Here is a 62,272-nt window from a genome sequence, read left to right on the forward strand (position 1 = left end):
AAGCAAATAGTGTATAATTAATATCTAAATGATTTCTAATTCAACTATGCAAATATTTTTTTTTTCAAAAACCTATGCGTAAAGTTACAAAAAAATGCTGTCCACTCCTCCACGCAAAATTAGTTTGCGCACACTCAAAGTGAACTTCCGGCAACAACGCGATAATGTCATATTTTCCGTGCTTACCCAAGCGAAATTGCGGCACGTCGAGTATAAATCAACCTTGACACAGAGAAAGGGAGCGATGGCCGGCCAACCGGGGTTCGTCTTTGGGAGAAAAATTTGCAGATTTTTTTTATTATTATTTTATTTATTGTTTTTATTTATTTTATTTAAATTTATGTGTGTACTTCTAACATGTTTGGTTGGTAAAATAAATGTTGTAAATTCAAATGGCTGCCACACAAGAGTCTCTTCACAAGATGGCCGCCCTTCTAGAGTCTTGTCCCGTCTCAGCTAAGCTTCCGGAGTCTCGTCCCATCTCAGCTGAGCTTCCAGAGTCTCGTCCCATCTCAGCTGAACTTCCAGAGCCTCATCATGACATGGCCGCCATTCCAGAGTCTGGAATGGATGTATTCCTGAGTCTATAAGGTAACAATAATATAATAGATAACCTTGTTTGTTGTGGGTTTGTTTGGATTAAATTTTTTTTTTGTTATATACTTCTAGGTACTTGTACTATATTGACTGGGTTAAATAGAATCGCATTACTAAAAAGAGACTAAAATACCATTTTCGTTGTCTAAAACTAGACTAGACTAAAAAGAGTATGAATGTGACTAAAACTATTAAAAACTAAAATGACAGCTTCACACAAAGACTAGACTAAAACTAAAATTAAAACAGGTCACCAAAAACAACACTAGTATCAGTTTAGGCAACAAATTCTTCATTGTTTGCAAATTTAATAGGAATTTGAAACACATCTGTAAGGCATTGTTCATTCTGTCCAGATGATTGATGTCAATTAAGAGATCAACAGTCTAGGTATAACTCATCTGCATTCTTTTTCTCACACGATCTTTTATTTTTTTCATTTTACTCTTCACACGAACTTCAAGATAAAAGCTATTTGTGTGATGACACGTTCAGACATATCATGTTCAAAAGATCTTTAAAAATGCCACACTTGGCCAATCCGAACCCAGCTCTAAACTCATTCACTTGGTTTATACCAGAGAATTTAATTTGCCATTCACACAAAATGTTTATCAGTATGTTTATTTCATGAGTACATTAAAGCACCTATACATTACCTTTACTCCGTAGGTCTAAAGACTAAAAATCAAGTCAGGAGTCTTGGTGTCTTTTTCAATCAGGGCTCAAGATTGCAACTAAATACCACTGCAATGACATTTTGTTAAAGTTCAAACCGGTGCCACTTAAACTGATCAACTGATAAGCAATGCCTTTCTTGAGAAATGCAAATGAGGAACTTTAAACAAAAATGCTTCGAAAGCAAATGAAATTGTGCTACATTGTAGATTTAGTTTTCTTTTATTTCCAGTCAATAATTTTAGTGCTTTTTTGTTTTCATGTTTTGTACTTGTATTTGATTTCAGCTTTATTTTAATTTACAAAAATGTTTTTAGTTTTGGTTTACGATAATAACCCTGCTTCATTAAATTCATCCTCATGCAACCTAACAAAATGACTACAATGAGAACTGAAAATATAAAAATAAAGGCTAATTCAAAATATTAACAAATATCATATTTGCACATAAATAACACTAAAATAGCAGTTCTTTGTGATTTAGTTATACTGAATGAGATCCCCCATCCTCTTAATGCACTGTGTTTCCTTCTGAAGCATCAGTGAGCTTTGGAACCTTCTGTAATAGTTGCATATGAGTCTCAACTCAGTTGTCCTCAGTGTGAAAAGATGGATCTCAAAATCATACAGTCATTGTTGGAAAGGGTTAAAATACACAAAAGATGCTGAAAAAACAAAGAATTAGTGGGAGCTGAACGATTATTCTGAGGAACAGTGTGCTGTTCAGGACAAACAAGGGACTCATGAACAACCATCACAAAACTAAAAACACAGCTGTGGTTCATCCAAGTAACAACACAGTATTGAGAATCGAGGGTGTGTAAACTTTTGAATGGGGTCATTTTTATATATTCAACCATTATTCTCTGGTGGACTATATGTAAATGTATTTTATGTGAAATCTCTTATTCAACTTAGTACTAAATAAAAAAAAATAACATGCATTTTGTATGATCCATCTTATTTTGTAAAAAAAATAATGAACATTTCGCAGATTCTGCAAACTTTTGACCTCAACCGTATAATCCTGAAAACAGCAGAAGAACTAAAACCCAAATACACATTGACTTAGCAAATAAATATAGTTAATAGACAATAGGTTAAAAATGAGACTTCTGTGCTTAAGTACATTTGAAATGAGACTTCAAGTTTCAAATGCTTTGTAACATACGGTTGCTGAAATTCAAAAGGTTTCTGAAGTCACACAATGGAGGCAAGTGAATTCATCCAATAATGCAGCTGACCTTACACCCATAATTTTAAGGGTGGATTTATTCTTGAAAAACCAGATATGTATTCCTGGTCCTCTATTTCTTGTTAGACCACAAGAGGAGTGGCCAGTGAGTCCATCCTACCGATGTAGGTGCAATGACCTTTTGTGACCCAGAAGTGAAAAAGAGTGTTCTGGTGAGTACTTTACAAGTTCTTCAAGAGTAGTCAAGTCAAGTCTGCTTTATTGTCAATTCTTCCACATGTACAGCATACATACAGAGAACTGAAATTGTGTTACTCTCAGACCCATGGTGCATACAGATAACACTAACAGTAGAGCCTAAAAATACAAATAGATACAGATTAAATATAAAATTTAAAATACAACTATACAAATAAGGGCATGTAAAAAATAAGAAAAATAAAACTAAAGTTAAATAAAGCAGCGCAAGACACATGGCAGATAGAGTGCAGACCAGTGAAGTGAACAAACAGTGCGGATAAAAAGATTGTAGTGCAAAAGAGCTTGTTCAGTCTGATTAAAGTGACAAAGAGCTCAGAGAGCAGTTCTTATTTAAACTGACTGAAGAGGTAGTTGAATGATGTCAGTTCTATGCTGAATGACGTAGTGAGCAGACCAATGCTGCACAAAGTGACTGGTGCATGTCACCGTATGTTAGTGGGAGGGGGGAGTGGAAGGACCTGGGGATGTGGGACCTGGGGGGGCGGGGACAGAAGAGAGGAGGGTGTTCATAGTTCAGTGGTGCCTGGGGCAGAAGAGGGAAGGGGGGGCAAGGTCAGGAGCGAGTTCAGCTTCCTGACAACCTGATGAATGAAGCTGTCCTTCAGTCTGCTGGTCCTGGCCTGGAGACTCCGCAGTCTCCTCCCTGATGGCAGCAGACTGAAGAAGCTGTGTGTCGAGTGGGTGGGATCACCTGCGATGCAGAGGGCTTTGCGAGTGAGACTGGTTCCGTAAATGTCCTGGAGGGAGGGGAGAGAGACACCAACGATCTTCTCAGCTGCTCTCACTATGCGTTGAAGGGTCTTCCGGCAAGACCCGTTGCAGGCGCCATACCACACAGTGATGCACCTCGTCAGAACGCTTTCGATGAAAGTGAAAAAAAGTGAAAGTGACGTGACATATAGCCAAGCATGATGACCCATACTCAGAATTCGTGCTCTGCATTTAACCCATCCAAAGTGCACACACACAGCAGTGAACACTCACCATAGCAGTGGGCAGCCATTTATGGTGCGGTGCCCAGGGAGCAATTGGGGGTTCGGTGCCTTGCTCAAGGGCACCTCAGTGGTAGTATTGCTGGCCCGAGACTCGAACCCACAACCTTAGGGTTAGGAGTCAAACTCTTTAACCATTAGGCCAGGACTTCCCCTATGGTGCCTCTGTAGAAGGTGCACATGATGGGGGCCGGGGCTCTTCCAGTCAGAAAGTCCAACAGCCAGTTGCACAGCGAAGTGTTGAGCCCCAGCTGGACCAGTTTGTAAATGAGCTGTTGAGGTATGATTGTGTTGAATGCTGAACTTAAGTTTATGAACAGCATTCTGACGTATGAGTCTTTTTTCTCTAGATGTGTGAGTGCTGAGTGGAGGGTAGTTGCGATGGTGTCATCGGCCGAGCGGTCGGACCAGTATGCAAACTGGATGGGGTCCAGGGATGGGGGGAGGGCAGACTTGATATGGTGCATGACTAGCCGTTCAAAGCAGTTCATGAGAATAGGAGTAAGTGCAACTGGATGGTAGTCATTGAAGCAGGATGGAGACGGCTTCTTCGGGACTGGAATGATGGTGGTAGCTTTGACGCATGTGGGGACAACAGCCTGACTAAGCGAGATGTTGAAAATGTCTGTGAAGACATCACTGAGTTTCGCTGCACAGTCTCTCAGTACATACAGGAATGTTGTCAGGACCCGGAGCTTTTCGTGCATTGATCTTGCTGAAAGATCTCCTCATGCTGTCTGGGGTCAGCGTCATTACCTGGTCACCGGGAGGAGGTGGAGTCTTCTGTGCAGTGGTGCTGTTTTGTTCCTCAAAACGAGCGAAGAAGGCATTCAGCTTGTTCACCAAGGAGATGTTGCTGTCACAGGTCCACTGTGGGGGCTTGTAGTCCGTAATGGTCTGTATCCGCTGCCACAGGCTCCGAGTGTCTCTGCTGTTACTGAAACGATGGGCTATCCTCCTGGAGTACTGTCTCTTAGCCTCTCTGATGCTGTGGGATAGGTTGGCCCTAGCTGTCCTCAGGCCCACCTCATCTTCAGCTCTGAAGGCAGCGTTCTGCATCTTCAGGAGTCTGTAGATCTCCCCTGTCATCCACTGCTTCTGGTTGGTCCAGACAGTGATGGTCTTTGTAACTGTTACATCATCAATACACTTGTTGATGTAGGCAGTGACCATCTTGGAGTACTCTTGGAGGTCTGTGGTGTTGTTGTATGTGGCAGCCTGCTTAAATATATTCTAGCCAGTGGTGTCAAAACAGTCTTGAAGAGCCTCTGACGACCCTTCCGGCCACACTTGAATTTGTCTGTGAACTGGTTTGGCGACTTTAATGAGCGCTCTGTATGCAGGCATTAGCATGACAGTGATGTGGTCTGAGGCACTGAGGTGGGGGAGGGGGAGGGCCTTGTAAACTCCTCTTTGTGTAAACAAAGTCTAAAATGTTTTTACCTCTTGTTGGAAAGTTAATGTGTTGGTGTATTTTTGGGAACACACTCTTTAGGTCTGCATGGTTGAAATCCCCAGCTATGATGAGAAAAGCATCAGGGTGGACTGTCTGCTGCTCATTGATGTGCTGGTATAGTTCATTCAGTGCCTCACTCCTGTTGTTGTTGTTGGAGCTCGGAGGAATGTATTCAGCAACGAACAGTATGGCTGTATATTCCCTCAGTAGATAGAACAGCCGGCACTTAATCATAAACTCCACCAGGAGTGAGCAGTGTTTGCAGACCACAACAGCACTGCGGCTCCACGCGTCATTGATGTAAACACAAAGCACGCCGTCGCCGGAGCTCTGTTCACTCAGTAGCATGTCAGCTGGTCAAGCTGAATAATGCAGTCTGTAAAACACTGTTGCTGAGCCATGTTTCCATGAACACAAAAACACAACAGTCTGTTACAGTCCTCTGAGTTGAGTTTAGTAGTCGGATGTAATACAGTTTATTGTCCAAAGAGCGTACGTTAGCCAGTATGATAGTGGGGATAGCTGGCTAGACAAATCATTCATATACACATTAAAAAGAAAAGGAGACAGAATTCCACCCTGACGAACCCCATTGGTCACTTTAAAGGGAGCCGTTGTTACCCTCCCCCATTTAACTCTCATTGTCTGATGAGAATACCAATAGACCAAGATTCTAATCAAGAAACCAGGGACCCCACTTTTAATCAATTTTAAAAACAATTTTTGATGATTAACACGGTCAAATGCTTTAGAGGCATCAATGAAGCACAAGAACATTGTGGAATTTTGTTTATTATATCTATCTAAAATTTCCTTTAGTGCAAAAATACATAAATCAGTACCATGCTTTCGTTTTAAAACCAAATTGATTATCCATAGACAGGACGTACCTCTCAAGTCTACACAGAACAACTGTCTCCAGCACTTTTGACATAACACTGGCCAAAGCTATTGGCCTATAGTTATCTGAGCTATTCAGCTTCCCCACTTTATCCTTGATAACAGGTACCAGCTCAACAGACAGCATAGAATCAGGTAACTCCCCATGAACAAAAAACCCTGTGTAGCACATAGCCACCAGAGGACACAGTTTCTTACTGGCAAGTTTAAGATGTTCAGCTGTAATATGGTCCGGGCCACATGCCTTATTATCCCTTAGCTTCAATATTGCTTCATGGATTTCAGAAGAAGTAATAACAACATCATCATTATACTCCACATTATCCACCACAAACAGATTACTTTTTACACAGTTTAGTAGTTCACAATAATGTTTCCGCCATAACTGTGAAATTTCATCAGGACCACTCACACCATCTATATTAGACGGAAGAGATATTTTGCAATTATTAATAGTTTTAATTTCTTTCCAGAAATCATTAACTTTTATTATTTTGCAGCTTCCATGCCAGTGAATCAGACCTCATAATGTTTTCATTTCTTTTTAATATAGCGAAGTGCACATTTAAATCTGGCATTAGTGCTTTTTTTTGTTTCAAACAAGGGGCCATGCCTACTTTTGCCTGACTCAGCCCATTTTTTAAAAGCATTACGGGCCTCTACATGAAGCTCTTCTACGTATTCCTTCCACCCTGGCTTAGCAATGCACAAGTTTTTCCTAGGTTTATATAGAGGGCCTACTCGAAATACTGAGAAACTCCACAATAGCTTCATACAGGGAACATAAAGCCTTACAGTGTTGCACATTCTTACAATTCATATCCCGACACAATAAGGCATCATTTGGGACCTCAATATTGGCCAACAAAGCATCTGAATGATCAACATACCTATTAAGATCTTGCTTAGAAATTTTTGACCAATTTATTTTCTCTACATCAATGCCATTGTCCACAGGCAACAACACCGGTATAGTGCCCGTGTTCAGCACCACGAAAAAAGGTATATGGTCCGTAGTAGCCAGATCATACTCAATCTTCATTATCTCAATGGAGTCATGGGCATCCACTGTACAAAACAGTGATCTAGCCAGGAAGTAGAGTGCCAGGCCTCACTGATATAAGTATAACTATCATTTGGCAATAGTACCTTACTAGATAAAATTAATCCACTGTCTGTACAAAACTGCATTAAATGATTACCAAATGAAGAGTTTGCATCAGTAATGTCAGCATTCATGTCACCTAAAACATATATGCAGGTGGATGAATTATCCTGAATAAAAGACATAATGAATGCCAATCTACTGAGGTACTCATCCTCATTAAATATGCACTCATATGGCATATAAACATTCAAAATTATTATCTTCCTGTCATTACAACACAGCTCAATACCAATGGCCCAATCAACTCCCAATCTTATAACACTGACCAACTGATCATATTTTTTATTCCACAACGTAGCAACCCCCCCAGGAATTCTCCCCCGGACAACTTTAGCACTTAAGTCTGTTGTTGATTCACCCGCTCCATGAAAGTTACTATGCAGGGAATTTAATCCAGCAACACAAATGTTCATGTAGATGAATTAATTACATAGCAGCAACTGCAGACTGACTCCCGTGTGGAGCTACAAGTGTACCATGACAATCCAGTTCACCACCCCGCTCATTGCCCAAGACTTTGGAGCCACAGGCCTCATAATAGCGGCGAACATAAGTCCCGTCGGGCCAGAGTTTTGGATTGTATATATCAGCAACATTGTTACATTCAGCAGTAATATGAAACGAGCCATACCTGCTATGGGCCGTCTCGATCTTCCGACACGTCACTATTCCATTCTCCAGTTTCTCAGATAAATATCCACGTAGCGTGTCGGCATCCAGCGTGGGAGAAAACCTAGTGGCAAACACATTCACCAACTTTGTTTTCACCCACTCCAATGTTGCTCTCAGTACCGGTACCAATTATTCCCCACATTCCTCTGCCCAAGTTTAAGGTGACTTTGCTTGTTGTGGGATTTCCGTGGCACAGTTACTTTAAGGGACCCTGACTTTTTTGCGACCTTCTTTCAAAAACAACACTCCACTGTGAGGACTGTATTTGTGATCGTGGCGATGTTACTGCTACATCCTGGAGCTCCTGCTGTTGAGCGGAACCCTCCAGTCCCTTCACCCCCCCACATGAGCTACTGGCGATCTCAGTATCCAGACCCAGGTGACAAGACTTCCCAGCAGGAGACGTTGTTAACTCCTCCTGTCGATCAGGGCCTGCACGCCCCGACATCCCTTCACATGCGGTGCCATCAGCCCCTATATCATAACCCGATGTGCAGTGCGTTTCCACCGCTGTCACTCGGCGATCCATGGTCGCAACAATTGTTCCCAAGTTTTCACCCACTTCTCCCTGTATTTGCAATGCCCTCCTCAGGCCAGAAACTTCTTGGTTCAGCTGCTCCATTCGGCTAAGCAACGCCGAGGCATCCATATGGCCAAATCCCACAGGTGGCAGTTCATCCAAATAATGTGTAACAAACCGCGGAATATTCTCACCACACTCATTTAAAACCTTCAAACAGGCCTTGATATTATTCACGTCCTTCTGTGGACCGATACAGCGTAGCGTGGTATCCGGGCATACATCAAACAAAAGTCGCTTGGACTCCTCTATCCACTCAGATGAAAAGTTATTAGTTGCTAGCAAAACAATCTCATCATGGCTTAACGTCTTCATTTTAACCACAATGAAATTTAACAGTTCATCTTCCACTATCACCTTCCCATTGTCCGTTTTATAAATTGCACGTTTTGTACGGGGACAAGCCGAGCCTCCACCAGCGGCTCTCATCAACACTGCCGCCATGCTAATACATTCTAAAGACACTCCTGTCAAAAATGTGCTCGTATCGAAGAGCGATACTGGCACAGCTAAACGGAATCTTCCGACACCATGAATTAATTTGTTAATTCAGGTAGCAGAAGAGTTTATTCCAAAGTTTGACTGTCCAAAAGAAAGGCAAATTGTTCCTTGGTGGAATGAGAGATGTAACCAGGCAGTTTAAGCTCGAAATAAAGCATATCGAAGGTTAAGGAAGTTTCCAATGGAAGAGTTTGCAATAGAATATAAGAGATTAAGGGCTAAGGCTAGAAGAGTTATAACAGATGCAAAGAGGGAAAGCTGGCGAAAATTTTGTGGTACTTTAGGACCCCAAACAAATATTAGGAAGTTATGGGCCATGGTGCATAGAATGACAGGAGAGTACAGGACTAATAAAATTCAAGTGTTAGAATTTGAGGGGCAGGAAGCAGTTAGAAACAAGGACAAGGCTGATTTGTTAGTTAAGTCCTTTAAGGAGGTGCATAGTTCAGAAAACATTAGTCCAATTAGTAAAAAGGAAAGAGAAAAGAAATTGAAAAATGAGAAGCATAAACTTGAACATAATAAAGATAACATGAGGGCGGTGAATGCATGTTTTTCATTGGAAGAATTAAAACAAGCCATTGCAAAGGGGAAAGATACAATGCCTGGTAGAGATGGAATAGGATACCAAATATTTCTTTATTTGGATGATGTTGTTAGAGGAAGTGTTGAAATTAATTAATGCAGTATGGGAATGCAGTATTTTGCCAAAGGAATGGAAACATGCAACGATTGTCCCAATATTAAAACCGGGAAAAATGCAGATGATCTGAAGTCGTATCGTCCAATTGCTCTTACAGCTGTTTTATGTAAGATAATGGAACGTATGGTTACGGATAAGATGGTATATGTGCTTTAGTAGCAGGAATTCTTTGTTCCGTATCAAAGTGGTTTTAGAATGGGAAGATCTACTATGGACTCAATACTAGTGTTAGATATTAGAAGAGGTATTGCGAATAAGGAAGCTGTCATAGGTTTGTTTTTAGACATTGAAAAAGCTTATGATACCATATGGAAAGAGGGCCTAATGATAAAAATGTATGATGCAGGGATCAGAAGTAGGATGCTAAATTGGATTAATAATTTTTGAAGGAGCGTACCATTCAAGTGAAAGTAGATCGGTCTCTGTCCAGTAAGGAAAATGTGGAAAATGGAACCCCTCAGTGAAGTGTTTTAAGCCCAGTGTTATTTAATGTAATGATTAATGATATTTTTACCAAGTTAAATAGAGGTTAAAGTGCATAGAAAATATTTCAGTGTGCAAATGGGCTATTCAGTGTATCTGGATGAACAGACAGTAGTGCAAGTAATAACAAGTTTACTGTTTTTGCTTGTTGTAAATAAATAATAATAAATAAATCAGTCAGATGTAGTGATGAAGTGGGGGAGGAGTCTGTGTGTATGGTGTGGGGGTGTCAGAGGGCAGAGTTCAGCAAGGAGACAGCTGTAGGGAAAAAGCTGTTCCTGGATCTGCTGGTCGTTGTCCGGAGGCTCCTGAAGTGCCTCCCGGAGGGCAGGAGGGTTAAACAGTCCATGGTCAGGGGTGAGAGGAGTCCTTAAGAATGCTGCGAGCTCGACGTAGACAGCGTTTCCTCTGGATGTCCTCAATAGCAGGGAGTGGTGTTCCTGTGATGCGTTGGGCAGTTTTCACCACCCTCTGCAGTGCTTTGCGGTCAGCCACCGAGCAGTTCCCATACCAGACTATAATACAACTGGTCAGGATGCTCTCGATCGCACACCGGTAAAAGTTCACCACTATGGCTGAAGACAGTTGGTTCTTCTTCAGTGTTCTGAGGAAGAAGAGGCGTTGGTGGGCCTTCTTGACCAGGCTGGAGGTGTTTGTGGTCCAGGACAGGTCCTCTGTGATGGTGGTTCCCAGGAACTTGAAGCTGGAGACACGTTCAACAACCATCCCGTTAATGTGGATAGGGTCATGCGTGCTTCCTTTCTTCTTCCTGAAGTCCACAATGAGCTCCTTTGTCTTACTGGTGTTAAGGAGCAAGTTATTGTCAGCGGACCATGTGGCCAGGTGCTGTACCTCTTCCCTGTAGGCAGTCTCATCGTTGTCACTGATGAGGCCAATCACCGTGGTGTTGTCTGCAAACTTAATGATGGAGCTGGATCCATGCACAGGCTTGCAGTCGTGGGTGTAAAGGGAGTAAAGGAATGGGCTCAGCACACAGCCCTGTGGTACGCCGGTGTTAAGTGTGATGGTGGTGGAGTGGGTGTGGCCTGACCTAACATGCTGAGGCCTGTTGGTCAGAAAGTCCATGATCCATTTGCAGAGGGATGTATTAATGTCCAGGTCTCCAAGTTTTGTGGTCAGCTTGGAGGGAATGACGGTGTTAAATGCTGAACTGAAGTCAACAAACAACATCCGAATATATGTGTTGTTATTGTCCATGTGTGTGAGTGCAGAGTGCAGCACTGTGCATACTGCATCCTCTGTGCTCCTATTTCTGCGGTAGGCAAATTGGTGTGGGTCCAGTGTGGGTGGGAGGCAGTCTTTGAGGTGTGCTAGGACCAATCGCTCAAAACACTTCATAATGATGGGTGTGATGATGCGGCTGTTTGGAAAAGAGGGCGGAACTTAAATTATATTTATAAACAATTACAACAAGCAATTAATAAGGTAGAGGCATGGACAGAGGAATGAGGTTTTAGAATTTCAGTCTTAAAATCAAAATATGTTGTGTTTGGTTTAAAGAAAAAACTTTTAGATAAGAGTTTAAGTATTTATAATAGTCCTATAGAACTAGTTAAATCAGTTTTTAGGAGTTTGGTTTGAGGAAAGAATGACTTGGAAAGAACACATAAATAAAACAGTGAAAAAGTGTGAGAGGGTTGTTAATACCTTAAGGTGTTTAGTTGGAATGGATTGTGGTGCAAGTAGAGAGTGTTTAATGATGATTTATAGGGGAATAATTAGAGCTAATATTGATTACGGTTGCATGGTATATAGATTAGCATCAGAATCTGTTTTAAAGAAATTGGAAGTAGTGCAAGCAAAAGCATTGAGAATTTGTGGAGGAGCAATGAGTTCTACTCCACTTAATGCTTTGTAAATTGAAATGGAGGAGACCACATTAGAGCTCAGACGGAACAAATTATTTCTGTTTTATTGGACTAAGTTACAAAGTCATAATTGTTCTAACCCTGCTAGGATTTTATTAGAGGAACACTGGGAATTCCAGAGAAGGGATGGAAATAAAAGAGAAAGTAGGAATACTTATATAGGTAAGAGAGCTCAGGAAATAGGAGTGAATGATTTTATGATTGCACCAGTAATTATCTGGCCTCCAGTACCTCCATGGTTACTGCCAGTTCCTAAAGTGGACCATAGTATTTTAGATCAAATAAAGAAAGACGAAGGTAATCCTGTGGTTATGGTTTATAATCATTTAAAGAGAATCTGGTCAGATTATGTGCAGATATTTACGGATGGTTCAATGAATTTAAGAAGTAGGAAAACAGCAATAGAAATAAGTATTCCTCAGTTGAATTTAATGAATGGAAAATGATTAGCAGATAATATGCCAGTCTTTACTGCAGAGCTGGTGGCTATTTTGTTGGCCTTGGAGTGGGTGGAGGAAAATGGACCGGGGAAAAAGGGTCATTTGTTCAGACTCAGCTGCAGCTTTAATGGCATTAATGGGAAGGAAAAGTGAAGCCAGGTCAGACTTAATGGTAGAATTATTAGTAACACTTAATCGAGTTAATAAAATGGGGAATATAGTGGGATTTCTTTGGGTGCCAGCTCACATAGGTGTTCAGGGAAATGAAGAGGCAGATGAAATGGCAAGAAAGGCAGTAAATAGAAGTGAAGTAGAGTTGGAGGTTATAAATGGTAGGGTTGAGTGTAAAAGTATTATCCAAGAAAGATCAATAAAATTATGGCAAAAAGAATGGAATAATGGATATAAAGGCAGAAATTACTATTCTGTTCAGCCAATAATAGGGCATTCTATGATTAGAAGGTTAGGAAGAAAAGATAGTGTCATTTTAACTAGATTAAGGTTGTGCCATTGTGCGTTGAACTTTGGGTTAGCAAGGATTGGAAAACATCCAGATGGCAGATGTAGATGTGGACAAGAAGAGACTGTGAGACATGTAATAATGGAGTGTTCCATTCATCATGCAGCAAGACGTCACATGTTTTCAAAGTTATTTGAATGTGGAGTCACAAATGTTTCTGTAAAATCTATCCTTAACACAAAGGATTATGAGTCTACGAAAGTCGTTATCAGTTTTTTGCACATGACTGGACTTTACACAAGGATTTAAAGATTAAGCGGAGTATCCAGATGACCTGAGGAGGGCAGTAATATGCCGGTGATGTGTCTAGCCTGCCGCAAATTTTATAAGAAGAAGAAAACCCAAACCAGAGTCCAAAAGCAAGATAAGGGATTAAGATTTTCCAGTTATCCTGGCTGAATTTAGCCCTGACTCAGTTGCATGAAAGCAGGCTAAATTAAGCTAAATTATGTTTGTCACAAGTCGGTCAGGCTCATCAATCAGCCACTCACAGTGCACTCCCTCACCAGAATACTAATCACCAGCACCTGTTCACAATCATCCCATCAGCTCAACTCCACATAAAAGCACACACCTCAGTTTCCCAAGTTGTCTGATCTTGTAGCTGCATAGCGGAATCACTCCTGTTGTTTAGCTACCTGCATTGACAAACCTTGCTACTTACCTCTCATTAATTCCTTCTCCTAGACTCCTGTGTTTCTCTCCAGTGTCTCTCCATCGTTCCTCCTGATTGTCTCCTAAGAGCCCTTCTCTAAGCTCTCCTTTCCAGCGTGAACCCTGAGGTGTGTGCAATGTGTCTGTCTTCCTGGTCACCCCACCAACGGCTCTGGAAATTCCCATATATCCCATCCTGTCAGTCAAGCCGGAATCAGTGATTTAATATCATTGTATTATCTGCTTTTCATATATGCTGTGCTCAATTTTGATTTCATTGAAATATATCTTACTTTTACCTTCTGTCTCAGAGTCCGTGTGTTACAGAAGATCAGACCAAACTACAGAAGATGAGCAAGCCGGACCCGTTTCAGAAGCTGGTGGACTCGTTAAGGCGAGTGCTTCAACCTAACATCCCTCCACCAGTCTCCACGGTCCGGTCTCAACCAGCACAGCACACTACTTCCTTAGAGTTACAAATGATCTGCTCTTTTCATCTGACCGTGGTTGTATCTCTCTATTAGTGCTATTGGATCTTAGTACTGCGTTCGACACTATTGACCACACTATTCTTTTGCATAGACTAGAACACTTTGTTGGCATTAATGGAAGTGCATTAGCATGGTTTAAATCGTACTTATATGACCGCCATCAATTCATAGCAGTGAATGAAGAGGTATCATATCGATCACAAGTGCAGTATGGAGTACCGCAAGGCTCAGTACTAGGGCCATTACTCTTCACGCTTTACATGTTACCCATGGGAGATATCATCAGGAAACACGGTGTTAGCTTTCACTGTTATGCTGATGATACTCAGCTCTATATTTCTTCGCGGCCTGGCGAAACACACCAATTTGAAAAACTAACGGAATGCATAGTCGATATAAAAAAAAAAAACTGGATGACAAGTAATTTCTTACTGCTAAATTCTGAAAAAACAGAGGTGTTAATTATAGGGCCTAAAAGCTCTGCATGTAATGACCTAGAACGTTGTCTAAGCCTTGATGGCTGCTCTGTCAATTCTTCGTCATCAGTTAGGAACCTAGGTGTGTTATTTGATAGCAACCTTTCCTTAGAAAGCCACGTTTCTAGCATTTGTAAAACTGCATTTTTCCATCTCAAATATATCTAAATTACGGCCTATGCTCTCAATGTCAAATGCATGAAATGTTAATCCATGCGTTTATGACCTCAAGGTTAGACTATTGTAATGCTCTATTGGGTGGTTGTTCTGCACGCTTAGTAAACAAACTCCAGTTAGTCCAAAATGCAGCAGCTAGAGTTCTTACTGGAACCAGGAAGTATGATCATATTAGCCCTGTCCTGTCAACACTGCACTGGCACCCTATCAAACATCGTATAGATTTTAAAATCTTGCTTATTACTTATAAAGCCCTGAATGGTTTAGCACCTCAGTATTTGAATGAGCTCTTGTTACATTATAGTCCTCCACGTCTGCTCCGTTCTGAAAACTCTGGCAATTTGATAATACCTAGAATATCAAAGTCAACTGCGGGCGGCAGATCCTTCTATTTAGTGCCCAAACTCTGGAATAACCTACCTAATATTGTTCGGGAGGCAGACACACTCTTGCAGTTTAAATCTAGATTAAAGACCCATCTCTTTAACCTGGCTTACACATAACATACTAATACACTTCTAATATCCAAATCCGTTAAAGGATTTTTAGGCTGCACTAATTAGGTAAAACCGGAACCGGGAACACTTCCCATAACACCCGATGTACTTGCTACATCGTTAGAAGAATGGGATCTACGCTCATATTAGTCTGTTTCTCTCTTATTCCGAGGTCACAGTAGCCACCAGATCCAGTCTGTATCCAAGTCAGAGGGTCACTGCAGTCACCCTGATCCAGTACTTATCCAGCCCAGATGGTGGATCAGCACCTAGAAAGGACCTCTACAGCCCTGAAAGACAGCGGAGACCAGGACTAGAGCCCCAGATACAGATCCCCTGTAAAGACCTTGTCTCAGATGACCACCGGGTCAAGACCACAGGAAATAGATGATTCTTCTGCACAATCTGACTTTACTGCAGCCTGGAATTGAACTGCTGGTTTCGTCTGGTCAGAGGAGAACTGGCCCCCCAACTGAGCCTGGTTTCTCCCAAGGTTTTTTTCTCCATTCTGTCACTGATGGAGTTTTGGTTCCTTGCCGCTGTCGCCTCTGGCTTGCTTAGTTGGGGACACTTCATTTACAGCGATATCGTTGACTTGATTGCAAATTATTGCACAGATACTATTTAAACTGAACTGAGCTGCATGATGACATCACTGAATTCAATGATGAACTGCCTTTAACTGTCATTTTGCATTATTGACACTGTTTTCCTAATTATTGTTGTTCAGTTGCTTTGACGCAATCTTTTTTGTTTAAAGCGCTATATAAATAAAGATGACTTGACTACTTCTGGGTCCCCACCTTGAGTGGTGTTTTTGAGCCCCGTCACCAGACCAGCGCCCTTCGCTGGCACAGTGGAGGATTGCAACGGGTTCCTCCTCCAATGCTCTCTTGCCATTCACACCCAGCCTCAACTATATCCCTCTGAACACTCTAAAATCGCATTTGTAATCTCGTCTCTCACAAGTCCCGCACTCCGTTGGGCCGAAACCATCACAAGCTGGTCCCGCAACCCAAACCTACGAAAACTTCATCGTACATTTCCAGGAAGTGTTTAGTATCACTAAGGCGATTCATCAATCGGTGAGCAATTATACCACCTTAAACAAGGCAAAATGTCTATGCATGAGTATTCCCTCCAGTTCAGAACCCTAGCGGCTGCCAGTGGATGGAACGAGGCGTCGCTGATCACCGCCTTCCGCCAGGGTCTAGAACCCAGACTCTGCCTCCAACTGGCGACATTCGATGATTCCCAAGGCCTTGAAAGTTTTATCCAGCACGCCACCAGATGTGCGACTCGTATACAATCTTGTCTCCAGGAGTGCTCACCAGCCAGCCCAACAACCCCTTTACCACCCTGCCGATACACATACCTCTCATGAAACCGATCCTAAACACATGCAGACCGGCTCCAACCGCTTAACGCCCAAAGAACGTCAAAGACGGATGACCCAAGGCTTATGCCTCTACTGTGGCGTGAGTGGCCATTATATCCTCACCTGTCCCCTTCGCCACCCTCTACCAGTGGTGAGTTTCTTAAAACCAACACCTATTAAGATGAACCCACTCACCACTACTGCCCAACTTACTGCTGCTCACGTCTCTATTCCAGTTACCGCCCTCCTCGACTCTGGCTCTGCCAGGAACTTCATCTCGGGGAACCTCTGCCGTCAGCCCCACCTACCAAATAGTCTCGATCACAGGCAAACCATTGAGCCAGAGGCACATCCGATTCAGCGTGGGTCCAGTCCAATTAACGCTTGGCGTTCTGCACACCGAATCCATCAATCTCATAGTCCTTGAAGGCTCAACAGCCGATATTATTCTGGATCTCCCCTGGCTGGTGCAGCACAACCCCATCATCTCCCGGTTGTCTGGCGAAATCCTACGGTGGGGTGACCAGTGTTTTCCATCATGCTTCCCCAATCATCCAGCTCCACTGAAACCACCTCCAGAGACCTTACGCCTTAACACCACCTCCATCGAAAGTCCCTTGGAAAAGCGTTCCATCAACATCCCCACTTGTTTCAAGGAATTCCACGATGTCTTCTGCCCTCAAAAAGCCTCACAACTGCCTCCTCACCGCCCCTGGGATTCTGCGATTGATCTGATTCCGGGTGAGCCAGTACCTTGTGGGAAAATCTATCCCCTATCCTTACCGGAACAGAAGGCCATGGAGGAGTATGTGGAGGAAGCCCTCAAGCAAGGCTACATCGTACCATCTAACTCTCCTGTCGCTTCCAGCTTTTTCTTCGTGGCGAAGAAGGACAGAGTCTTGCGGCCCTGCATAGATTATCGGGCACTAAACCAAATCACCATCAAGTTCCGGTATCCTCTTCCCCTCGTCCCAGCCGCTCTGGAACAGCTCAATTTTGCAATGTTTTGTTGAACTGTCAAGGCCCTGGCACAAGTGTGACTGTGTAAAGTGCTGTTAAATGTTTATGACACCTATAAAGATGCTTGACTAATCTGAGTGTCTTAATGGGAGTTAAGGTCAATCTATGCTCATTATTGGATCTCTGTATGTGCCAGTTGATTCATGTACTGTACATTAGATACAAGAGATCAACATTCCATCTAACTAATGTTTTTTTTTTTTCTCACACACAAAAAAAATTATTTGTTCATTTTACTCAATACACAAAATTCAAGAGAAAAGCACTTTTTGTGTGATGACGTGATCAGACAGATCATGTTCAAACCGTCTTTATCAATGCCACACCTTGCCAGACTGCGGACTAAATGCCACAGCACCTACATTTTGTAAAAAGTTCAAACTGGTGTCACTAAATTACTCAACTGATAAGCGCTGCCTTTCTTGAGAAAAACGAATGAAGAACATTAAACTGCAAACTTTTGAATAAAATCTTTTTAGGGTAAACATTGTTGGTTGTGTTGGCAAATATGCCAGAACTAAGAGACAAATTTTGTAAAATTGAAAAATCATATTGCCAGAACTAAGATTTTATATTAAAATTGTAAAATTGAAAAATCATATTAAAAAAATTTCACTCTTTGTTCAGTTTTAAAAATGTCATATCTTGGATGGATTTTCATGAAAATCTGGGGCAAGATTTAAAACAGTCGAAATAAAAGAACGCATGAAAGTAACAAGTTTCCAAGACAGTTTTAATCTGACCTTCCTTTAACAAAAAGACAAAGTGGAAATGATAATAATAATTAGAGTGGGATATATAAATAAATAGCCCTACAACCAAAACAGAGAGACTGTGGCAATCATATTTAATCAGAACAACCTGTTGTCTGCCACACAAATAGGAAATACACAAACAGAATAATTTCATTCTAAACTTTCATAATATTCACTGATTAACCATGTTGGCTATGTCATAGGTAAAGTACACACCCAACACCATTCTGATCTCTTGATATCAACGAATTTACATGATCAAGTAAATTACATGAAAGAAAATCCTTGTAGTTTCCTTGTAGACCCAAGTGATTTTATACGTGTCTAGACTTGCAGTTTAGTTTCAGAGCCCTATAAAAGAGCATCTTCTGCCCGATCCAAGAGACATCAGCTGCTGAGTTGTTATTAAAGTCTGAGGATTTTACAAGACCATTCAAGAACAGTGAGTATATAATTTAAAGCTTTATTTTAATGTATTTTCAGCAATATGGGCAATTAAATTGCTTAATGTTATTACAACTAGAATGTGAATCCAGTCTTTTTCAGTAATTAGACATATTACTAAATTAAATAACATGACAATGACCTGCACACTACCAAAAGGGCATAAATACACAATCAGTATGAAAGAGAAAAATTATGCAGGCAATTTTTATTTTAAAGTTTTCACGTTCATCATTTTTCAAGGATGTGACAAGGATGTGACTTCATGGCTGAACAGTCCTAATATGGCCATTTAATATTATATTTTAAAGTATCTTTAATCAACTAAAATAAATAAAAATAAACTAAATATTTCAGTTTTTATCTTTTAATAACAGCAATTCATGTATAAAAGGAAACACTTATATGTAGCTAAACTTCACAAAAATCTTTGGTTTTATTTGAATTTGTCCATTAGTATATGTTTGGAGTAGTTTTGTAATTACTTGTACTTGACATGTACTGTATAATGTCGACATGGATGGCTGGATGGATGGGGAAAAAATAATTTCTGAGGTATTCAGGACCCCTGACTATTTACAGAAGATTTTGTTCTAATAGTTTTCAAAATGTCAACTCGTGTTTTACAGATGAGTGCATCCAAACTTCAGAAAAGGTATGTAAACCTGCTTGGATTCCTAGAATAATGGAAGTTGTGCACTTCATTATATACGTACTGTGTTGTATTACTTACACAACTAGCATCTAATAAATGTGATATTTCTGACGATTAATGGCTTTAGACTTAATTGTACTGAAATTTAGAATATCCCGATATGTTAAATAGCAGTAAGAGATGTTCAGAACTGGTCAGTCTGTCTGTGTCTTTGCTGCAGTAGTGAGGTGAGAATCAAACACTCTCTGAATAAGGATGAGGAAGACTTTGTAGTCAACAGGAGAAAATCTGTTTTTCCAACACTGGGGAACCTTGAGGCACACTGCAATCAGGTTAAGCATCCTATACTGTACAATATATCTGCCTGGCTATTCCTTCTTGAAATAACGTACACATAGCTGATGAATGACTCAGACTGTGTTCATTTCAGGATGTGGTGAAAAACATTGCATTACTGGGTTCTGGAGGAGGACAGAGAGCCATGGTGGGTTTGCTGGGATCCCTGGTTCAGCTTGGTGAAGCGGGTCTTCTGAAATACATCATTTATCTGAGTGGAGTCTCTGGATCCACCTGGTACAAACCCTGAGAAACAATACACACACACACAGAGAAAGAGAGAGAGAGAGAGAGAGAGAGAGAGAGAGAGAGAGAGAAATATAAAAAAATAACAGCAGCATATACTTCAGTATAGTGTAAAGCTATTTTTTAAAAGTAGTGTATTACAATATTGCGTTACTCCCTACAAAAGTAACTAATTGCATTACTTTTTATGGAAAGTAATGTGTTTCATCACTTTTGCATTACATTTTCTTATCTGGGCTGGATTTATCTGTAATCTTAACAGATTTTTAAACTAAACAACTAAACTAAACTAAAAGTGAAGTTTTGAAGTTTAAAACTAAAAGTGAAATGAATAAACCTCAGGCTGAAGGAAATGTAAATTCACATCTGTACTGTAGAGGACACAGCTCAAACCAACTTTTTTTTAGCTGTGCTGCCATTCTGGATTACATGACGAATAGGATGCAGGAGGGGAATGTACAACACTCTTGTGTTTTTCTAAAGTAATTTTTGCAAATAAGTATGGTTGAATTAGATCAGTGAAGGTCAATGATTAATAAAACGGGATTAAATACAGAAAGAACATTCAACTTTTAATTATTGCAGGTTTGCATCATATTCTGAGTTTATTGAAAGTAATCTGATTAAGTATCTTGCACTACTTGTTATGTGTTAGCCACAACCACTGTTTTTCTCTGAGTGCATGGCCTCATTGTACCAAGAACCAGACTGGTCCACCAAACTAGAGGTTTTGAAAGACAAAATAATCGAGAGACTCAGCGGTCCAGGAGTCAGCTGGGAAGACGCATTGGCCAAACTGAAGAAATATTACTATGAGAAAGACATCTTCAGCTTGACTGACGTCTGGGCAACGATTGTTGTAACAACATACGTCAAAGAGGTCTGTAAATATTCATAACACAAGCCTCCATGATTTACGTTCTACTAGTTGAATGTTTTAACAGACTGTTATTGAAGCATTCAGCAGTAACAATGCTGTAACAAAACAATGTATGTACTGTAGCTAGCTTAGCAAAAACATTAACGTTATAACAACATAGTGTAAGTGTAACTGTAATTCAGTGCTGCAACAAAGACTACATGATGTCTTTAAAAGCAACAGGCGAACAAATGATGAACATTATCTTAAATAGCAGCTTGTTTAGTGACAGTATGTGAGCACACAGCCAGACCCACCTGGGGCCCGTTCTTCGTATGTCGCTAACTCAGTTAGCTGGATCTGATTGTTGACGATTTGGCATGATCTTGGATTATTTGGTTCTTCGAAGCTCATCCTGGACTTGCTGTCATAGCAATAGGTCTGTAAACTTAAACCTGCTCGGGAGCAGGCTTATTTAATGTTAACAGGATTAGATTGCATCTTTTTAAGTGGAAATGATATTTAAAATCTCTTCCAGCCACTACCCTACTAATCTGTGGACAATAATTTAAAATAAAAATAATGTACAAATAATATTATAATGTTGTGTAATGTATAATACTATAGACACAGCCAGTTTTAATCATTGAAGGATTTGTTCATGATAAAATAATACCTTTATATTTGTATTCGAGTCTTACACACATGAAGCACAGTTAATCTGAGTCGTGCATTAGTTTGAGTGCTGACAGATATTATGAGAGTGGCTTGATGCAGTGTAGGAGATGCAGAAAACATGATCTTGACCCTTGAGAAACTTAAATTAATGCTGTCACATAACAAATCTCCTTCAAAGATAAATTTACATGAAATGCTAATTACAACATTGAAAAAAAAGTAAAGCCTGTACAATTAGTAGAAATTGTGAATATAAATAATTGGGAATCATGTAAAAAAAAACTGCACATTCATTTATCTATTATAACATTTATGTAGTATTATTCACTTGGCTATTCCCTTATAAAGATCCAGAAATTTGTCAAGTTTCTCGTCAGGTGTCTTTTTTAATTATAGGATGTAATTACATTGCTGTCTTGCCACCAGCCAATCACTACATTACTGATCATGGTTTCGTACATCTGCCCTTTACGGGGAACACGAGAATGTGCAGTATACAACTCAATCCAGAGATTTAATCAGATCCGCAAATTTGTTTGAAGAACCAAATTAGCCAGAGATCAGTTATCATGATTAGAAGATCTGGCATCTTTCAAATCATCTCAGATGTACAGTATTAAATTGTAAATCCATGAAAAAAAAAAAAAAAAACCTTAACCCCTGAAATCACAAATATGACATAACCCACATAACCCACATGAACTACCAGCATCAGCTATAAAGGGCTTAAGGAAGTTCTGGTTAATGCTAGATCTGTTCATGCGCACAGGACTGAAATGGACTGAAACACAGCCTTAGAGATGGAAATTAGAGACAGAAAAAGTGAGTGGGACGTGGGTCAAATATCATTGGTCTTAAAAAGTGGGTGGGTCTTGTCTCACCAACATACTACCGCTCTGACACCCAGATTACAAACTATATTTACCTGGCATCATCTAGTATAGAAAACATTTACTCAGATACGTTCCTAGGGTGGTATGGCCGTAAGCGAGGGCTGCTGCAAAGTGTGGGCTATTTAAAGATCAATCTGTTACGTTCCTATTGTGTTATTTTTGACGAAAAAACTAAAGCTTACAGCGCTAACCAACCCCCCTGCTTGTATTAGAGGGCTCCCTATTTAAAGACAAAACTAATTGATTAGATCCATATAGACAAAAATTGAGAACTGTTAGATCAAGCTTCTCTGCCAGGAATATCAGATCCAGCCCCGGATCCTGTCAGAATATATGTTTTGTCTGGTAACAGAACAACTAGTTAGTGGAATTGACTACCAAAATCTCTTAACAGCAAGTCTTGTCTGGTACCAAAAACTGTATTAACAGTCTTCTATCAGCCAAGAGTTGACTGAGTAAAGCATTTATGCATTTTTTTTTTACATTTATGCATTGTAGCAGACACTTCTATCCAAAGCGACTTACAGTGCATTCAGGATAAAAAATGTTTTTTTTACCTAACATGTGGACACCTGGGACTCAAACCCACAACCTTTGTGCTGCTAACACAATGCTCTACCACTGAGCCACAGGAACACTAGCCAGAGAAGAGCAGAAGCAGGAGATGAAGTGATGATCATAAAAAAAAACAGTTTATTGAATAATTTTGTTTGCATATGTTTCAATGCTCAGATTTCATCTGACCAGCACAAATCCAACAAGTGTTAATACTTGTGAACACAAATATCCCTTGAAACTATGGAAATAATATAAAATCAATGAATGAATCAATAAAATTAGTATATATTTAAAACAATAAATAATAAATATAATATAAATGAATAATTTAAAAATGAAGATAAAAGAAAGCAAGTAAAACACAACATAAATATCTCTAGCATCTAAGCAACTCTCTTGAAGCCACCGCACACACACAGAGAATCCTTAGATGCTTCACAATCTTTTAATTTATTCAGTGAACGACTGTAATTTATTTTCCTTATAGAGAGGACTTTTTGAATGTGTTTTATCCTTTGAACTTGTTTGTGATTTATTAAGCTGTCCTAATGTTCTCTACTATAATCTACAAAAAATATATTCTCTTCAGATTGACGAATGCATACTCTCAGATCAGCGGGACCAGCACAGTAAAGACCCGTTTCCCATCTACACAGCGATCGACAAGCAATGCAAACAGTGCAAGGACGAGAAAGGTCTGTGTTGGTGTATATTTCTATGAAAGAAAGTCAGAGAGTTACTGTTTGTGTCAGCTGTTATATGGAGGTGTTTTCTGCCTGCAGACCCCTGGTTTGAGATCAGTCCATATGAAGCTGGTTATTCTCTCACTGGAGCGTTTGTGGGAACATCCAGCTTCGGCAGCCAGTTTGAGAAAGGCTCAATGATAGAACAGCAGCCTGAAATGGACATGCTGTACCTGCAATGTAACAAATGAACAGATCAGTGATGTAATGAACTGAAATGCAAATAATGACATTATGAGTAGAAATGTTTAGGGATCAACAATTTGAGTATTTAGAGAGTTTAGCATTCCCAATATATTATCAGGGAAAATAAATAAAAACATTTGCTAAACTGCACAAAATTGAAAATCTCGAAATAATGTGACCATATTGGCCCACTACTGGGGAAAACTAACACACTACCTAGGGCAAGAAGCCACCTGGGGTACACGAAATTAACACTATTCCAGCGGTCATCAGATTTTTGCATAAAAAAATTAAAATTTTAATGACTTACTTAAAAAAGAAAAAGTCATACAAAGAACCTGTTAAGCCCCTGTATAGTTTTTTGTTTAGATGGGGAAAGGATTTAAAAATGACAAAATGCAGTCCGTAAGTTTTGCCTCTTTTTCGCCATCTCTGGTTGAAACTTGGAATTGCAGTTATTTGTGGAATTATCATCTTTACATGTGTTTTGCATTGGCACGGCTCCTCGGTGCGGATGAATCTAATGTTTTGAGGCTGTGTGGCTGTCAGCAAAAGACTATTGAATATATAATGTCTTAAAGGGGCTTTGCTGTCAGTCACCGCACTGGTGTGGATATTTACTGTACTTCAGATTCAGAGATTCCATGTCTTAATGTCCAAAATAATAATTTTCAAGGGAAAATGTCATCTGAACAAGCAAGTAAAACGTCTGCCACTTTTGTTCTGACCAGTTGAGAAAAATCAAATGATTGCTTAGCTCATATCACATAAAACCGTGCAAATTATTGTTCGTATTATTCTTACTTTGTTCTCAAACTGTTAATACTAACAACATCAGCATTCAGTTTCCGTGACTACACTTAAGTGTGTATTTGCGTTACCTGTAGAGTTCAATTTCTGTTTAGTTTAATCTCTAATTGTCATTCGAATACCATTCGAATCCAGACTTGAGAAAGGTGTTTATTTGAAGTTACAAAGTGAATAGCGGCTTGCCATCCTAACCCACGGTGCTTCTGAAATCTGTGAGGGTGCTCAAGTCTAAATGCACATCTATTTTTGTCCTGCCATCCATTAATCTTAAGATGTTTGCAGATGTTGGGTTTAAAGACATGGTTCACCCAAATAAATATTATGTCATTATTTACTTATATCATTTAACCAGATACTTCAAATTATATTTTTTTTATGTTTAGGAGAAGAAAGAAACTCGTACAGGTTTGGAATAACTTGAGGGTGAGCAAATGATGGCAGAATTTTGGGGTATTTAAAAGCCAACAAACCAACAACATCTAATGTAGTTATAATTTTACATTAGCGTACATTAATCTTATGAGGTTTAGCAGACGTTGGGTTTAGGTTACTTTATACTACAACTTAAAACCAATAAAACATCAATGTCAGCTATCTTCATGTTCAATGTCAAAATGATGCTGACGTTAGATATCGTCCTGAAGTTGAATTTTGGTCACTCAGTGTCTTATGACCTGCTAGGTGTCTGCCCTATATTTGATCACTGTAGACTGTCATATTACTAATTTTTTTGATTAGATGTATTTGTTATATTTGTTTTAAACTTCCTGTTGTCGGTATAATGTTTTCTGCAGCTCTGTGTGGCAGCGCTTTAGCTGATGAAGAGGAGATCTGTAAATTCATCTGGCAAAAAATAAAAGGTGCAGTTCCATTTGTTCTGAAGATTCAGTTCTGACTAAAACTAACAGTCAGTTTTTTGTCATTTGAACTTTGTAATGTGCTTATTTTGTTTCTCTTCAGATTTTTTTTTAACATTTATTTCCTCAAATTAAAACAATTCTTGAGGAAATGGGGAAAGGTAACGCATTTCTTATTGCCTTTATTTTTTGATAAGTTACATGCAAAATATTTGTTAAAACATTTTGCAGTGAGTTCATGTTTGTTCATTGTGTTTTCTTCAAAGACCCAAACGACCCACTTGTAGAAAAGTGTTGCCAGGTGCTCATGGATCTTGTGGACAAGAATCTCTCCGTTTTGAATGGCAAAGATCCTTCTGCTTATGACAGATCCATCAGAAAAACACTGAAAGGTAAGCTTTTTCTATGTGCTTGAACTCATAAACAGAGTATTTGGGCCTAGCTATCATAACTATCCCCAAATACACAACAAACATTTAAAACAGAAAAAAATGGTTATTGAACACCACCATTCCTCCACGATCCACCATTACTATCCAAAAAAGATTTTTATATTGATCCAAAATAAAATTATGCTGTATTGAACAGACATACAAACTGTTCAGTAGATTGAATGGTCGCATCAGATCAGAATTTTTTGTCCTTTTGTTTTATCAGTTGATTGATTGAGGTCTACAACAGTCTATTAAACAGACTGTATGTCCCTCACAACTTAAATATGCCATCTGCTCTCCATAGTTATCACATTACAAGTTGTCACAACAGGAACCTGCTGTTTATTGACATTGATTTAAGAAGAATACCTTTTAATTTTGAAAATGTGAAATACTGTTCAAAATAAGACATATTTTTAATTATATCTGTGTTTTAAATTTAGTTTATAGTCTATTAAATGTCTTTTCGGCAAAATTGAAACAGTAAAAATATTATATAAAAATAAACTAATATTCAAAAATAAACTAATTATGCAACAGTGAAAATGGATATGGAAGCATGCAAATATAAAAACCAATTTTTTGGCCAACAAAAATATTAATTAGCTGCAAATTAGGCTTATAGAAACTAGAATTTTATGTTGTCAGATAAGAAGATTTCAATGATATTCAACCTTTTTTTTTTTTTACAGAGCTCGCTGAAGGCAAAGGTCAGCTGATTTTTCAAGTGGGAAAACTGGATCTCGCTGATAAAGAAGCAGCTAAACAGTATATGGAACAGTACACCACGGTTGTATGCAACTATTTGAGTAGTTGTTTCAGTTTCTGGCCATTAGGTAGGTTGAAGTCTCTAATATAACAAATATGATGTACTTCACTTCTGATTTTCTAGCAAGATTAATATGTCAACCACCTTACCAAATTAATAATTTTCATCTTTTAATCAGCCATAACCGAACATCCATTTTAAACCAAAAAGTGTTTTAACTAATGCCTCGTGCCCTAGACCAGAGGTTTCTAAAATAACAAAATAACAAATCAGGCCACTTGTGGCCATTCCTGTAATAAATAAGACCAGGTGTTATGTCCTAATCACCTGCTACAATTTACTAATTTGTTCCCTCAATGCACTAAAATGTGCACACGGTTACTAATTCCTTCCCTCAATTTACTAAGTCGTGCACACGATTTATAAATCGAGAGAACAAATTAGTAAATTGTGTGCACGATTTAGCAAATCGAGGGAATAAAATAGTACCCGTGTGCACGTTTTAGTACATCAAGGGAACAAATTAGTAAATTGTGTGCACGATTTATTTAGTTTTTTCTTGCATATCATGTGCGGCTCACCATAGGGAGAAAAACAGAGAAAGGAAAATAACACAACTGAACACTGAAGAAGCTTCATTCTGAAGAGTGTGTTTGTATTACAGATGTCTGCATCAGCATTTATACATGCATAGCTCAGTGGATTTGGGGCAGGAAATATAACTTTTTCCATAACATGACAGGTAAGATCAGACATGTTTGTTAACTTTCAACTGAGTGTAAATAATAAACACATATAATGCTGTGATCTCTCCCTCCAATACTGTCAGATGAAACAGTGCCTGATGCTCTTCTGGAAGGTGAGACGAGAGACTATGAAGATGCCGCACTGTTGCTGAACTCACCCTACTTCTCAATGCTGAGAGACGAACGAGACATTGATCTCATCATTTCCTTGGATTTCAGTGAAGGCGATCCTTTCATGGTATTATTATATGCTTAAATAATTCTCTCAATATAATAAGGCACATACTCTGATAAAAGTTAATTTAAAGGAATAGATCGACAAGAAATGTAAATTCATTCATCATTTATCTTTTTTTTTTTGACGAATTCAATCCTGCTGTTTTTTTTTTCCACATAAAAATATTAAAGATATAAAGATATTAAAAACACTCATAGAAAATTACAAATGCTGTGTATCATTTTAACGGAAAAAAGAAAGCCAATTTAATTTTAATCATCTGTATTAAATATATCGTTACAAGGTCTAAAATACCTAAAGATAGCTTTCCATTAGCATTTCTTAGTGGGGGTTTCTCGACTACTGCATGAATACAATCTGAAGGCGAAGTTTTCATTACACAAATGTTCTACTGAAATATCTGTCTCACCATTTTAATACAGTGATATTGCTTTTCCACTGCAGACATTGACGCAAACTGCTGAAATGTGCAAGAAACAAAAGATCCATTTCCCTGATGTTCCAGTGTTTCCTGAAGAAGAAAAAAAAAACCCAAAGGACTTGTATGTGTTCACAGGCCAGAACGCTCCAACCGTGATTCACATGCCTCTGTTTAATGTGGCCAACTGTGGAGGCAAGTTCGGACTGTCTAGTTGAATAAAACTGAAATATATGTATACTACTGTATATGTTTAAGTGTTTTACTGTTTCTTCAGATGATATTGAGACCTGGAGCAACAAATATCGCATCTTTCAAGGTCCTTACAGCGCTGAGATGATCACTGATCTCATGGAGGCTGCTGGAAAAAACATCTCAAACAACAGAGAGAGGCTGGAGAAGGAGATTTGCCCTAAAATTCCTCTGGTCACTGACACAGTTTCCTCCAGTCAGTTTCAATACTAATTTGAATGAAGACTAAACTGATCTGCCTATCAGTCATTTTACAATATATATTGTTTAATTTCTTTAATCTTAATCGTCACTTAACATAAATCTGCGTTACTTTTTCTGCAAAATGTGATTTAATTGCTCTTTAAAATGTTAAAAATGTTTCTACATGTTTCAGTCTAATTCTTAATTGCTTTTCTTAAGCAATACATATCATTACTAATTGTTTATCATTAATGATCAACTCAGAAATAGCAGACTGGATTATAACCATGATTGCTGATTAAAAAGACACTGTATTACTTCGCTTCTGTTCCAATGAATTAATAAACTGTTCTCTGAAAGTGAGGTTTTGTCCTATTCATTTAACAGCACACATTCTAAGTATAATAAAAATGACTTGTCCTGGATGTTTATAAGTTAATTCAGTGTTCCAGTTATGCTAAAGCACACCAGCTAGTGTGTATGACTGACCATTTTGACCAAAGACTAACTAAACTGGTTTTGCTATGTGGCATGAATCCACAAAGAAAGGGCAGATAATTTGTGAACACAATATGGACAAAACAGAGCAAATCCTCCTCATATAGTATAGGTTTAATGAGTGTTGCCAGATATATGGTTTCAGTGGTATCTAGAAGGGCTTTATGGTATTTAGTTTATAAACACATTTTTTAGTACAAATACAAATTCACAAAAATGCTAGCTTATAATTTTTTTTTTTTTTTTTTTAATTTGGCCAATATTTCATTACTTCCTTACATTCAAAGGGCCTACATAGCTACATAAAAAGGTATTCACCCAAAAATGAAAACTAGCCCATGATTTACTCACCCTCAGGGCATCCTATAGAGAATGGGAATCTGTCACGCCCTGTTGGATTCCGCCATGTCTTATTCTTTACTAATATACTACACTGGCACTTTGGATAGAGTAGCAAAACCATGGCTATTTTTTAAAGGGGAGGAATACATAGCTTGATCTCAAACAGTGGATCATTTATCATTGTTATTTATGGTCATATTGCCTAGTAAAACTGCTCAGTGTAAGGAATTAAGTTAGGATGGAGCAGAGCTTACTAGAAGCTGCTTTGAAGCTATGTGTATTGTGGATGCTATGCAAATAAATATCTTGACTTGAATGAACCAAGGTGAAGATTCTTACTATTAGAGGATGCAAACGATCAAATAAATGAAAGAAAATGAAAAGTTGTTGACTAAACTGAGTTTCAGTTTAACTTTCCTCCGAGTTCCGTAGTGAATGCAGACATTTAATATTATTTTATGTTTATATGATTCAACTTAAAGATCGCATTGGAATGATTAACGCTTACTGTATCAACGTATCATTACTCAAAAGCAGAGGTATTTAATGTAGACATTGATAAGGGCAATGGCATACTCCTCATCAATGTCTCCAGAAAATACCTCTGCTTTTTCAGCTTTCTAACCGTCAAAAAAGCACATTTTTCAAACCAGCCGTGTAAAGGGCTATGGTAAACAATGTAAAGTGAGCCTTAACCACTCCTACGTGATCTTAAGATTAGTAGAATAATATAAACATTAAATGATATTAAACGTCTACATTTACTCTATTATCCAGTCTGCACTATAGCTCCCGTGACCTAAAGGACAACACAGGGGCAGCTGTGGCCTAATGGTTAGAGAGCTGGACTTGTAACCTGAAGGTCACAGGTTCAAGTCTCAGTGCTGGCAGGAGTTGTAGGTGGGAGGGAGTGAATGAACAGCGCTCTCTTCCACCCTCAATACCCATGGCTCAGCAGCTTCTCTCACTGTCTGCAGTGGTAAGGTTTAACAGGACCACTTCATTAAAAGGGTGAGACAAACATTTGAGTTGAAATTGAAGTTCATATTCACTGAAATCATAAGTCTGAGATGAATGGAAATGCCCTCTCCAGGTATTATGGATAAATATGGTTAAAATTAAATCATATGCACTTTTGTTTAAATGTTTTTTCTTTCTTTTTCAACAGTTTAAAATGATACACAGTACTTGTAATTATCTGTCAATGTTTTCAAGGTTAGTGTGACCTTTGGCGGTCACGATGAATATCATGAGGAAAAAGCAGCACGATTATTCCTGGTGTTTTCTACTGAAGAAAGTCATACAGGTTTGAAACTACATAAGGGAGAGTAAATTATCATTTATAAGTGATCTAATCTTTTAACTTTTATTATAGTATGTGTTATATGTTCATATATAATATCATAAAAGGATCCCCTTCACTGAAATCCAAGGAAATGATGAGATTAATGTCTCATTCTTTTCTCAGCACTGAGAAGTAGGGGGAGTTCAGCAACAGTCCGGCGTCTTTATAATCTCTCGTCTCACTTTCCAGAAGAGTAGAAGGCACGGTTTCATCTGATGGATCACAACATGAAATGAGTGTATTTTGCACATTAAATTGCACATTCATAAACAGGTCTGTTCTCACTGTTCATATTGTGGAGAAAGTCATATTTCCTTCCCCAGATCCACTGAGCCATGCATCTACATCTGTAAAACAAATGCACAGTGGTTTTTAAATGTTTTTTTTTTTTTGTATATTCTTTTCAGCTGACTATGTGTTTTTTGTTTTTTTTTTGGAGATGAAAAAGGGACATGGAGCACAAGTTGTATTTGCATCCTCAGAGCAATGCCAATAAACATGATATCACTTCGATAGACCAATCTACTTTGAGTGTAAACTAAACGAGCCAATGCACATTGGCGTGCAATTATTGCATCCAGCTGCCGCTGATCACAGCGTGAGTATGAAAAGGCAGCAGGTGCAATGCATACCAGCTTTTCACTTTGAAGCAGAGCGACAGTATCGTTCTGCTTATCTCAACTGTGTCTACGGTGAACTGCGAGTTCAGCACGCTCTGGGAAGCTTCCTGTGTTGGTGAGACGGCGTTTCAGCGGCGGTCGTTCCAGTGTCGAGTGGATTGCACACTTCAGGCTGCACTACCCCTTGTCATGTTGCAAGCGGCCATCTCCCCTGTGCGCCTCAGCACTAAAAGAGCATTTAGTGGCCACTTCTGGAGGGAAGTTTGTTATGGTGTGCTATTAGTATACTTTTAAACAAAAAATAGGAAAGTATGCTTTTTAGTTTACTTTTTATGTACTTCTCAGAAATGGGCTTTATGTACTTCTCAGAAATATACTTAAAATGACATTTAAGTATACTTATACTTACAAAAAGTCTAAATATACTTGAACTTTACTTAAGTATACTTAATAAAATAAACTTTAAGTATACTACTTTTTGGTAAGGGAAGAGCGAATTTCCTCTAAAAGAGCTCCACGGGTGCGTCTTTATAAAGACGACGGATCATCCTTATAAGGATGCCGTTTCACCTGTTCGTTTAGTGGTTCGTTCTTTATTTGACAGTTGGCGTTTCTCCGGCACACTGCCTCACATGTCTGGGCATCAAGCACGCTGAGGTGGCTTTCGTGGATGCGTCATGTTCTCACTGCAGGAAGATGACCATCTCAGAGCTGCGAACCAGGCTCCGCTACCTGCTATAAAAGAAGATATTATGAAGAATGCTGGCAATCAAACAGTCAACGGCAGCCATCGACTTCAACAGTATGGAAAAAAATCACTTTTGAAGTCAATGACTACCGTCAGATGTCTGGTTCCGAACATTCAAAATATCTTTTGTGCTCAACAGAAGAAATAAATTCATACAGGTTTGGAACAATCTGAAGGCATGTAAATGACTGAATTTTCATTTTTGTGTGAACTGTCCCTTTAAAATGACAAATTAACACTAAAGGTGACAGGTTTCCATCCCTGACCAAGGGGCAAATTTCAGTGCAGATTAATGGGCAAACGCTCACCGATGGGTCTGTGGGGTCGTTGGCGACACCCTTCAGCACGGCTCTGAGCGGCATCTTCAAAAACGGGGCCAACATGAGCAGAGCCTCCAGATAATAACCGATCGAGCGCTGGACGTTACACTCGTGCACCACGAAGCCTCCATACAGCAAACCCAGCTGATAGAACAACACCATTCCTGCGTCAGATGAATATCATCAGAGACCCACCAACACATCTGTTAATCAATCAACCAGTGTTCACTAGAACTCACCCGTCTGGTTGATCTCGATTCGGGTCACCTGGTCGAGGAGCCGGATGAAGCTCGCTTCAAAATCTGACCAACACAGACACATCTGACACTTAGATTTCAATGAAATACTCAAATAATATCTTCCGCAAAAGAACAAAAACAGATGCACATTTTGAAACACTTAAAAACAAAAGATAAAAAAAAAAAAAAAAAACAATAAAAACCTGATGAAAAGAGACACATTTAAGCCAAGTTGCTGATATAAAGGCTTCTTCTTAAATGCCTGAAACTAGTTTTGTAGTCAAATATAAATCTGATTATGTATTTATTTACAGGACTAAAATGTCATACAATGCCTTTAGATGAAAGAGTTGTACTGGATAGTGAAGTAAAGACGATCATTAACTAACATTATTTTTTTAAACAAACATACAAAGATTTTTAAATTATTAATATATATATATATATATATTTATATATATATATATATATATATATATATATATATATATATATATATATATATATATATATATATATATACACATATATACACACACTTAAAAAAAATCCATAAAAATATGGTAAAAAATCATTTAGAAAAGAAACTAAAAAGCAAATAAATATATGTAGAATAAATAGAGTACAAAATGAAAGTGAAAGTGACGTGACATACAGCCAAGTATGGTGACCCATACTCAGAATTAATTTTAATCGGATCATCTGAGCCCCTACCACAGCATAGTAACAACAACAACAACAACAACAACAACAACATCCCTGTTAAAAGGTTTTATTAACAGCTCAGGGAATGCTGGGAGTATACATAATTCTCAAACAAAGAAATGTAAAATTAAGAGGGAAGCAAAAACTTCAGGAGGGGGAACAATGCCAAAATAACAAACAAAAGTGTTTCTATTCTGGGGGTTTGATTCATTCTAAACCTATCAAATAAAAGAAAATGAACAACAAAATTATACACTCACTCCCTATCTAATCCTCAAACCAGGAGAAAAACATGTATAGGACAAAGAAATGCACCCACCTCCCTACAGCCAAAGGGCATACTCTGGAGAGAAGTTCTCATCTTCTGGAGTTTCTGCTCAGCTTTTATACGGCTTCTCCTTCAGTTGGTAAGTAGGTGCAGCTGGAAAGGGCAATCAGCTACCTGCCAGAGTGGAAAAAGTGGGAGGAGCCAGAGAAGCAGGAGACACATAGAGAGAGAGAGGAAAACAACAAAAAGAACCATACCACAATACAGATAACACAAAATTGATTACGCCACTGGACGTAACACCCCCACCCATAAGTTACAAATAGTACCCCATAAACATTTGTAAACTCATGAATTAAGGTTCAACAATATACAACCTACTTATCCAAATTATACACCCTAGACAGTGCATCAGCTACAACATTCTCTGCACCTTTTCGATGTTAATTATCGAGGTTATATTCCTGAATGATCAAGGACCACCGCATCAGTCGCTGAATGCTAGGGGATTGTGATCAGTGTAAACCACTGGATTACAACTACCCCCTAGGTAGTAAGGCCAAGGCCTCTTTCTCAGTGATACTGTACTGTTGTTGACACTTGGTAAATTTATTGGAGAAGTAACTCACAGGATGTTCTACACCCGCTACATCTTCTTGCAGTAGTACAGCCCTGCCCCAGAGGAACCTGCATCCACCAGCAGTTTGAAGGGCAACCCAAAATTTGGAGCAGAAAGAACGGGTGCATGGCACAACAAGTCTTTAGTAGCACTGAATGCACAGTTACATGCTGGACTCCACACAAATTTTCTAGAGGAACTAAGTAGATCTGTCAACGGAGCAACCACAGAAGCAAAGTTTTTTAAAAAAACCCTGTAGTAACCAGCCATACCTAAAAATCGTCTCAATTCTCTTTTGTTAGTAGGAGTGGGGAAATTAAGTATGGCAGCTACTTTTTCTTCAATTGGCCTCACCTGCCCTTGGCAAACCTTCTTACCAAGGTAAGTAACTATGGCCTTACCGAACTCACACTTAGTCAAGTGCAATGTCAATGATGCCCCAGATAACCTACAAAAAACTTGATTTATACTATTTAGATGGTCTTCCCAACTAGCAGAATAGACCACCACATCATCCAAGTTAGGGGTGGGCGATATGACCAAAATCTTATATCACGATATGAGAACTTTTATATCTCGATAATGATATATATATACCATAGAATTTTCACAGTCCTTGTCACCAATGTCAATATCAAACTAATACAAGGAGAAAAAAAAAATCAAGCTCACTGGAGATACAAAAACAGTCAGTGGTGATATTGGGTGAGGTAATTAGTTATGAGAAATGGGAAAAAAACTACAATAAATAAGAAATACATTGTGTACATGAATTAGTCTTCACTGTGTAAGTTATATCCATCTATCTATCTATCTACAGTATCTATCTACAGTATCTATCTATCTATCTACAGTATCTATCTATCTATCTACAGTATCTATCTATCTATCTACAGTATCTATCTATCTACAGTATCTATCTATCTATTTATATATATAATCATTAGCATTAGCATTATTTGTTTTCTTCTTATTCTAGTTACAAAAGTGATTTAGTCAAGAGCAGTGAGACATTTTCATAAATGGCAGACAGGACGAATATTGGACAGCTTTCCCTTTAAGACCAAAGTCCGGATCCAATATACTGTTACGTATGCGTTCTCTCTTGCAACTGTTTACATTCCCTTAAGACCTAAATGACTGTGTTTATGAGGATACTTCCATTTGGATGCACATAAGTGTTTATGCAATCGTTCAAAGCCAATAAAGCGGCAAAAATGCTCACAAGCTCTATTAGCAGCTGATGCATGGTTTATGCACTCCTCTCACACAGAAACAGAGACAGCCCGCGCATATAGCTCTATTGTTTGCGTTTAAAATCAGTTGTTTTAAACTGCAGTGCTTAAAATGCATGCAAACATGAAGTTTTCGTGACCACGCGCACAGCAACGTGATGTGAGAGCGTGCATGCTGTGCGTCTGCCTGCATCCCCGTGTAATGCATGTAAGACTCCCGTCATTCAAATAATGAAAATGTATTGCCGTAAACAATGTATTCTGTGGCACCACGAAATAAACGATAGAGCACAATAAGAATCGATAGACTTTTAATTTCGTCCATCCGATTTATATTGTCATATCGCCCAGCCCTAATCCAAGTAGGCCTCGCAATTGGTTACTCCCGACAGTACCTGTTGCATTAAAGGCTAGAAGGTTGCAGGTGCATTTCGCATCCCGAACGATAGGCTGAGTCAGACTTCGGAACGAGCAAGCATGGGGAACTTCAAAAAGTGTTTTCTTCTCCCGCACAAACTCTACATATGTTTGTTTGGCTGATTTCAATAAGTTCCAGAAGCGCTGGCGGTAGGCTTCAGGAACCATCTCATACGCTCTTAACGCTTAGGATCTTTATCACCTTTTAGTCTACTTCTTGTAAAATTGAGACCATTGTACAAGTCACCCTGAGACAATTCAAATAACACCAAACATGACTGTAAATATCGCTAGCATTCATGTAGAACATTATATTCTGCTACTGATCATTCTGAGTGAGCTGGGTGAAGGGAAGGATGGGTGAGGTGAAGGAAGGGGATGAGGGGGAACCAGTGCATATGTAAGAGGTGTTTTTGCTGCATTTTCTCTCAGTGAGATGTGGGAACAGATGTCTGTATGTTAATACTCTATGTGTATATTGTATGTCTCAGAAGATCAAAGTGTCTGAGGTTCTGTAATTCTTACATTACAATAAAGCGCTCGCCACATTTGCATGGGAATTATTAAAATTATGTGGAATACCTGAAATCCCACACAGACATTCAGACTCTGTAATCGACAGAAGGCTACTGTGGATAGGGATACTGTGGAAAATGAGTAATGAAACCGTGTCAGATATTTCAGTATCAAATATTTATGATAACTCTACCATTTAGTTTGTTTCTTCAAGCTTTGAGTCTATAAATTACGCTGAGCTCCCTCACTGTCTGATCAGCTCTTCACCTGCTATAGCAGCGCTATTCCCGGTTCAGATATCAGGGCTTTTATTGGTCTCGTTACGATCTGATATTTTTATTGGCTACTGAAGTACCATCAAAAGTTTGAATATCAATTCAAATTGTGGGTGTACTCAGTAACGAACTATGATTTAAAAGTATCAAAGTAGATAATTTTGCTTGATTTGTACTTAAGTACAAGTAAAAGTACAGCTTTAAAAATATACTCAAAAAAGTACAAGTACCCGAAAAAACTACTTAATTACAGTAACATGAGTAGTTGTAATTCGTTACCTCCACCACTGCCTATGACCAAGTGAGGGCTCCAAACATAGATATGTATAGCTAGATATGGGCCGCCTTACGTATTCTGTACAGGAATGTTGGTGCATCTATGAATGTATGAATGTATGAATAACATATATCTTCAGTAGACTTAGGAAGATGCTTTTGGTAAACTAACACAATGCAACAAGACAAAGCCGTTAGCTAACAAGGCATTTAAAAGATACCTTAGTTTAAAAACTTGTAATATTAAAAACACAAACTAACACAATCTTAGCTATGAAAGTTAACCCAGTTTTTTTTTTCAGGAATTTACATTTAGGCAGTTTTCACAACCAGATGCTGCACAGTGTTATTCATCTTGAAACCAAAGTGCCTTTAAGGGTATTCTATGGTTTTTGTTGAAACTCATTGATTTTTATTAATAGACCGTTCCAAGATGGCGGACATGTCTACATGTCTGGAGCTGTTAAGTGTAGCATCTACCTAAAGATATCTATGGCTCCAAAGTCCAAATTTCTCTGCTTGAACATCATAGAATGGAGATTCTCCAGAAACAAGTGCGTCTCCTCACATCGTGGCATTTGTAATTATTTTACAATAATGAGCATTTGTGCTGTTTGAAATCAAATGACCAGGACAAAACTTTATTTTCAGAGAGCAGTTTATTAATTCATTGACACACAAGCAATCATAGTTGTAATCACGTCTGTGGTATGGTTGATTTGATTATTAATGATCATCTATTTATTGCTTAATGAAAGTCAAGCATTAAGGAACAGACTGAAACGTACAGAGCGGTGTTTAACATAATAAACAGAAAAGAGTTGTGATTGGCCGATAAACCCCGCCTCTTATTTCTATGCAAGTTCTCCTTCCTCAAATCGGTTTGAATAAAAAAATTATAGTGTTAATGAGAAGCCTAATTAAAATGTAAGTTAACAATTCAGTTAGATGTATGTAATGTCACATTCAGGCTTGAAATGACTTGAAAACACCCCCCCCCCCACCACCCTTTTTGTTTTTAGAGAGAAATCAGCTTGGTGAAATAAAAGAATATGACACTTACTATGTTTACTGAGCTTTGATGACTGATGATCCAAAAATAAGTTTACTACTGAAAAGAACAGCTGAATAGCAGTTGACAAAAATGCATGGAATATGAAATATGAAAAAAAGGGTATGGAATTTAATGACACACACACACACACACACACACACACACACACACACACACACACACACACACACACACACACACACACACACACACACACACACACACACATTAAAACAAACAGTAAGGACTTATTATTCAACTCATTATTCATGTCACTTCATGACTGCTTGAATCTGCTCCAGCAGTTTCTCTCTGTTGTTTGAGATGTTTTTTCCAGCAACCTCCATAAGCTCAGTGATCATCTCAGCGCTGTAAGGACCTTGAAAGGTGCGATATTTGTTGCTCCAGGTCTCAATATCATCTGAGGAAAGAGTAAAACGTTAAATGAGAACATAGTTGATGATTCATTATTATTCAACAAGAGAATCTGAACTTGCCTCCACAGTTGACCACATTAAACAGAGGGATGTGAATCACGGTTGGAGCGTTTTTGCCTTTGAACACATAGAAGTCCTTTGGTTTCTCCACGTCTTCACTGGGAATGTTGACTTCAGGGAAAGGGATCTTTAGTTTTTTGCACATCTCAGCAGCTTCTCTCACTGTCTGCAGTGGTAAAGCATAGCAGAAACATTTCAGTTGAAATGTAAGTGGTTATTCACTGAAATCATAAGTCTGAGATGAATGGGAATGCTAGTGGATGTTCTCTCCAGGTATTATAGATACATATTGTTAAAATTAAATCATATGCACTTTTGTTTAAATGGTTTTCTTTCATTCTTTCTTTCTTTCTTTCTTTCTTTCTCAGTTTAAATTAAACACAGAATCTGTAATTATCTGTCAATGTTTTCAAGGTTAGTGTGACCTCTGGTGGTCATGATGAATGTCATGAGGAAAAAGCAGCACGATTATTCCTGGTGTTTTCTACTGAAGAAAGAAAGTCATATGGGTTTGAAACTACAAAATGGAGAGTAAATGATCATTTATAGGTGATCTATTCCTTTAACTTTTATTACAGTGAAGGAGTGGATGCCAAAAACTTGACTGGCTTTAAAAAAATAAAGAACCAGAGAGATACAAATTTCAAAATGTATGTGCCGATTTTTTTTAAATAATCCCAGAATTAAGTGATTATTTAATCTGATTCTTTGTACACAGAAGGTTTAAATAACAAAGAATGATATCATAAGATCTGTTCTAGTTCCTATATAATTGTTGAAAGTCCTGACAAAGCATATTGAACAGAATTCTGGGTTGGTCAAAAGACTGTAGGCACACAAATGGGCAGTAGCATTTTGGAAAAACTTAGAAGCTTATGTTTTGCTTTAAAAGATAAGATTGCTTTGACTGCAATGAAGCAGTTGATTTTAACTCATGCTGGCCCCCACCATGACTCTGGCTCAAGCAGTAAAATTAACAGAGACATTTCCATGAGTGGAAGATTTGTAATTTCTATATTTACTGATGTTTGGGCAAAAGAGTAATTTTACTGTTGGATTGCAAAAATATAGCCACTCAGCATAATTAATTAAAAAAAAAAAAAAAATTGATTTTTTGCATATGAGATGATAATGTTGTTAACAAGTAACATAAACGGGGGTTTCAAAGTAACTTTGAAGAAAGCATGCTAGCATGACCCGAAGTAACATATCTGGGTCAGATAACCCAAAGTCATGTCCAGAATTAAGTGAATGAATAAATACAAGTTGATGTAAAAGTAATGTCAAGGACTGCAAAAGAACTTTGAGAAACCTTTAAGTTGCAAAAAATAAAGTAAAAATACAAATATAAAGATGTTTATTTGAAAATGCATGTCATTTCTGACAAGTTTTAAACTGGGCTAGTGTAAAATGATAGTATGATGAAATTATGTTAAAAATGAGTGAAAATGCATTGCTACAAGTCCTGAATCCCTCAGTGTTCTCTCTCATTCAAAGTCAGCTAAAATGATGTTATCTGAGCCTGTGTTTTAAGTGATAAGCTATTTATAGTAAAGCACAGTGTTTCAGTCAAATCATGGACACTGAGATGTTAAAGGACATGATACAAGGAGTTCAGATTTGATAATGAATAACAATTTAGGAGCAATTGTTGAAGAGACATGAGGTCTTTAAATTCATAATACAGACCTTGAGCTATAGAGGTAATAATTTTCAATAGTTAAACAGTTGTATTGCTATTTGTTCTATGACCAGTAACTTATCTGTCTTATTTTTAGTCTCCACCATCATACAGGGCCTGATGGCTGCAGCTACAGAAGCAACCAAAAATTACACTGAATGGATGAGCGTGAAATATAAATTCACTGAGTAATATCAGCATGATAGTTTGGAGATATCCAGTTGATTTTAGTGATTAAATATTAGTTTGATTAACCTGTCTCAATGTTTTAACACTAGTAGGTGGTATCAATGGCTCTCATGGTACTTGAGTGCACCTTTCCTAAGCTGCAGGAAATACTGGATGCTGGAAGAAAATTGTCGAGGATGTTGCAACGGGAAAGAGCAGTTACCAGTGTGCATGAGGTTATTTCTCAGTGACGGGGAAGATCCTCTTATGGCCAATAGAGGACAACCTAAGCCAGGGGGGTCACAAGGGAATTAAGCATTTAAGGTAAAACAATTTTTAAGAAATGCTCCTAGCATTATGCATTTTAAACTAAGATTTAAGATATAGAAACTTTGACATTTTTAACCTATTTGAATGATTAAGGATTACATGTTGTAAAGAATTTGATATTATAGTCTAAGTTAACGTTTGGTGAAAACTGTCAAAAATAAATAAATAAATAAATAAATAATGATAATAATAATATTTTGCACAGTAAGAGAGAGAGAGACGGCTTGAGTGGAGGCAGGGATGATGCTCTGCTTCTCTTATCGGTAACCAAGAGTAACCAAAACAAAGCAATGATTTTAAGACTAAAACAACCCAGCTGATTATTCTCAAAATAAAAAACATTAATGAACAGAGACTAGATAAGAGACTAGGTACAAACTAGGTAAAACTTACAGAAAAATGTTAAGTTTAGAGCCTTCCAATTTAACACCAAAAGCAAACCTTTAATATGAGCTGTTAAATAATTATGTGTTAAGTATCTGCAGGCATGAGGATGACTACTGTATATTTTGGGGGAAAACTCTGTTTCTGTTTTGTGTAGATTGTGTCACTAACCTCCGGAATGAGTGTTTTATGATTACAGATATGTTCAGTGAAATGGCTTTACAGAAGTCGATAATTCTGAGTGAAACTAATGAAAAGACAATGCCGAACATGGGACGAGCTGTAAGTGGATTGGTTATTTGAATCACTCTCTGGATTAATATGTTTAAGAGTGTTTATCTGATTTGGATTTGTGAAATTAAAGATTGCCATCCATAATGAAAAAAAACCATGTCTAAATTCAACAGAGGGTCTAAAATTAAACGATTTAATGCTTTATTATTCGAATGGTAAAGGTAAATACTTTAGACTTAGAGGTTTGAATTAATTTAAATAGCACAGCAAAAATTAATGTTTAAACAACAAAATTGTAATAGGCTCTATAGAGCTGCTTATGAATCAAATTAATATTGTGAACACTGACAGGGCTTTTTGATAATGTATACCGTTTCAGAACAGATTTACAGAAACTGAGGATGTATCTTTAATAAATATTTGGCCGTTTAGAACTAAGCAATAGTATTGTTCATTTAGTAATAGGATTGGGAAATCGGTCTGCTCTTTTTCGGTTTATAACAATTTTGAGTAAATAAATATCACTGCCAAATGACAAACATGAATGAAGTGTTTTTAAGACATTGATCAGGTAGCTGACCTGGAAGCATTTCTAACTGAAAAAACAGTGAGAACTAAATTGACTTTATACGAGGTATTGAGGATTTGCTTCTGAATGTGTAGTTAATTTAGTCTGAGTACAGTAATATGATAATTGACAAGATTTGCATTAAAAAAGTAAATAATAAACAATAATAATAATAAGGCAATGAGTATGATTAACAGTAATGTCATGATATAAAAAATACATGCATGACAATAAGTGAACAAGTTAGTTGTATTTTTGAAGTTAAACACTTTGATACTTAAAATGTAATTTCGACCAAATGTTGTTAACATTGACAAGTTTATGTTTATGGTTCATGTATGTTTAAATAGCATGTGAACTGTGATGACTGCAAATGGATCTGTGGTGAAAGTAAAACTTAATAAAAAGGCTGGCGTATTAAGTAATAAACTAGGAACTGTTCTAGGTTTTCCCTCTCATTGCACCATTGATCGGAAATGATAGATTTTCATAAAATAGGGGTATCTTTACTGGGATTTAGGTTATAAGCAATGTCTGTATTTGATATCTGTGAGGTGACTGAGGGTCTGACATATGTCAGGAATGCAGTAACAGTGGTTATTCATTTAGCCCGGCTTCCAGAGAATAATATATATAAGTTTATTGTAATGAGTTTATTTTACAATATGACCAAATTAACCAAAATTCATCATAGTTGTATAAGACATGTAAAAAGAAAACAAATGAGGCAAATTTATTTCTAAAGGGTCATGAAAATGAATTATTTATGTGCATGCGGTTTTCTTTCATAATACTCTAAGGATTTGTTAAATCTGGTTAATGAATATGCAAATTTATTCTTAAGGCTGTTGGATAAATGTTTTGTTTTAGAGGGTAAGTGTGAAGTAGCTGTAGTAGAAAGAGAGGTATTTACAAAGGTATGTTGATGAAAGCATGTATGGATGGAGGACACTTTTCCAGGTAGAGGGACACACAGAATGATTCACTGGAAAAGACATAACTTTTTATGTGTAGAAAGACTAGTGCAAGTGCAGAAATAGTGGGATTAAGTAAGTAGATGAATGTATATGGGAAGTATTTTGTACAAAATAATGTGTTTATTACTAGAAATGTCAGACAGTACCAGAGATGTTAAGTATATGCACCTGCTTAAGTTGACAACAGCCTGGATTATTAGCATGCATCACGACTACACCTGACCTCATTTAGTAGACCAGACGTGGGATACTGGACCCCACAGTGGTCTAAAACACGGGACTGAAGGAGTGGATGCCGAGTTGCCATATCCTTCATATTGATATTAATTATATTATGAAATTATTTCTTGTTTGACTATTAATCAAGTTATGGCAAGAGTGAAATGTGTAACCTTATTAAAGAATCCTGCTTTATGCTGTACTTCTACTCTCTAAGATGATGACTTCATTCTAGCAAGGGCTAGGCGGCCTTGAAGTTCTGATAAGTTTTCTATGTATGAGTGTTAGTATCTGTCTGTACATGGAGAAGCTCAGACAGTCCCAGGACAAACATTCAACTGCCAATGTCCAGCGTATCAGATATACGACTTTGAAGAGACGTATTGCGTATGACCTCGGATAACTTGTCACTAAAATAGCTGTCAGAAGATATGTTTGAATCGTTTACATCCATATGTGGAAACTGTCTAAGTTTATCTAGGTTTTAGAAACAATCAGAATTTTGCACATTGATGCAAATAGTATCCTCTGTCAGGTTATAATTGTTGTTGATTTTGAGTTGTACGCAGAGCGGCCTACGAACTCCATTGAGAGTCATGAAGCTGACTTCTGCTGATGAAACTGCAAACCATGTTCTTCAGGAAATTTTTCTTTAATTGAATGCATCTCTGACTCCTGGTCTTCATTCATCATATCTGGTCCTTGGGTTTTAACTGTACATTCCCCTACAATTGTTTGTGTTATATGTGTGTATAATACCATGAAAGGATCGCCTTCACTGAAATCCAGGGAAATGATGAGATCAATGTTTCTTTCTTTTCTCAGCACTGAGAAGTAGGGTGAGTTCAGCAGCAGTCCGGCATCTTCATAGTCTCTCGTCTCACTTTTCAGAAGAGTAGAAGGCACTCTTTTATCTGGAAGAATTACAACATGAAATCAGTATATTTGTCACATTGAATTACAAATTTACAACCTGTTCTCACTGTTCATGTTTTGGAGAAAGTCATATTTCCTGCCCCAGATCCATTGAACCATGCATTTACAAATTCTGATCGAAACATCTGTAAAACAAATGCACAGTGGTTCTTAAATTTAGCAAATGACGTTGTTGTTGTTTTTTTCATTCTGTATATTGTTTTTCAGGTTTTTTGGAGATTATTTTATTTATTTTTTTGACTTTTGTTATTAAGTTTTTTTGTTGAATTTGTTTGTTTTTTTTTCATTAAAGTAATTCTCTTTTCAGTTATTAATCTGGTTAGGAAATAAAAAAAGACACACATAGTACAAATAAAATAGATTGTACAGACAATTCAACCTACCGAAAGGCCAGAAACTGAACCAACTCCTCAAATTATTACACACATCTTCAGTGTATTGCTTCATATGCAGTTTTGCAGCTTGCTTATCAGCGAGATTCAGTTTTTCTGTAGTAAAAATCAGCTGACGTTTGCCTCCATCAAGCTCTGCAAAAATGGAAACTTGTACATTATTGAGTTCTAGTTATCAGACAACATATACTTCTAGTTATTAATGTTAAATAACTTTTTTGATTTCGTCTATTCAGAAACTGATAACTAGACTCTTAAATGAACTAAACTACTCTACTCTATATGAATTGTAACACACTCTTACCGTTCAGTGTTTTTCTGATGGATTGATCAAGATCTGAAGGATCTTTGCCATTCAAAACAGTGAGATTCATGTCCACAAGATCCATGAGCACCTGGTAACCCTTTTTTGCAGGTGCGGCTTTTTGGTATTCTGAAGAAAACACACATTCAACACACTGCAGAATGTCTTGAATGTAAGTGATTTAGATCCCCAAATTCACCATGTTTAGATATCAGAAGTTTCCCACAAGCAAACATACACATTTAAGATGCTTTGATTTGAAGCTAAACTGAATTTGATGGCATTCTCATGATCTATTAGATAACACTTTACAATAAGGTGCATTAGCAATATGTTACAGTATTTATTAAGTTAACAATGTTAGTAAAAATACAACAGTTCATTGTTAGCTTATGTTAGCTCAGATCCATTGAATAATATTAACAGATACAACTTTTGATTTTAATAATGTATTAGTAAATGTTGAAATTAACAAGATCTAAGATTATTAAATGCTTTAAAAGTATTTTTCATTGGAAAATGGAACTTTATTGTAAAATGTTCCTACAGTATATATTTATAACTAGCAACTGATATGGAATTAATTATGGGACACTAACAGTCTTTAAAATCAGATTACCGATTATCATCATTATAGCTCATCTTTTATCATCTTTTCATCTTTCAAAAGCATCGTAATTTAAGTAGCACTTGAAAATCATCGTAGACCTACGAGTGCTCTGGAGTAATCGTAAAACCCTAAGTGCATCGTAAGAAGACAGATTTATGCGGTCACCTGCAGGACATTCGGAAGATTACAACTTTCATTTTATTCCAGTGCAATGTGATAATAATATAGGCTAAGGATTCGATTGCACTTTATTGTACACTTTATAACTTGTATTTTTTTTTTTTTTTTTTTAATGAATTTATAAAGGAAATAATTAAAAAAAGGCAGAAAAAAAAGTAATGTAGGAAATATGCTTCAAAGATTGGGGGGGGGGGAAATCTTCAGTGACGTTGTCTATGTGTCTGTGTACATACAGTCATGGCCAAAAATATCGGCACCCTTGGTAAATATGATCAAAGAAGGCTGTGAAAATTCATCTGCATTGTTAATCCTTTTGATCTTTTATTTTAAAATGTATCCTTTCATTGGATAATAAGAATTTAAAATGGGGGGAAATATCTTTATGAAATAAAGGTTTTTCTCAAATACTTGTTGGACAATTATTGGCACCCCTAGAAATTCTTATGAGTAAAATATCTCTGAAGTATATTCCCATTCATATTCACAATTTTGAGCACTCCAGTGTGATTATAAACATGAAATTATCCAGCTCTGGCTTCCTGTTTCACAGAAATATAAGGAGGAGGGAAAACAAAGCCCAAATTCCCTTAATCACCCATCAAAATGAGAAAAAAAACAAAGAATATATTTCTGATGTGCAGCAAAAGATAATTGAGCTCCACAAATTAGTGAAGTGGCTTTAAGAAAAGAGATAGAGCAGTGAAAATTCTCATTTCCATCATCAGGGCAATAATTAAGAATTTCCAATCAACAGAAAATGTTACAAAACTGCCTGGAAGAGGACGTGTGTCTCTATCATCCTCATGCATGGTGAGAAGGAGAGTTTGAGTGTCCAAAGACTCTACAAGGATCACAGCTGGAGAATTGCAGAAAATAGTTGAGTCTCGGGGTCAGAAAACCTTAAAAAATTTTTTTTCAAATAGAACCTACATCAACACATGTTGTTTGGGAGGGTTACAAGAAAAATTCTCCTAGCTCATCCAAAAACAAACTAAAGCATATTCAGTTATCAGCCATGACTTGAACTTCAAATATGACTGGCTTCTATGGTCAGATAAAACTAAAAAATGAGCTTTTTAGCAGCAAACACTCAAGATTATTGTATTTTTGATGTATTGGGCCTATATTTCTGCTGGAGGTCCTGGACATCTAGATACAGTACATGGCATCATGGATTCTATCAAATACCAACAGATAAAAAATCAGTAAGCGACTGACTCTGTTAGAAATCTTATAATGGGCCATAACTGGATCTTCCAACCGTACAATAATCCAAACACAAACCTCAAAAACAACAGAATAATGGGTCACTGAGCACAAAACCAAGCTTCTGCTATAGCCATTCTAGTCCTATAGAAAATGAGTGTGGCGAACTGAAGAGGAGAAGCTGGTGGTCTAAAGGGTCTGGAGTGATTCTGGATGAAGGAGTGGTCTCTGATCTCTTGTCAGGTGTTCTCTAACATCATCAGGCATTATAGGAGAAAATTTAGAGCTGTTAAACTGGCAAATGGAGGTTTCAAAAAGTATTGAATAAAAGGGTGCTATTAATTGTGGCCAATGTGTATTAGAGAAAAAGCTTTATTTCATAATGATATTTCCCCCATTTTAAATTCTTATTATCCAGTGAAAGGATACATTTTTGTGATTTTTTTTAAATAAAAGATCAAAAGGATTAACAATGCAGATGAATTTTCACAGCCTTCTTTGATCATATTTAAGGGTGCCGATATTTTTGGCCATGACTGTATGTGTGTACATATGTGTGTGTGTGTGTGTGTGTGTGTGTATATATATATATATATATATATTATAACATTTCAGAGCACTTGAAGATAGCGACTCCTAGCACTTAAAGCACAGCTACGTGCGATTACTTTATACGTGAAACAATTAACAAATAAAATACGCTCTTAAGCGCTATCAAATATATAAATATAATTGTAGTACAAGATCGTTTTTTTGAAATTTCCAGACAGAACAACTTGGATATATAATAGGCTACAATATATTTATATTATAGTGTTGTCAACGACAGACACAGCCTTGGTTATGGGAAGTAGGCTAGTATATTACCATAATATAATATAATATAATATTCGAGTTGTTTGGAACGCAGCATTAGGTTAACATTTCAATAAACTGGTTTGTGATTATTATGGTAGATTTTATTGGGTAGCTTTTTGCGATTACTTTATGTGCATTTTTGGGAAACGCACGTGAAACAATAACAAACGTTTTCGTAAAATGACTCGTAGAAAACGCTCTTAAGCGCTAAGATCAATCGTTATCAGGAAATCCTGCCCTGGGTTCGCTATCTGTTTGTCAAGTGCTAAAATATTACTAGAATGGCTCGTAATTGTAGTACAAGATCGTTTATTGAAATGTTAACCTAATGCTGCGTTCCAGACAGACAACTTGGATATAACAGAAAAAAACCAAAAAACAAATAACTAGGCTAAAAGGGAATTGGCATTCATATTATATAATAGTCCGGCGGCCGCACGCGCTTATATTATATTATCCTATTATGGACGGCCCGGCATCCTACGGCCGTGTAGACGTGGTGCGGTTCTAATTATACGTTCTAGTGTATAATATTATACTTTACATAATACGCGTTGGGCTTTTAAACAGCGGCGGTGATGAGGCTAATCCTTAGGTGTTCACACGCCGCCAGCCCTGACTCGTCCAGCGCCCTCCTTTCCGGGTCCAATATCGGGAGCCACGGCTAGGACGGGGTGCCGGTTTTCGTGCACTGACTCGTCAGCAAGTCATTGACAGATCTTTTTATCTCCCAGTCTTTGAAGCATATTTCCTACATCTTTTATTCATTTTTTTTTTTTGTTCAGACATTTCATTTAGATGTGTATTTCTATTTCTTCTGCTCTTTTCCATTATTTCATTTATAAATTAATAAAAAAAAAGAAAGAAAACGAGTCATAAAGTGTACAATAAAGCACAATCAAATCCTTAGATTATAATCACATTGCACTTGAATAAAGTTAAAGGTGCAATCTTCCGATTGTCCTGCAGGTGACCGCATAAATCTGTCTTCTTACGATGCACTTAGGGCTTTAAGATTACTCCAGAGCACTCGTAGATCTACGATGATTTTCAAGTGCTACTTAAGTTACGATGCTTTTGGGAAACAGACCTTAATATAAAGATCAGTCATAAGATCGTTTTTACCAATTTCTTAGGCTTACGAAGCTTTTGGGAAATGCAGCCCTGATCAGTAGACCCAAAAGATAAAATGTATTCATAAATAAATCCAGCAATGCAAAGAAATGCTTTACCTTCCCTCATTTCCTCAAACATCCCCAAATGTGATAAATGTTCCAAGAAATCTGGGGAGAAAGTTAAATATAATCAGGGTTCACATGATAATGAAATGACTGACTACTTCAGGCAGAAGTGAATCTTAAAATGCCGCTTCACCGTTTATTTTTTGCCAGAGGAATTTCTTAATCTCGTCTTCATCAGCTACAGCACTGCCACAAAGAGCTGCAGAAAATACATTTATGTTTAAAAGTGTTTAGAATGAATTAAACAAAAACATAATTTAAAAAAAAAAATGCAATATATATGTTTAATGCAGGGGTCTTCAAACTCGGTCCTGGAGGGCAGTGTCTTGCAGAGTTTAGCTTCATAATTAAACACACCTAAACCAGCTAATCAAGATCTTAGGCATTCTAGAAACTTCCCAGCAGGTGTGTTGAGCCAACATGGAGTTAAACTGTGCAGGACACTGGCCCTCCAGGACCAAGTTTGGACTCCCCGTTGTAATACTTCAACTTGTCATTTCTTCAGAATATATATATATATTTTTTTACTGTATTGTATTTCATGTATAGCTCTCAGAGTTTGTTACCTTGCAGGTACAGCATGTCTGTTTCAGGCTGAGGTTTTTTCTTTGAGCCATTTTCAAACTGGCTCCCGAAGCTGGATGTTTTCACAAACGCTCCAGTGAGAGAATAACCAGCTTCATGTGGACTGATCTCAAACCAGGCATCTGCAGACAGAAAACACCTCCATATAACAGCTGACACAAGCATATTACCTGACTTTAATTTTTTCAGACACCAACACAGACCTTTCTCCTCCTTGCTCTGTTTGCATTGCTTGTCAATCACTGTGTAGATTGGAAACAAGTCTTCACTGTGCTGGTTCTGCTTCTCTGTGAGTGTGTGTTCGTCAATCTGAAGAGAATGTATATATATATATATATATATATATATATATCTATAACATCTTAGAGAAACATATAGAATGGAGTCCATAAGTACGTTGCCCCTAAGGTGACGTTTGGTTCACTTAGTTTTGTCGTTGCCACAATGTAATAACTCGTGGGAACGTGATAATATGTCATGGCCATGAGATCATTTTGTCGAGGTAATGACATCCTTATGTTGTGGTCTCAAGATGCTATGTTGAGGGAATGACATATATTTCTCGTGGCCACGACTACTTATGTTGAGAAAACTACATATTTTTTCTCGTGGCCACTAGCTTAATGTGTAAACAAGCCTGTGTGACCATAGTGTTGTGGAGATTATATTTTTTCATTAATATTTTATTTTGAATTAAGAAATCATTATATTATTTATTATATAAATTCCATTAGATCCATTGAATAATATTAACAGATACAACTTTTGATTTTAATAATGTATTAGTAAATGTTGAAATTAACAAGATCTAAGATTATTAAATGCTTTAAAAGTATTTTTCATTGGAAAATGGAACTTTATTGTAAAATGTTCCTACAGTATATATTTATAACTAGCAACTGATATGGAATTAATTATGGGACACTAACAGTCTTTAAAATCAGATTACCGATTATCATCATTATAGCTCATCTTTTATCATCTTTTCATCTTTCAAAAGCATCGTAATTTAAGTAGCACTTGAAAATCATAACGGACCTACGATTATTCTGGAGTAATCGTAAAACCCTAAGTGCATCGTAAGAAGACAGATTTATGAGGTCACCTGCAGGACATTCGGAAGATTACAACTTTCATTTTATTCCAGTGCAATGTGATAATAATAGTTATATAATAAAATATTTGAATTAAGAAATCATTATATTATTTATTATATAAATTATTTCATTATTAAATTATAGGCTGACTATATTATGTGCGATTGTCAGCATTCAAATGAAGTTTATCATGAATAAATGTTATACTGTACATAAAATGCATGATATAAAATAGGCCTACAAGAAAATATTTTTATCCAACCAAGAGTCTTGAAAGTCCATTAACTGATCATCATAACACGTTCATTTATCTGACAAATATGCCAATAAAGTTTTGACTTTATGATTGTATTTATGCCCATGTGTGATGATAAGTGAGCGTGTTGTGTTTTCATTTACAAATGAAACTACATGAATGATTAATTCCTAAACAAAGCATTTATAATTATGGTCTATTAATTAGCTGAATTAAAATTAAATATATGTTCAATTTAAAATGCATTCCAGCAAAAAATCCATTAAGCATAATCAAAGCTTGATTTGCATGTCGAGCATTTAGGCTATTATTTACAAAAGTATTCAGAACTTTAAGTAAAGTGATTGAAATGAAGGGAAAAATTTATATAAATGAATATAAAAATATAACCAATACACTGTTAAAAATCGCTGTAGAAAATGGCCAAATTTTGACATTAACATGCTGTTTTCCATTAAAACAGTGCATTCTGGGTAATATTTGTAATTTTCGAGAGAGTAGCCTGCTGCCATATATTGTTAATTAACAGCGTTCAAAGTCGACACTCAGAGGCTGTGTTTCAAATCACACGCTACACCCTCATTCACTTTTCCCTACATGAGTTTACTAATATATTCCACCTGACAGAGAGAATGAACACTAATGAGTGAATTCAGACACTGATGAAGCTGCTGTTAACGAGCAGAATCACTGAAGAACAGAGAAACAAGACACACACAGGAACTACAACTGACTTCAGCCACAGCCGTCGATGAAGTCAACTGAAGATTTAAACAATCAACAAACAGCTTTACCAGTTTCACTCATTACTAACCAGACTGACTTTATTTCTGTCAGACATCTACAGAAGATCTTATTGAGAGTTACAGCGATTTAGATGATGATCTTTTATTGTTTGGTTTGACGTTACCATTGTGGAGATCAGTATTTGCTTTAGTTGTGCTCCTGACCCTTGACTTTTGAACATTAGTTTTAGTTTGAATGCTATAATTGTATCTTTAAGGTACATCTGTTATAACAAAATTTTTGTGGTTGGTCAGGTGATACTGATTGTTCCTAATAGCTATAACTGAATAGGCTAACTTAAAGTGTTGCTGGATTCATTTGGAGCGTATTTATTTGAGACGATTGTGTACGCTTCTCTTGTGAGTTACAGTTGAAAACTGATCGGTGAGCTGGCAACCAGAACATAAAGTATTAAAAAACAGTTTGGGTTTAAAACATTTTAACTACCGTGTCTTTAACACTCAAATAGAGACATCAACAATCAGCATATGAATCACAAAAATGGTGACAATCAAACGCTTCATGATGCAATGCATGCTGGGTACCATCAAAGGACAAAACTCATCCGTGACTCCCAGCATGCATTGCAGCAGGAATAAATTATGCCGCTGAATTGTCCACTTATTTCCTTGAATTCTTACAATGTGCTTGTTTTTGTTTTGTCTTGAGTTTTAGTAGCATGTTTTGTGATGTTCAGAACTGGTGAGTTTTTTTTTTTTTTTTTTTTTTTTTTTTTTTTATTTAATGAATGAGGTCTTTCATAACTAATGGCTCAGCAGTGCTTGTTCTTTTGCTCTAATATCAATATTCAGTAAGAGAAGAGACACTAGATAAAATCAGTGAATCTGAAATAAGAGGATGATTGTCCTTATTAGTCTATAAACAATACCAGATTTTTTTTTTCTTTCTTCCTTTGGCTCTTTTTTGCTATAACAAACAAGTTTCAAAAATATGGAGCATTTGGACCAATCAGACACACAACTATTTGTTATATTTAACAAATAATATCTAATGCCCCCTCATCTAACCAAAGGGTCTATGCAGCCTTCCCCCAAAATGCAGCTATCACCACAAAAAAAAAAAAAAAAAAGGCAGAACAGGCCTCTGGTTCCATAGCAACCAAAGGCACACTATCTGATAAAACTAGGTTTATTGCTCCCATGAATGTCTTAAGCAACTCTTAACTCAAATCTCTCAAAAACAGATACATAATGCACATAAAAATGGACTCTTCTGAAATTAATTGATAGAAAAATCTTTCTTTGAATGAACACACATATACTTTAGGGCACTGTGCATGCTTATACTGTTCTTGTATATTGTCTTTTGTGTATTGTATATGTTTTATTCATGCTTATGATGGATCTCTAGTTAATATAACCTCTTCTATATGATCTTTCGTATCTATGAGTTCATATGAAGCGGCACACGCTCCAACGCAGGTCACCTTTCGACGGAACTTACGCTCACTCTCTCCATCTCGCCTATCCTCTGTGGTTTCATCCTTACTTCCTTCACTCTTGCAGTTTTCAGCTCTGGACACGAACAGTGCTACTGACACTGTTTGCTCCACTCTAACCTCTTGCTTGGACAACTTTTGCCCACTGCACGCACCAGCACGCACCACCCCATCTGCCCCCTGGCTGTCCGATGTTCTCCGTGAACGTCACTCTAAACTCAGGGCTGCAGAAAGGAAATGGCATAAATCAAGAAGCTCCACCGACCTCAGTGTGTATCAGTCTCTCCTCTCTTCCTTCTCTGCAAACGTCTTCACTGCTAAAACATCATACTACCACGACAAAATTAACAACTGTTGTGACGCTCGGACACTCTTCAAAACCTTCTCTTCTCTTCTTAATCCGCCTCCACCTCCTCCTCCATCGACTCTTACAGCTGACGACTTTGCAGTTTTCTTCACAAATAAGACAAGAACCATTATTGACCAATTCTCCACACCGCAGACTGAGGATAACTTCACTACGACTAATGCACACTCTCTCTCCTCCTTCTCGCCACTCTCAGAGACGGACGTTTCCAAACTTATCCTGTCCAGTCATCCTACTACTTGCCCAATGGATCCGATCCCCACTCACCTCCTTCAAGCAATTTCTTCTTCAGTCATACCTTCACTTACTCACATTATCAACTCCTCTCTTCATTCTGGAACATTTCCCTCAGCATTTAAGCAGGCTCGGGTAAGCCCACTGCTGAAGAAACCATCTCTAAATCCAGCACTTCTAGAAAACTACAGACCGGTATCCCTTCTTTCCATTCATTGCAAAGACACTCGAACGAGCTGTGTTCAACCAGCTCTCTATGTTTCTTGTACAGAACAACCTCCTGGACAGCAACCAATCTGGCTTCAAAATCGGCCACTCAACTGAGACTGCCCTGCTCTCGGTTACTGAAGCCCTGCGACTGGCAAGAGAAGTTTCAAAATCCTCAGTACTCATTTTGCTGGACCTGTCTGCTGCTTTTGACACCGTTAATCACCAGATTCTCCTGTCCACCCTCAGAAAGATGGGAATCTCTGGTACCCGCACTCCAGTGGCTTAACGCCTACCTTTCTGATAGATCCTTCATGGTGTCTTGGAGGGGTGAAGTTTCTAAGTCACAAACAACTTGCTACTGGGGTTCCTCAAGGCTCAGTACTTGGACCACTTCTCTTCTCCATCTACATGACGTCATTAGGATCTGTCATTCAGAAGCATGGCTTTTCCTATCACTGCTACTCTGATGACACTCAACTCTACTTCTCATTCCAACCAGATGACCCGACGGTAGTTGCTCGCATTTCAGCCTGTCTGAGTGACATTTCTAGCTGGATGAATGACCATCACCTTCAGCTCAACCTTACTAAGACTGAACTGCTGGTTCCAGCTAACTCATCGTTTCATCACAACTTCTCTATACAGCTGGGTTCGTCAACCATAACTCCTTCCAGGACAGCCAGAAACCTAGGAGTTGTGATGGATCATCAGTTAAGCTTCACATACCATATTGCTCCAACGACCCGGTCCTGCAGATTTGCCTTATACAACATTAGGAAGATTAGACCCTTCCTGTCAGAGCAAGCCACCCAACTTCTTGTCCAAGCTCTTGTTCTCTCCAGACTGGACTATTGCAATGCTCTCCTGGGCGGGCCTTCCTGCATGTACTATCAAGCCTCTACAACTGATCCAGAATGCAGCAGCGAGGGTTGTCTTCGATGAGCCAAAAACAGCTCATGTTACTCCTCTCCTCATCAGGTTACACTGTGTTCTGAAGATGAACGGAGCTTTTTTCGGTTTGGTGATGCTTGCCTACAAGATGACCACTGGCACGGCGCCATCATACCTAAACTCATTAGTTCAGTCTTATGCGCCCTCCAGAAGTTTGCGCTCTGCAAGTGAACGACGCCTTGTGGTGCCATCCCAAAGAGGTTCAAAATCACTCTCACTGACTTTTTCCTGGACTGTGCCCAGCTGGTGGAATGACCTCCCGATCTCAATTCGAACAGCTGAGTATTTACTCATTTTCAAAAAACATGTAAAGACTCATCTTTTTCAACTGCACTTAACCAACTAATACTAGTACTTACCTTTTCTTTTTCTTGTCTATCATATTCAAAAAAAAAAAAAAAAAAACCCTGGCTACGTGTTTCTGTACTAGACTAACTGAGACTTGTCATAGCACTTGTATACCGATGTTGTTCTCTCGTTGATCTGATTGTTTCTACTGTTCTCATTTGTAAGTCGCTTTGGATAAAAGCGTCTTCTAAATGATTAAATGTAAATGTAAATGTATATTTCCATGATCTAAATGAGATTGTATATTATATGTTGACGCCTATGCAACACTTTAGTTTTATAAGAATCTTAAAGATTCTTCTCTTGAACCACCAGGTCTAATTTCATATGCAAGACAACATACTAGAGACAAAAGAGTTGTTAAACTTCCCTCCAAAAGGTACCATTCCTCATTGGCTCACTCAAATCCTGAGGGTGTGATATCGTCACCCTATATAGATCACTGATCACCAAATCAGGGGGGTTCTTTTAGATTTAGGAATTCCAGGAGAAGATGCTGAGCTAAGAGCCTTGAAAACCATGCTAAGCCTGTGCCATGCCTTTGGCCTTGAATAATCCATTCATCAAGATCCTCTGATTCGAACTGGTCTCATCAACTCACTTCAGCAGAGACCAACTGGAGCCCCAAAGTGCATCAGGACTCTTTTTCAAACAGGCGAGACGTGCAAGTATCAAACTTAGTCTTATTCATTCATACATCAAGTATCATATGCACCTTTTACAAAGGTGTGTTTGAACTAAGAAACTGATGTTTCCTTCAGGCTGTAGATCCGCTGCATAACAAATTGTATGATAGCTTAATAATTTTATTTTTCTTCTCTTTACTGCTTAAGTTTTCACTCTTTTTCTTATGCCCACTGTATGCGTGCGTGTGTGTATGTGTATGTTAGACTAGTTGAAATGTTAATGTAGTTAATAAAGTCTTACTTGTATTACATTTGAGGTTGTTCATTGTTTGCTCATAACTGAAGTCCCTAATCATGCCGATTTTAGCTACATGCTCTGAGTAGTATTGTGCAGTAAGAAAGTTATTTTCCTTAACCAGGAAATTAATGTTCTTAGAATTGACAAACAGTTGACACTGAGAGGTCACGTAAATACTTACAGCGGATCTAAATATTTATAATTAATCATAACTAGTAATGATTGATTATTCATATTTCCCCTTTGAGTTGATTCACTAAAAATACATTGTTACAACAGGCCAAAAAACAAACAAACAAACAAGCAAACAAAAACATTGATGTTAAAAAGTCATGGTTCAAGAGCCCAACTAATGTAAACACGGATCTCTATCATGTTAGTGAAACAACAACATTAAACCTCTGTAACTCTCAATAAGACCTTCTGTAGACATCTGACAGAAACAAAGTCACCCTGGTTAGTAATGTGAAGCTGGTGAAGCTGTTTTAGGAGTTGTTTAATCAGATCTTTAGAGATTCAATGTATTATTTTATTTCAGTTGATTCATCTAAGGCTGTGGCTGAAGTCAGTTGTAATTCTTGTGTTTCTCTTTTGTTCTGTGATTCTGCTTGTCATCAGCAGCTGTTAATCTCTAATGCTCAATCATCACTTAATTAATTACAGAATTATCTCATTAACTTTACTGATTCAGTGTTACTCTAACACTCTGTAGTGTGCACACATTATAAGTGTTCATTTAAAACTGATGATTTTGCTGTGGGGTTTAAAGTGTTAAAGATGTAAGATGAAGAAAAAACTGCTTGAAACGTATTTTAACAGTAATAAACTGTAATTAATTTACGGCAACAATCTGTAGAAAAAGTTTTTTGCTGGCAGCACGGTTGCCAGTAAATAACTGTTTTTCTACAGTTCGTTGCCATTAAGTTAAGGAAAAAAAAACAGCAATATACTGTAAAACATACTAGTCAGATTTACCAAATGAAAAAAAAAAAAGTTAAATTTGACTGAAATATTTGTGAACATCCATAGAAAAAAGTTTTGCAAAGTCATACACTGATAAGGAGAGTAAATACTGAACTCAACTGTATTAATGTGTTTTTGCACAAGAGAGATTTGTTAGTTTAATGTAGTTTTGTGGTTCACCATTGTGCTGAAGAGTAGAGCCTGTGCTTCATTAAATGATAAGCCACAAACACTGATGTTCTGCTGGTTTATTTAAATACAGTAAATGTGGCATCGCATGATACAGTGATGATCTCTGTGTTAAGTACTTCAGCACATACATGTGTGCTATAGATGACAATGAACTGCTACAGCTGAAATTCTATGGTTAATATAATAATTTAATAATGAAATAATTTCTATAATAAATAATATAATAATTTCTTAATTAAAAATAGAATATTATTGAATACATCTCTGATAATCAAGGTTGCTATGGTCACGCAGGCTTGTTTAAACATTAAACTAGTGGCCAGGAGAAAAATATGTAGTTTCCTCAACATAAGTAGTCGTGGCCTCGAGAAATGGATGTCATTCCCTCAACATAGCATCTTGAGGCCAGGACATAAGGATGTCATTACCTCGACAAAATGATCTTGTGGCCACAACATAATATCACGTTCCCACAAGTTAATATGAAGTTCCAACAAATTAATATCTCATGGCCACGACATATTAGCACATTCCCACAAGTTATTATGTCGTGGCCACAACAAAACTAAGTGAACCGAATATGTCACCTTAGGGGCACCGTACATAAGTGAAGTGACGTGAAGTGAGATACAGCCAAGTATGGTGACCCATACTCGGAATTCGTGCTCTGCTTTTAACCCATCCAAAGTGCACACACACAGCAGTGAACACACACATACCGTGAACACACACCCGGAGCAGTGGGCAGCCATTGATGCTGCAGCGCCCGGGGAGCAGTTGGGGGCTTGGTGCCTTGCTCAAGGGCACCTCAGGAGAGAGCGCTGTATATTCAATCCCGAATATAATTCCACCTACAATTCTCAAACTCACAACCCTTGGATTGCAAGTCCAACACTCTAACCATTAGGCCACGACTTCCCCCATAAGCACCTGAAACTCTGTTTTTTACAGCGAGTAAATTTTTTTAAAGAATCACCAATTCATTATCAGCTATGCTTGAGTTCACTTCAGTTAAATTCTGATTAGTCTTTAAAATTTCAGATTTTCAATGTCTCAGACTTCAGATCCCTCTGCATGTATGTTTCCTACAGCAGTGGACAGTGAATAGTTATGAATAGTTACAGACCTCTTTCACATATTCTGTGACGACCATCACTGCCCAGACGTCAGTCAGGCTGAAGTGGTCTTTCTCATAGTAATATTTCTTCAGTTTGGCCAATGCGTTTCCCCAGCTGACTCCTGGACCGCTGAGTCTCTTGATGATTTTGTCTTTCACAGTCTCTAGTTTGGTGGACCAGTCTGGTTCTTGGTATAAGGAGGCCATGCACTTCAGAGAAGAACATACTGCTCTCATTTTTGACATTCAACCCAATTCATTCTCTGTGTTTGTTGTTTCTCAGGGTTCGTACCAGGTGGATCCAGAGACTCCGCTCAGATAAAGGACACAGTCCAGAAGACCCGCTTTATCAAGCTGAACCAGGGATCCCAGCAAACCCACCATGGCTCTTTGTCCTCCTCCAGAACCCAGTAATGCAATGTGTGGCACCGCATCCTGAAACACACACAGTTTGGCTTGGGAAACATTTGATGCTCGTCAGCAACAACACCATTTGTTTGTCATTTCAAGAAAGAACAGACAGGTAGATATTAGCGGTTTAACGGTACATAAACATGATGGCTTAGTATCAAAGTCATAGTTGGTACAGCAGGGGAAAAAAACTGTAAAATTGTTTTTTTTTTTTTTTCATTAAACAGTGGTTTACTTAACAAAATAGTGTTCTGTCTTTAAATAAATTCAATTATAATTATTTTTTTCTGAAATCTACCTCAGCTAATCCTGTAAAGTATGGAGCCCAATTACTTGCCCCTTTCAATAAGTTACAAGTAACAACAGAGTCCAAACTATTAAATTCAACTATTCATTTATTTTTATATATAATAATAAAGACTCAAATAAAAAATAAAATAAAAAGTATGCAAACGTAAATGTACACAATGTAAATTGGGTCCTGCCCTCTGGACCCAATCCCCTCACACCTTCTTCAAGCAATCTCTCCTACACTCTTACCAGCACTCAAACACATCATCAACACATCTCTCTTCACAGGCACCTTCCCCACTGCATTCAAGCAGGCTCGGGTAACCCCACTTTGCTCAAAAAACCTACATTAAACATTTCACTTACAGATAGCTACAGACCTGTCTATCTCCTTCCGTTCATAGTGAAAACCCTCAAACAAGTTTTTTTTTTTTTTTTTTTTTTTAACCAGGTATCGTTTCTTTCACAGAACAACAAAACTGGACGCTAACCAGTCAGGTTTCAGGAGTGGTCATTCAACTGAGACTGCACTACTGTCAGTCACTGAAGCCCTGTGGATTGCAAAAGCTGATTCCAAATCATCAGTCCTTGTTTCGCTGGATCTATCTGCTGCTTTTGACACTGTCAATCATCAGATCCTCCTGTCTGCCCTCTCATCACTGGGCATCACAGGGATTCCGCTTCGCTGGTTTGAATCCTGTATCACTGGTAGGTCTTTCAGGGTGGCTTGGGGAGGGGAGGTATCCAAAGCACATCAACTTGTCACTGGGGTTCCTCAGGGATTAGTTCTTGGACCCCTCCTCTTCTCCATATACACTCAGTCCCATCCTGCAGGCATATACCTTCTCCTACCATTGCTATGCTGATGACACACAGCTCTATCTCTCATTTCAACCAGATGATCCAACGGTAGCTGCACGTATCTCAGGCTGCCTGGTGGACATCTCGGCATGGATGAAAGAATATCACCTACAGCTCAACCTGGCAAAGACTAATCTTCTTGTCTTCCCTGCCACTCAAACTCTACTGCATGATTTCACCATCTAGCTAGGTACAATTACCCCATCAACTTTGGTCAGAAATCTTGGTGTAATCTTTTATGAACAGCTGACCTTCAACGACCAGATTGCAAAGACTGCTTGATCTTGCCGGTTTGCATTGCACAACATCAGAAAGATGTCAATGTCAATGTCAATTTTATTTATATAGCACTATTAAACACAACCATGGATTGACCAATTTGCTGAACAACAACAATAAAAACATTTCAATAAGACAATAAAAAATAATACTATAAAACTGTACAGTAGAAAATTCTCAGTTTCAAAATGCCAAATCAAAAAGGTAAGTTTTCAACAAATAGTGAAGGTGCAGATCTAATACAGAGGGGCAGAGCATTCCACAATCTGGGGGCAACAACTGAGAAAGCGAGGTCACCCCTGCATTTAAGCTTTGACTTTGGTATGCATAATAATCTCTGGTTGGATGACCGGAGAGACAAGAGGGGCTGGTGTTCAGTCAATAAGTCAGAAAGATAGGTAGGAGCCAGACCGTTTAATGATTTAAACACTAAAAGAAGAATTTTAAAATTAACTCCATAGCGCATGGGTAGCCAGTGTAGAGAACGTAAAACCAGTGTAATATGCTCCCGTTTTTTGGAGCACGTTAAAATCCTAGCAGCTGCATTTTGAACTATCTGCAAGCGAGATAGGGCTGACTGACTTATCCCTACATACAGCGAATTGCAGTAGTCCAATCTAGAAGTAATAAAAGCATGAATTACTTTTTCTAAATTTCTAATAGATAGAATGGGTTTAACTTTCGTAAGTAGTCGAAGCTGAAAGAAACAGGATTTAACCACTGAATTTATCTGTTTGTCAAATTTTAGACGATCATCAAAGATAACACCCAGATTTTTTACCCAAGGCTTCACAGATAAGGTTATATCGCCTAGGGTTACTTTAGGTGCACTAAAAGAATCCGATGGACCAAACACAATTTTTTCAGTTTTACTCTCATTAAAATGTAAAAAATTTTAAGACAACCAGGTTTTCACATCAGAAAGGCAAGACATAAGTGCTTCCAAACCACTTGATCTCTGTTTTAAGGGCAGATAGATTTGAGTATCGTCTGCATAGTAATGGAATAACAGACCATGCTTTCTAAAAATAGAACCCAAAGGAAGCATATAGAGTGAAAAAAGAATAGGAGCTAGAATGGAGCCCTGGAGAACACCACACAACAAAGAAGCTACCTCAGAAGAGTGTTCACCAATGTTAATTCTGAAACTTCGTTTTGAAAGATAAGAGTTAAACCATTCAAGAGCACATCCTTTACACAGTTTTCCAAGTGCGCAAGCAGGATGGCATGGTCCACAGTGTCAAAAGCAGCACTCAAGTCTAGGAGCACTAGCATAGCATGATTCCCAGAGTCACCAGTTAATAAAATATCATTTAGAACCATCAAAAGTGCTGTCTCAGTCGAGTGGTGTTTTATAAAACCTGATTGAAAAACTTCAAAGATCTTATTTTCATCCAGAAGGCTTTGCAGTTGTTGCAGAACTACTTTTTCTAAGATATTTGAAATAAAAGACAAATTTAAAATGGGTCTATAGTTGGCTAAAACAGAAGGATCTAAGTTCGGTCTCTTAGGCAAGGGATAAACTGTGACATGTTTTAACACATCAGGTACAATACTAGTATCCAAACATCGATTTATCATGGTCACTTTGTGGGACCCAAAGCGTCAACAAAATAGTTTGAAGAAATGTGGTGGAATAGCATCAATAGAGGAGCCAGACAGCTTTAACTGACACACAAGAAAGATCAGCCCCTTTCTAACGGAGCATGCAGCACAACTTCTTGTACAGGCCCTTGTCATTTCTAGGCTAGACTACTGCAATGCTCTTCTGGCTGGACTTTCATCAAGCTCAATCAAACCTCTACAAATGATTCAGAATGCAGCGGCACGACTGGTCTTCAACAAGCCCAAAAGAACCCATGTTACACCTCTCTTTATCTCCTTGCACTGG

At 37.9% G+C, this 62,272-nt stretch overlaps 1 protein-coding gene, 1 long non-coding RNA gene and 1 pseudogene across 2 annotated transcripts; 1 reads left to right on the forward strand and 2 right to left on the reverse strand.

Moving 5' to 3' along the window:
* The first annotated feature begins 19,556 nt into the window (after window positions 1-19,556).
* On the forward strand, window positions 19,557-28,818 carry LOC109092634 (annotated as a pseudogene).
* A 3,466-nt stretch (window positions 28,819-32,284) lies between these two features.
* On the reverse strand, window positions 32,285-34,034 carry LOC109092668. The gene is made up of 4 exons (XR_002018260.2): window positions 33,925-34,034; window positions 32,901-32,963; window positions 32,650-32,825; window positions 32,285-32,328 (listed from the first exon to the last, which is right to left on the reverse strand). It is a non-coding gene; the product is annotated as an uncharacterized LOC109092668 (long non-coding RNA).
* Window positions 34,035-37,934: 3,900 nt separating this feature from the next.
* LOC109078932 (cytosolic phospholipase A2 gamma-like) lies at window positions 37,935-60,096 on the reverse strand. Its single transcript, XM_042757238.1, has 12 exons — window positions 60,084-60,096; window positions 58,832-59,012; window positions 58,549-58,750; window positions 49,839-49,944; window positions 49,617-49,757; window positions 49,184-49,249; window positions 49,042-49,092; window positions 44,956-45,084; window positions 44,307-44,384; window positions 44,083-44,237; window positions 38,763-38,928; window positions 37,935-38,686 (listed from the first exon to the last, which is right to left on the reverse strand). The coding sequence occupies exons 1-12, from the start codon at window positions 60,094-60,096 to the stop codon at window positions 38,538-38,540; spliced, it is 1,437 nt and encodes a 478-aa protein (XP_042613172.1). The 3' UTR covers window positions 37,935-38,537.
* Window positions 60,097-62,272: the final 2,176 nt, after the last annotated feature.

Source organism: Cyprinus carpio, chromosome A5 (assembly GCF_018340385.1).
Source record: "Cyprinus carpio isolate SPL01 chromosome A5, ASM1834038v1, whole genome shotgun sequence".
Taxonomy (NCBI): Eukaryota; Metazoa; Chordata; class Actinopteri; order Cypriniformes; family Cyprinidae; genus Cyprinus; species Cyprinus carpio.

What these genes read in the sequence shown, in the direction of transcription:
- LOC109078932 (XM_042757238.1), bottom strand. An exon ending in ACAGAGCAAGGAGGAGAAAG is followed by an intron (nt 49,758 to 49,838) that starts GTCTGTGTTGGT and finishes TTCTGTCTGCAG; the next exon opens with ATGCCTGGTTTGAGATCAGT. An exon ending in TAATGTGGTCAACTGTGGAG is followed by an intron (nt 38,687 to 38,762) that starts GCAAGTTCAGAT and finishes CTCTTTCCTCAG; the next exon opens with ATGATATTGAGACCTGGAGC.